A 68,515-nucleotide genomic window follows, 5' to 3' on the forward strand; every position below is an offset into this window, starting at 1 on the left:
ACTCTCATCACCCTCACCCTGGCTCACTTCCGAAAAGCCTGCAAGAAGGGTGTTGGAGGGTCTCCTGGAGGCTGCCAAGGGCATTTTCTCATGGAGCCCCCGTCTCTCCCAGATCCTGGTGGCTGTGGTCGGTAATTCCAGCTTCGTGCTGGCTACAGGTGGATGATGCCCACCTGGCTGCCGATGACCTCTGCACCAAGTGAGGCTGGGTCTCTGGAGCTGCCCCAGGGGCTGGACAAGCTGACCCTGGCCGGGGCCAACCTGGAGATGCAGATTGAGAACCTCAAGGAGGACCTGGTCTACCTGAAGAAGAACCACAAGCAGGTGAGGTCAGCTCAGGGAACGCAGCAGAAATTCACCTGGAAGCAAGCGAGGCTGGGGCCCAGAACCTCCCTGGGCCGGGCTGTGCTTTCAGTCCAGTTCCCGTCTTTTATGGATGACTAGCCCTGACCCTCAGAGGACACTGCGTGAGGCCTGGAGGAGCCCCTCGTCCCAAATAGACTTCATTTGTCCCTTGAGGCTCAGCTCACTGCAGTTAACTAACTAATGAGTAACTCAGTTTAAGAACACACAATGCTAATTATAATTAACACAATGCTTGTTATAATTAATTATAATAGTGATAGTCGTTAAAACAAGGAACTTCTGCCCAGCACTACAAGTGACTCACAGCCATTATCTCAGCTGATACAACAGCTGGGAGAAAGATACTCTTACTTCCTTTTGACCTTTGAAGAAACGGAGGCTCAGAGAGGTTAAGGGATTTATCTATGGCTGCACAGGGACCCTCCTTCAGGTCTGTTGGACTCGTATCCACCCCACCTCTCTGCCCCCTCTCCTGCCTCTCCTTTCCAGAAGGCTCTAGGTCGCAGGGACTCCAAAGCTCAACCCAAGGATAGAGATCCAAGGTCCTGTGGGGCAGTCAGGAGGCCTTACATGCCCTGTCCTGTGTCTTCCTTCTCAGCCGAGCTCTGTGCTGCTCTGAGCTGGGGGAGCCTACTCCCCGAGAAGCAGGACACCCGGACGGTGTTTCCCCCTGGCTTTGAGGCTGGTTATACAATTGCTTTCCTCCAGCAGATTAACATTTGCTAACGGGGCCTGGCGCAGTGACACAGCGTAGGGTTGCTTTCTGCATGCCTGTGCTGTGGGGTTGGTGGTGGGGGCAAGGCAGTGGTGGGGGCAAGGTCAGGGCAGTGAGTGAGGTCGCCCGTGGTCATCCTCCACCGTGCTGGGGGGTTGTCATCTCTCGGGGCTTAGCACTTGTTGGGGATGGGTGAATTCCAGTCCCGCGTCACGGTGTGTGTTGGGGGAGGTTGCTAATATTCACAGCCCTGTATGTTTGAGAAATGACAACATCCACCTCCACCTTCAGGGTGAGGAGCTGTTGGCCTATCTGTGTCTGTCTGTCTGTCATCTGTACCTGTCTCTCCGAGGGAAAGAAGGCAGGCCCCAGGGTCTTTCTCCAGGATGGCCTTGGGTGAGCTTCTGCTGTCCTCTCTGCCCAGGAAATGAACGTCCTTTGAGGTCAGGTGGATGAGGATGTCAGTGTGAAGATGGACACTGTGCCTGGAGTGAACCTGAGCTGCATCCTGAATGAGATGCGTGACCAGGACAAGACATTGGTGGAGAAGAGCTGCAAGGATGCCGAGGGCTGGTTCTTCAGCATGGTGGGTGGCCGTGTGTAAGCAGGTGTGTACACGTGTGGGCACATGTGCTGCATGCTGGTGCAGCTGGAGCACTGGCAGATCCACAGGCTGTCCCAGTTGGAAGGACTTTTGGAAACCAGTTGGACCAGCCCCTCATGTTTTAGATGTAAAACGTGAGGCTCAGAGAGGACTCAAGCTCACACAGCCCTTCACTGTGGCCTGCAAAATAGATCCAGGTCTCTACAAGTCTGGTCTTGGGTTTCCACCACAGCTGTTTACAGGATGTGCGTATTTGAATACATATGTATACCCTTGGCAAGCACAGGCTGAGTATCTCCGGTATCCTAGGGACAGCAACAGGCGCAAAAGAATAACACCCAGTGCCTGTCTTTGAGGTGCTGCAGTTCGGTAGGAAAAAGAAATGCAAATGACCGCAGAGCAGGCTGAATTCCTCCAAGTTCCAATGTGGGTGCAGAGGCTCTCTGTGCAGGTGCCTTTGGGGCCCCATAGAGGCCAGGGAGAGGCTAGGGGATGGTTCTGGAAGGTGAGGGTTCAGGAGCAGCCCCTTTCCTGTGCCCCACTTCTGAAAGCCTCCTTAAACCCCTGTGGCCCACTCTGCCTTCCAGAGAGAGGGGCTGAACTGCGAGATGGCCACCAACACAGAGGCCCTGCAGAGTGGCTGGATAGAGATATGGAGCTCTACGTCTCTGTGCAGAACCTGAGCCGTCCCAGCTCAGCAAGGTAGGGCCTCTGTCCCCTCCCCACCCTGTACCTGTCACCCCAGGGTGAGCCCAGCCTTGTAGACCCCTGCTTGGGGAACCAGAGTCCCCACCCAGCCTGTCCCTTCACACTTAGTGGCTGGGTGCACTACCACCCCATTGTGCTGGCAGCACCCACAGCCCCATACAGGAGGGGCTCCTCTCTAGTGCTCTGCCATGGGGAAGGGTCCCAGGTCCAACTCATCACACCACCTATCTCTTGGCCCACAGAAAGCATCGCTGGAGGGCAGCCTGGTGGAGATGGAGGTGTGTTACAGGACCCAGCCGGCCCAGCTGCAGGGGCTTAACAGAAGCATGGAGCAGCAGCTGTGCGAGCTCTGCTGCGACACGGAGCACCAGGACCACAAGCACCAGGTCCTTCTGGACGTGAAGACGTGGCTGGAGCAGGAGATCACCACCTACCGCCGCTTGCTGGAGGTTGAGGACGCCCAGTGAGTGTGTACCAGGGTGCCTGTTGGGGTGGGCTGGGGGCCTGCTTCACCCAGGGAGAAGTTGGTGTCTGAGCACCAGCGAAGTTCAGGAGGTGTGAATGTCGGAACCTGTTGGGGTTTGCAGGAGGTGAAACTGACGATGCAGGCTGGAGTCTGGCTGAGGAGTCTTGAATGCCAAGTTAAAGCGTCTGGACTAGATCACATAGGCAATGGGGAGCCATGGAGGGATTTAGAGCAGGAGAGTGAAATGAACATCAAGAGATTTTAGAACATTCACTCTGGCTGCAGAGGGAGAAATGGATCAGAGGGGTCAGGGCGGGGCCAGAGAGATGTGTCAGGGGACTGGAGCAGGGAGTCTGGCCAGAGAAGTCCTGTGCGGTGGCGGGTAGGGGGGCAGGGGAAGGAAGGTGGTGCACGCAGAAGAGCGGTTATAGCTCAAAACAGCGGGACTGGATGCCTGGATCTCGGGGTAAGCATGGCTCACAGTCAGGACTCAGTAAGTGTCGGGAGAACACATGAAGGAGCAGGCATTGATAGCCCTGGGTTTCTGGTTCTGATGACTGTGTGAGTGGTGAAGAGCAAGGTGGGTGGTGGTTGGGTTTGCAGTTGGGAAGGGTGATCAGGCCTTCAGCTGAGAGTGTCCCGGAGTCTCCATGCTTAGTCACACGTTGCAGCTTTTTGCTCCCCAGAAATGGTGAAGTCCATCTATAGTCTAACAACAGTCTCTCCTGCTTTAATTGGGTCTATTTGTTGGGCCCTCTGGGTTATGGAAAAACCACTTGCTTAGCTTCTCCTTGTAAATTCCTGGTGAGTAGCCACAGAGTGCCGCCAGGCCTACTGCTGTGCTGTTTCTTTTTCTTCTTCCTGCTGTGCTGAACCCCTGCCCTTTCATTCTTGGGCCTGTGCTAATTTCTGTGCATTCCCAACTGTGATTTTTCACCAATTTAGGGGAACCTCCTCTGCCAGGGCCTACTTCTCCCCAGCAGTGCTTGCAGGTGCCTGGGCTGGCTGGCATCCCTGGGCTGATGGGTGCTTCTCTCCCTGCAGGCTGGCCACTCAGTACTCCTTGTCCCTGGCCTCGCAGCCCACCCGGGAAGGTAAGAAGCTGCCCTGTCCTGCGGTGTGGACCCCAAGGCAGGGGAGAGGCTGAGGACCCTTCTGTGTGGGAGACTGGGGGGACCACAGACGCGGGGGCAGGTGAGGGGAAGAGCTCCTGCCTGATGTTCCCTGTGCCTCCCTCCTCCATCGCCTGCAGCCACAGTGACCAGCCACCAGGTGTGCCATCGTGGAGGAAGTCCAGGTTGGAGAGGTGGTCTTCTTCTGTGAGCAGGTCCACTTCTCCACCCACTGAGACCCCTTTCTGCCTGCGACAGCCCCACCTCCAGGGCCACGGCACAGCCATCAGCTCCAGCTCCCGGCATGCTACTGCCACGCCCCGAGTGTCCGTCTGGGCCCCGGTGCATGACCTGTTGTCTTTCTGTATCTACTTTCTGCAGCCCCTCACTGAGGAGGCCTCCTGGGTTTGTCCAGTGCCTACTATTAAAGCTTTGCTCCAAGTTCAATGCCTCGTGTGATCTGATCTGCTCATTGGTTTGGGGCAGTGTGGGCTGAGGGACTGGGGGAGGTGGAGTTTATTGAGTGTTTGGGTATCGGCTTGTCACCTGCCAATCTGTTCTGCCCACTCCATCCAGGCCTGGGGCTCCTGGAAAGATGAGAGGGGAGGAGGCAGAAAGATTAAGGGTGGAGGGATGGGACAGCCCCTTGTATTGGGAAAAGTTTCTAAGAATCAGCCCCTGAGTCCCTGTCACCTGTGGCTGGTCCCTGGGAGGGCCACACAGACTTTCCAAGGATGGCGCCTGTTGGGGAGCACTCCCTGCCTCAGCCCAGGGCGGGTTCAAGAGCAGAAGGAGAGGGGCTCGGTGGGGAGGGGCTTCTGAAGGAGTGGTCCAGGGCATTGATGAGTGAGAGGGGGTGGCAGTGACGCAGCCAGCCCAGGAAACCAGACCGGCTCTGCCCCAGCTCGGGGTGTGTGTGGGGCGGGGTGGCCGCTGTGCATGTACGCGTAGGGGGCATCCTGTTTGCTTTGGTGGCTTGGCAGCCACTGGGCTATTGAGGAATGTCTCTCGGCTGCTGGCGGGGCCGTCTGGGCCTGTCTGGGAAGTGGAAGCCATCGGCAGTCTGAAACATGACCACATTCCACCCAGCGGGCCTGGCGGGACCCTGGGACCCAGGGCCGGGCTTGGGGTGGTGGGCAGGGCAGGGTAGGGCTGTGGGGTGGGGCACATGGCCCACCTGAGGAGCCACCTCTTGGGGAGCCTGGAGTGGGAAGGGGGCTGGCTGGGGTCTCTGTAAGAGCCTCTTCTTGGGCAATGTCCTTTAGATTTCCTGTGGGCTGAGACCTGAGATAAATGCCCGTCACCTGACCCTGAGGTCTCTTGGGGTACAGAAGGGTGAGGGGAGTGGAAGGGGGCATCCCCCTCTCAGTTGGCACAGCCCACCATTTCCCCATCCTATAGCTGAGCCCCTGTTTGCCCACCCCAGCCTGGAGTGTAAACCTGGGGAAAGGTTTACACGAAGAGACTGGGTTAGCAAGGACTTCTAGGGATGGGGCAGGGTCAGAAGCTGACTGGATGGAACTGTAGCCCCTAGAGTGCATTCCTGGGTGTCAGGCTCTGCAGAAGGGGCCAGTGTGGACACTGCACCCCTCTGGAGCCCCAATTTCTTTATCTGTGATGTGGGTTGGTCTCCGAGGCTTGATGGCATTTCTATGCTGTGAGGTGGGCCTGGTGGGTTTGGGCTCAGTTTCCAAGGCAGGATAGGCTCTCGGTCTCCTCTTTCTCTTCAGCACCCAGCCCCGGGGCCAGCACCGTGGGTGGAGCAGTGTGGGGTGAAAGACAGCAACTTTGGCGGGGGGGTCACCTGACACTGCAACCCATTTCCCCACCAGACAGGGTTGAGGCGGGCCGGGCTGGGCTGGTGGCTGCCTGGGAGGGCCTGGGGACGGTGACGTCCTGCCTTCTCCTCTTCTCCGTATTAGGTCATGGGAAAGCATAGCTGGAGGGCCCGCCTGAATCACAGGTGACGGGCCTGAGACCAGAGGCACGCACACGCACGGCACCCAGCACGAGGATTTGGAGAAATGAGGCAAATTCCTGATGATGGGCGGGGAGGGGGCCCCAAGCCACCTGGGAGCTGGCAGGTGGCCAGTGGTGATGAAAGCCCAGGGGAATGGAAACAGAGGAGCAAGCCTGTTGTAATCGCTACGCCCACTTGGTGGCCTATAAAGGAAGCGGGCGAACCCCGGCAGCCCTACACAACTTGGGGCCCCTCTCCTCTCCAGCCCTTCTCCTGTGTGCCTGCCTCCTGCTGCCCCCACCATGACCACCACCATCCGCCAGTTCACCTCCTCCAGCTCCATCAAGGGCTCCTCCGGCCTGGGGGGCGGCTCGTCCCGCACCTCCTGCCGGCTGTCTGGCGGCCTGGGTGCCGGCTCCTGCAGGCTGGGATCTGCTGGCGGCCTGGGCAGCACCCTCGGGGGTAGCAGCTACTCCAGCTGCTACAGCTTTGGCTCTGGTGGTGGCTATGGCAGCAGCTTTGGGGGTGTTGATGGGCTGCTGGCTGGAGGTGAGAAGGCCACCATGCAGAACCTCAATGACCGCCTGGCCTCCTACCTGGACAAGGTGCGTGCCCTGGAGGAGGCCAACACTGAGCTGGAGGTGAAGATCCGTGACTGGTACCAGAGGCAGGCCCCAGGGCCCGCCCGTGACTACAGCCAGTACTACAGGACAATTGAGGAGCTGCAGAACAAGGTAGGGCCTGCTGGTGGGAGGGGTCTCCGGGGGGCATGACTTCTTCCCCCCAACTCCTGCCTTGGCCAAAGGCCTGGAGTCCAGCCATAGGGTCTCAGGGAGCCAAGAGTGGTTTGGCTGTGGCTTAGCTTCTGGGAACCTGCCTTGGGGCCCCTGTGTGGCTCACATCCCCCTTTTCTGGGGACAGCAGGCTGAGTCAGGAACAAAGAGGCCTTGTGGAGCCCCTTGGAGCCTCAGTTTCTCCCTCGTGGAGCTCTGCCACCTGGAGAGGTTGTAGGATGAGGCAGGAGGATGCAGATGGAGGGCTGGGCCCGTGGGCCGCTGGATGTGTGGTGTCTTGCTCCTTTGGAGCAGGGGTCAACAGGAGGGGGTTTTGGGTGATGTGGAGTGGGGGTGTCTGAGTGAGCTCCTGATAGCACCTGCTGCAGGAGTAGGCAGAAAGGAGGGGGCGGGACCTCAGTGTGGGGAAGGCCTCTGATGTGCCTTATTTGGGGATTTTTCTGGCTTCTCCTTTCCTCCTGCTGCCCCTTAAGACGGGCTCAGCAAACCCCAGGGGGCGGGGCTGCTGGCTGGCGCCCAGGGTTAGGGATTAGGAGGGGTCCTGACTTCTGATTTGGAACCACTCTTTAGTGAGGGCTCCTTTAGCCTCCTTTTGGGGGAGCCTGTCAGGGGCACCCTCTAGCTGACTGTAAAACGAGGGGGTTGCCCACATCCCCTCCCTTGTTCTAGAATTCTGGGACAGCTTCTGCCCTGGGGACATTTTCCCATTCTTTTCTGGTTGCCTCATACTCCCAGCCAGCTGTCTCTTCTCCTTTAAGGCTGAGCCTGCCATGGGGGTCTGGTGGGGTACAGAGTATCGGGGGAAGAAGAGGCACCTTTCAGCCCTTCAGACTCCTGTTTGCCCCTCCTCTGCCAATAATACAGCACGGGGCAAGGGAGGGGCTGGGCGAGAAGAGAGGCCCTGAGGCAGGAAGATCTGCTCAGAACCCTGGTGTGGGCTCAGCCACCCCCATCCAATGACCTGACTACTCTCCCTTCTCCTCAGATCCTCACAGCCACCGTGGACAATGCCAACATCCTGCTACAGATTGACAATGCCCGTCTGGCTGCTGATGACTTCCGCACCAAGTGAGTCCTAGCTGTGGCCTTGGGCAGCCTGGGCCAGCTGGGGGAGGATCTCAGGGTACCCCTCCTGACCCCAGGATTCCTTGGTTGCTTGTGGCAAGGCCCAGGAGCTCAGGGTGGGGCAGTCCTAGGAGCCCCACTCCTTAGTCCAGGATGCAGTGAAGGCAGCCAGTTCTGAAGGTTGCTGAGCTTAGGCAGGGAATAGAAGAGAAGGAGGGGAGGCGGGAGGCGGGAGGCAGAGAGAAGTAAGGAAGCTGGTGGGCGTGGGATCTGGCCCTGTGATGGTCCCGGGGTCCCGGGGCTGGAATTCGTTTCCACTCGACCCTCTCATCAGCCCTTCCAACTCCTTAGAGTCCTGGCAAAATGAAGGCAGGTGAGCAGCCAGGACCTGGATCTGCAGGTCCAAGCAGCCTGGGCTGAAGTCTCTGATTCCCACGGCAGGTTTGAGACGGAGCAGGCCCTGCGCCTGAGTGTGGAGGCCGACATCAATGGCCTGCGCAGGGTGCTGGATGAGCTGACCCTGGCCAGAGCCGATCTGGAGATGCAGATTGAGAACCTCAAGGAGGAGCTGGCCTACCTGAAGAAGAACCACGAGGAGGTGAGGTGGCTGGGGCAGAAGGTCAAAGATGCTGAGGAGTGGGTGGCAGAGCCCTGGGGCTGGGCAATGGCTGAGGCCGTGGGAGAGAGCAGAGCAGGTGCACTGGGATTAGTCACCTTAGAGGGCTTCCCTGTCTGCAGAGCCCTGATCCTTGGGGTCCAGTGTGCAGGGCAGACTCCTCTTTGTACCACACTGCTTCTCTGTACACAAGGAACCTCCCAGGGGCCTGCAGAGGCTCCCTCTACCTACCCTGCCTCCCTCATGAGGGTGGGGGATAAGTAAGGAAATCTTGTCCCATTTCAAACTCTCAAAGCTGAACATCTACATAGAAGCTTGGAAATTAGAGGGGAAATTTTGGGGGCATAGGCCTAATAATTAGATTTTATTTTGGAGAGTCCTTGGTCTAATGGGGGAGATAGAGTCTGATGGTGGAGGCAATACTGAGCAGATGAATAAAAATCATTTAGAGGGTCAGATAGAGCAGAGGGAGAACAAAGGAGGGGTCCTTGTGGGAAGTGGGGTCCCCTTGTGGGGGAAGGCTTGGGAGTGAGAGGTCAGGATGGGTCCAGATGCGCACATCCACATCCCCTTTTTCCATAGGAGATGAACGCCCTGCGAGGCCAGGTGGGTGGTGAGATCAATGTGGAGATGGACGCTGCCCCAGGCGTGGACCTGAGCCGCATCCTCAACGAGATGCGTGACCAGTATGAGAAGATGGCAGAGAAGAACCGCAAGGATGCTGAGGATTGGTTCTTCAGCAAGGTGGGGGCTGCTGCAGGCCAGAGGGCTCTCTTAGGGGCTGGGGCTCAGGGGCCTTAGCACTGACAGTAAGCCCACAGCCAGATGTCTTGGAGGTGCCCCTCCTCAGTAAGCTGCATGGACCACAGGGTCACCCACTGCATCAACAGACATGGAGCTGAGCTCAAGCTGGGATCTGGCGGGTGGGTGGGGAGGTAGGGAGCTCCCTCAGAATAAAGGCAGAGGGTAAAGACCTTGGGAGTCCCCACCTCTCCCTCAAGAAGTCAGGAACTAGCATCAAGAGCCAGGCTACATGTTCTGGCTTGTTCTCAAGTTTCCGGTCTGTGCCTCCCACACACAGGGATTAACCATAAAAAGTTAACATTTCAAATGGCATGTTTCTGGGCTTTGGGATGTGGGAAGCTGGTGAGAAGGCACACTCTCTCCACAGTTAGATTTGGGAGGATGCCTGACTTGGGAGAGGGACCCAGGCTCACACCGCCCTGTCCTGTGTCCTGTCTGCAGACAGAGGAACTGAACCGCGAGGTGGCCACCAACAGTGAGCTGGTGCAGAGTGGCAAGAGTGAGATCTCGGAGCTCCGGCGCACCATGCAGGCCTTGGAGATAGAGCTGCAGTCCCAGCTCAGCATGGTAGGAACAGTCCTGTGCATGGGGGAGGGCCCAGAAGAGGGCATTGACCATCCTCACTGACCCCTGGTCTTCCTGCCCTCCTGCAGAAAGCATCCCTGGAGGGCAACCTGGCGGAGACAGAGAACCGCTACTGCGTGCAGCTGTCCCAGATCCAGGGGCTGATTGGCAGCGTGGAGGAGCAGCTGGCCCAGCTTCGCTGCGAGATGGAGCAGCAGAACCAGGAATACAAAATCCTGCTGGATGTGAAGACGCGACTGGAGCAGGAGATCGCCACCTACCGCCGCCTGCTGGAGGGCGAGGATGCCCAGTGAGTGGGGGCGCCTGGGGTCAGGGCTGGGGGCCTCTTGGCAGGGGTGGGGCTCTCAGACCCACATCTAATTTCCTCTCTGTTTTTTTTTTTTCTTTCAGCCTGACTCAGTACAAGAAAGAACGTAAGCATCTTCATGGCTTCGGCCCTGGGGGTTGGGTGCATGGGACAGGCAGCCCACCTGCACGTTGCTGGGGCAGGGTCCCCAGGAGCTCCAGGAGTTGATGGCTGTCCCTCAGCAGGGAGAAGTGACTCATTAGCACTGAGGATTGATACTCAGGAAAAGATCAAATGAGAGAGACACTGTCTGGTCTGATGGGGGTGGGGCAGGGAACTGGTCCTTACCTTGGAGATCCTAGTCTGATGGAGGAGACAGGTCCCAGCTCTGGAGATTGTCATCTGATGGGAAGATAGGAGCATGCTCTCATGATCTTTGCTCTTGACAGCTTTTGGATGAGCAAAAACAGTCCTGTCTCTGGGGACTGTAGCCTGATGGGAGACAGGGACATGGTCCTTGTCCTCCAAATTCCAATCTGATGGAGAATATATGATCCTAGCCTTAGGGTTCCTAGTCTAATGGAGGAGATAGGGGCCTGGTTTTTGTCTTGGCGATCCCAGTCTGATGGGGGAGATGGTAGAAAATCTATGTCCTAGAGACTGCAGAGAAATGGAGACAGATTTCATGGAGTCTACATGGCTCCTCCCTGGCAGGACACACTGGATCAGAATCAAATAATCCATCTGGGGAGGCAAGACTCACACAGGGCCACCGGCAGAGGGATGGGATGGAAGGGAGGTGGTGGCAGGGACAGGAGGGATGTGCGTGCAGTGTGATGTTGAGGTGCCAGTGGAGGCACTCACAGCACCTGGGGGAGGATGAGGGAGAGAGCCGGCTCCTGTCCATGAGGGCTAGGGGGCAAACGAGGGTCTCCTGGCCCCTACCCACTTTAAAGCGCCTGCTTCTCCTGCAGCGGTGACCACCCGTCAGGTGCGTACCATTGTGGAAGAGGTCCAGGATGGCAAGGTCATCTCCTCCCGCGAGCAGGTCCACCAGACCACCCGCTGAGGACTCAGCTACCCCGGCCAGCCACCCAGGAGGCAGGGAGGCAGCCGCCCCATCTGCCCCACAGTCTCCAGCCTCTCCAGCCTCAGCCCCCTGCTTCAGTCCCTTCCCCATGCTTCCTTGCCTGATGACAATAAAGCTTGTTGACTCAGCTATGAAATGTGTCCTTGTTCTGGCCCCTGAAGTGGGCACTAGGGACAAAAGGGTGAAATGGGAAGGAGTGAGGGTGAGGGGAGATGGTGCTTGGATACCCACCGTTGTTGATTGGCAGGTCAGGGGTCAGCTTAGACCAGCATAAAGAGTAAGTCTGGGGAGAGTTTGGAAGGGGGTGCTTGCCTCTCCCAAGGGCTGGAGATTTTCAGGGGGTGGTCCAGGCTGCGCTAGACCTGGGGTGGAGTTGGTGTATCAGGTGCGGTCCTAGGTGGCCACTGCTTGCCCTGTGAGTAGCTCTGTGACCTCGAGAAGTTAGGCAGTCACTTCCCCTCACTGAGCCTTGCTTTCTCATCCATAAATGGATGGGAAGATCTCAGGTGTGGGAGCCTGAATCCTCAGAGATGACTCACTCAATCAGTTGTTCCTCCCGGTCCTGTGGGCTGTGCCCTACCCCTAGATGGGGCAGGAGGTGGGCAAGGGCTGGGATAAGCACGAAGGGAGGGTGGGTGGGGGAGGCAGGCTGGGTGGTTGGGGCCCAGACTCCTGTGTGAGTCTCAGGAAATCCCCAAGAGAGGCCCCCATTGCCTCCGCCCTGGGAATGTGAGTGGGAGGCTGGTGTTTTCAGGGAAGGCTATGGACCCCAGGCAGGTATGGGAGAAAGGGTGGGGCCTCTCTCAGGGATGCTTCCTCACATGGTCAGCTGTTGCTCAGGATGGGGACGGGGTGGAGTGGGGGGGCACTGCAGATGGGGTGGCTGTGCCCAGGGAGCAGTGCCACTCTCCCTGGCAGTCTGGGTCCTCTTTGGTTCCCCACTAGGGACAGGGGTGGCGTGAGGGAGGGTAGAAACTGCCTCCTGGGAAAATGAGAAGGAACAGTCCTGCTCCAGCCACTCCCGGCACCCTCTGAGCACCAGCCCCAGCTCTTGCTGGTGGCAGCAAACGTGGCTGTGGGGAACAGTCTGTGGGAGGTGAGCCTGACACCTGGAAATCTTCCTTCTAGTAAATCCGGAAACTGCCAGGCGGGTTGGCCTGCTTTCCTGGTTTTCTTCAAGCAGGGGGTTCGTGGGAGGAGGACGGTGCCTCCACCTCATCACTGCTGGACCTGCGGTGTCTCTGCTGCTGCAGAATCAGACCAGGGCCCCCAAACACCCTCTCTCTCCTCGTGCCTGGAGGCTGGGGGTTGGGCCCAAGCCTGAGGAAAATGGGAGTGACCAGAGCCCTCTGAGCCTGGGTTGGTGAGGGTTTGGGACTGGCAGAGGCCAGGGATGGGGGTGGGTACTGACCACTGGGGTATGGGTGACTTTGGGCTGGTCACAGGCCCTCCCTGGACCTTGGAGCTAAGACATCCTGGGAGAGAGTTTCTCTCTGCAGGGGAGATGGCTGCCTGGAGTCGGGGACTCGTACCTGCAGCGGCATCTGCAAGACTCAAAGCAAGGGCAGGCTCTGCTCCATCAGAGGCTGACGTCTCCTTGTTGTCTGGCAGCAAACGTGGCGCCATGGAGGGCAGGAGGGAGGCACTGTTTGCACCAGGCCCCCACCACACATCCCACCACAACCAGAAGAACCAGCCCTGGGCTGCAGATGGCTCATTCCGGAGGGTGACTTCGTTTATCTGAATAGTCCCAGGAAGCAGGGAGGGCCTGGGGAAAGGCACCTCGTTGTGTGGATGGGGACACTGAGGCTCCAAGGAGCAGTGACTCAGCCCTTGTCCCGGAGCCTAGGGGGTCAATAGTGGAGACAGGCACGGGAGGGGAGTGGGCCCCGCTTCCGCGCCGGGAAGAGGAGCCCAGCCCCACCTCCTGCCCCACCTCAGGTTCCAGGCAGGGCTCTCTCTCCCCTCTGTAGATCCTGGGGTCCACAATTACTGATGGGGCAAGTGAGGAGGGGTCAGAGTGTGGGGAGGACCAGAGACGGCCCCAGACTGTGCCCCTCTGCTGGGGAAGAAACCCTTCTCCACAAAGTGAGTGGGTGGGGGGCTCAGGATGCCAGAATGGGGGAGCCCCCCCGGTGTGCCCAGACAGCTGAGCCAGGGGATGGTGGGGAGACTCGAGCGGCTTTGTCTGTCCAGGCACCCCAAGTGGGCCCAGGCTGCTGGGGACATGTGCCTGGGGTGGACTGGGGACCCAGCTATGGGACTCATGGAGGGACTCACAGTTCATCCACACACTCCCTGCCCACTGCACAGAATGTTCCACCCTGTCATCAAGGCAGAAGCTGCAGATCTGTGGTTGCCCTTGGAGCTGCCACACCTGGTCTTGAGTGATGGACACACACATATGATTCTCAGGCCAGGTCCATGCCAGTGGTAGCCTACCTCTGGATCCCCCTTGCAGGGGCTGACCTGGTAGCATGCCCGGGGGGAGATGAGTGTCCCCCACTACATCCATCTCCCTGCAGGACATCCTGCCAGGGGAAGGAGGAGACACCGGTCCTGACCCCGAGAGATAGTGCCTGCCCTGAGGGGACCTGAGGGACTGACAACAGTCCCTCAGCCTTTATGCAGTGTGGGTCTCTTGTGGCAACCCAGGTTTTGGGGAGATGAGGGGAACAGAGGGAACAGAGCCAGGTAGATCTCCCCCCATGCACAGAGCTGAGGGGATAACTGAGCTGGACAGAGGCCCGTCCTCACCCTGAGCTGTAGTGACCATTTGAAGAAACATCCCTGAGAGAGGCCCACTCTTTCTCCCACACCCCCCTGGGGTCCGCAGCCTTCCCTGGAGGCACCAGCTTCCTGCTCACATTCCTGGGGTGGGGGCAATGGGAGCCCCTCTTGGGGGTTTCCTGAGACTCACACAGGAGTCCGGGCTCCTTGTTTGTGCAGAACAGGCACCCCAAGTGGGCCCAGGCTGCTGAGGACATGTGCCTGGACTGGACTGGAGACCCAGCTATGGGACTCGTGGAGGGACTCACAGTTCGTCCACACCCACCCTGCCCAATGCACAGAATGTTTCACCCCATCATCAAGGCAGAAGCTGCAGATCTGTGGTTGGATTGTGAAGGGCTATGACAGCCCCACCTTCAGAAGGGGGGCATCAAACATGCAGGAGGGGAGAGGAGCCCCAAAGGTGGGCCTGGCACTCACAGATTTCCCCAGATCCCGGGAGCCGTCACAGGGGCAGAGCCTGGGCCTGGACATTTGTTCTCCCCCAGGGACCCTGCTCTCTCTGTTTCTCTGCAGGGCCCCAGTACCCCACCATGGCCTGACATTAGTGTATTGGGATTGTCTTTACCACCTTCTCCCCCAGAAGACTATGTCTCCAGGGCTTCTCTGTCTTGTTCTTTGAGTCTGAGTGCCCAGCACAGTGCCAGGCACATAGTAGGCACTTTATAAACACCTGCTCATAAACATAACGCTAGCCACCAGCCTTTTCCAGGTGCTTTATTTATTTGGCCTCGAATCCCCTAATATGCCTGTGAGGCAAGGCTGTTATTCCCATTTCCCAGAGAAGGAAACTGAGGCTCAGAGAGGCTGAATGTCCGGCCCAAGATTTCGCCCCTGCTTGCCCCGATTCTAGGCTGCTCTGTCCTGGCTCAGTGGGGCTCTACTTTTCCTTCCTCCTGCCCTGAAGCCTGTGGCTCTGGCTTGTCCACCCGAGGCTGGGGGCCCTGCAGCAGCCCCCTCTCTTCCCTCAGCTTCTCTGCCCCCCTCCTTAGCCCCCTAAGCTGCCTCCTGCCTTCCCAGCCTGAGTTGGCTGGGGAGCTTGTAAAACAGCCCCACCAGCAGGCTTGTCCTGAGCGGTGCTGATGCGGGAGTTGGAGCAGGGCTGCAAATCTTCATGGGGACTCTGACGATCTGTCTGGTTGGAGAATCACTGCAAGTCAAGGCGTGGCATTGGCCAATGGTGTTTCCTGGCTGCCTCAGGTATGCCATGATCTCATGCCTCATGCTTGACATGGGCAGTACGAAGGAGGAAGGAAGGAGGCAGGGTGTGGGGAGGAATCCTCTGCCTGGAGGATGCCCACTGGGCTTCTCTGTGCTCACCAGGCTTAGTGGTCCTGGCTCTTGGCCACCTTGGGGCAGGTGTGCATCACTGGTGCAGAGGAAACACCTCCTCCTCCTCCTCCTCTGTCAACTCAGATCCTCTGAGGCCCTGCTGGTGCCTCCCTCTGCTAGGACCCTTTCAGGGATCAAGGCCAGGAGGGCAGCCCCCTCCTCTACTGCCGAGGCTCAGCGGGGCAATGCCTACCCCAGCTGCCTCCTGTGGTGTGGGCATGGCAGGCAAGCCCAGCACCCCAGGGTTTCTAGCCAGGTTCTGTATTTTCCAGCATTAGTTTTCCCTCCAGGGTCAAATGATAAGTTCTTCTAAGGTCAGAGACTATGTCATCATCTCCCTCTTCACCCCCAGCCCCCGAGAGCTGTACACACAGCAGGTGCGTGATCTATGGAGTTGGCTGAGCAGTTTGGTGCGTTGGTCAGCAACTTCCTGCAGCTTCTCAGCCCATGCAGATCCCCAGGTCTGCAGTGCTGGGCTTGTGTATAATCCCGCCCTGGCACCTCCTGGAATGGGGAACTTGGCGGGGGGCAGTGAACCAATGAGAAAGGGGTGTGTGTGCATGCACACACAATGGGGGCAGAGAGTGAAGAGTTCTCAGAGACTCTACTACGAGAGTCGGTGTGAATCCTGGCTTGGGAGTTAGAGCTGGCTTGAGTCTCTGCTCTCTCACTTTTGTGCTGCTTAACCTGGATAAGGCTTTCCGCCCTCTCCGGTTGGGGTATTAATAGCCTTTGGTGACCTTGAAGACCATTTTCAGTTCTGAGGGTGATGGGTCTGTGGATGGACCAGAACTCCAGGCCCAACCTGACACCTGAACACTGAGGTTTTTGTCCAAGATTCCGGGGTCCCCTTTGCCCCTCTTTTGGGTAGGGGTGAGGAGTGTCAGGTTCCCTCTCCCAGGTTTGACTCTGAAGGGATGTGCATCCGTTCTGCTCTTACCTCTGGGATGAATGACCAGGGGAGATGTAGCAGTGACAAAACCCTGGTTCTGCTGAGACAAGGAATTGCCTGCCCCAGTGGAGCTCAGGCAGAAGCAGGCTGTCTCTGGGCTCCTCACCTCAACAGAGACACTGCAGAGCAAGGCCAGTGGCCAGCACCGAGGGATGCCCCACAGCACCCTGAGGAGGCCCCGTCTTGGTGCCCAGACCCCTCCATCCTCCCTCCAGTCCTCGTTGCTGGACCAGGCTCTCAGGCCAAGGCCACGCCCACCGTGGGCAGACCTCCTGCCAGTGATCGTGGGGAGGTGGGTGAGAGTTGGGTATACTGGCCCCGCCTGCAGGCATGGTGGGAGCCTGGAGAGGGCCAGAGGTCTGGGTTCTAGTTGCAGCTCTGCAGCTTAAAGCAGAGTGACTTTGAGTGAATCTCCAGCTGTCTCTGGTTCCCCCACTGTCCCCTCTGATCAAGAAAATTATGTAAATTTGAGATGCAGAGAGAGAGGGCTCAGGATGATGGAACGGGCTTAGGCAAGAAGAACAGGTTCACATCTCAGCTTCCAGTGACTGGTGTCTTGGGAAGTCCACTTACCCTCCCTGAATCCCAGCTCTCTCACCTGAGAACTGGTGGCAGGAATAACGTCCCCCTCATCCCCGCTCACAGAACTGTATGGCACACACCGGGCTCTCCATGCATGCCTGAGTGGGCCCATAACCAGTGCTCTCCCCCAGCTCAGCTGGATGAATGGAGCTGCCAGGCCTAGCCTGGGATCTGTGGACACAGGAGAGAGAACTGCTGGGAACGGATCCCCGGCTAGTCCTGTTTCTACAGGGTAGGGGGGGACTCTGAGGCCCACGGTGGGGTCAGGGGTCACACCTGGCTGTAGTGGCAGGATGGGGCTCCCTCCCACCAGCTTGCAGGTGGGGTGCCTGTGATTAGGAGAGGGCGGTAGAGGAGTGGCGGAGCTAGGTGTGGGGCTGTGGTGTTCTTCAGCTGGGAGTGTGGGGGGCGCAGGGCCCTGCTTAGGGGTGCGGGAGGGTGCCAGCGTGTAGAGGTGAGTGTGAGGAGCAGGTGGCTGGAGGGGCAGGATGGGGAGGCTGAGGGGCAGGGCTGGCCCTCGGGGAAGGGCCGGTGGGGTCCTTCGCGCATATTTCTTTGTGGCTAGTGGTGTGTCGTCCCCTTTTACAGATGAGAAAACTGAGGACCAAGGGGCTATAGGACCAGCCTGTGCTGTACAGCTGGTAAGGGCAGAGCAGGGACTCAGTGCCGCCTGTCTAGCTCCATGGCCAGTGCTGTTCGTATGGTGCACACACTTCTGGAGATCCCGGGGGCTCAAGGCAGCCTCTGGAACTGGAATTAGATCCAAGAGGGGAAAGAGAGTCATAGGATTTTTAGAACCAGAAGGGACTCTGCAGTCACCCAGTCCAGCCTGGTCACTGAGGGGAAACAGGCCCAGAGGTGGGAGGTGGGGAGCCTCAGGCCACACAGCAAGCAGAGTGAAGACACGAACTCTGCCCCTGCCCAGAGTGGGACATGTGGGATCCCCACAACTGCTCCCCAAGACAGCCCAGGATGGCATCACTGAGGTCTCTTTCAGCCAAGGCTGTCACTGTGGGGCAGGGAGTTCTTCTGAAGGGCTGACTCACTGCCTGGGGACGCAGTTGCCACAAAGCCACCTGTGCCAAGGCCCGACTGGCCCCGAGGGCTCCAGGAACGGGAGCCTGATTCCCGGCCGCCCAGCCTGAGTCACCACCGACTCGCATTTGTGTGTTTTTCTCTTGGCCCCACACCCCCAAAGCTGGGTGGGAACTCTGAGCCGGCACACAGCAGAGTTGATCCTGGGCTGAATAATCCAGAGTGAGGAGTTGGACGGGACCGGGAGTGATGAAATCCAGAGGGGAACCTGGAGTCAGCAGTTAGGAGGGCCCCGCCTTCCCCAGGTGCATATAAAGGTCTCTGGGGTTGGAGGCAGCCACAGCACGCTCTCAGCCTTCCTGAGCACCTTTCCTTCTTTCAGCCAACTGCTCACTCGCTCACCTCCCTCCTTGGCACCATGACCACCTGCAGCCGCCAGTTCACCTCCTCCAGCTCCATGAAGGGCTCCTGCGGCATTGGGGGCGGCTCCAGCCGCATCTCCTCCGTCCTGGCCGGAGGGTCCTGCCGTGCCCCCAGCACCTACGGGGGCGGCCTGTCTGTCTCCTCTCGCTTCTCCTCTGGGGGAGCCTGCGGGCTGGGGGGCGGCTATGGTGGTGGCTTCAGCAGCAGCAGCAGCTTTGGTAGTGGCTTCGGGGGAGGATATGGTGGTGGCCTTGGTGCTGGCTTCGGTGGTGGCTTGGGTGCTGGCTTTGGTGGTGGTTTTGCTGGTGGTGATGGGCTTCTGGTGGGCAGTGAGAAGGTGACCATGCAGAACCTCAACGACCGCCTGGCCTCCTACCTGGACAAGGTGCGTGCTCTGGAGGAGGCCAACGCTGACCTGGAAGTGAAGATCCGTGACTGGTACCAGAGGCAGCGGCCTGCTGAGATCAAAGACTACAGTCCCTACTTCAAGACCATCGAGGACCTGAGGAACAAGGTGGGTGACTTTGGTGTACGGAGCACTGAGAGAGGCTGGGGCTATAGTGGCCCTTGGGATACCTCTTTTTAGCAATTACACTTTACAAACAGGGAGACTGGGCACCTTTGGGGAGTGGCCAGGATCACCCAGGGAAGTGGTAGCAGAGGGTCCCTTTTCAGTATCTCTGTGCCCGGACTGGGGCTGTTACCCTAAATCTCTTATTTCCTTCAAGGGTTCAGCTGCAAGTTCAGCTTCCCTGCCTTGGGCCCAGGAAGGGGGTGATCGGGATGGAGTGCATCCCTACGTACCCTGAGCTGGTGGAGAAGGCATGCTAGCCCTGCCAGCCAGAAGACTTCCAGATTTGGGGCGGTTCCTTTTGCCCCTTTCTGCCTTTCATGCTCAAGTAGTAAGGTCCTTGGCTGACCAGGGCTCCTGTCCTCCATCCCCACTCCAGATCATTGCGGCCACCATTGAGAATGCACAGCCCATTTTGCAGATTGACAATGCCAGGCTGGCAGCCGATGACTTCAGGACCAAGTGAGCAGCCAGCATGGTGGGCTGGGGGCAGAGGGCAAGGGACAAAGAGTGGGGCTGTCCACCCAGCAGGGCCAGCAGACCCCGAGCCTCAGAATCCTCAGGGCTGCAGCCTGAGGACCTGACCTCTGTCCTGCCAGGTATGAGCACGAACTGGCCCTGCGGCAGACTGTGGAGGCCGACGTCAATGGCCTGCGCCGGGTGTTGGATGAGCTGACCCTGGCCAGGACTGACCTGGAGATGCAGATTGAAGGCCTGAAGGAGGAGCTGGCCTACCTGAGGAAGAATCACGAGGAGGTGCGGTCGCTGCTGGCTTCCGGGGTGGGAGGCTGGTTTGGTGGGGTTGCCAGATGCACCCAGGGCCAGGAGAGGAGTCTGCTGAACTGACCGCCTCCTGCCATCCCTTCCCAGGAGATGCTTGCTCTGAGAGGTCAGACCGGCGGAGATGTGAACGTGGAGATGGATGCTGCACCTGGCGTGGACCTGAGCCGCATCCTGAATGAGATGCGTGACCAGTACGAGCAGATGGCAGAGAAAAACCGCAGAGACGCTGAGGCCTGGTTCCTGAGCAAGGTGGGGCTCGGGCCCGCAGTGAGCCTGCAGCACTTCCCAGCTGGGGGCTTTGGGAGAGCCTCACCTTTCACTCTGCTTTCCTGCCTCAGACCGAGGAGCTGAACAAAGAAGTGGCCTCCAACAGCGAACTGGTACAGAGCAGCCGCAGTGAGGTGACGGAGCTCCGGAGGGTGCTCCAGGGCCTGGAGATTGAGCTGCAGTCCCAGCTCAGCATGGTATGAAGGACCCAGCACAGCAGCAGCCTCCAAGTCACCAGTAATGGCCACCACCCCCTCAAAAAGCCACAATCTAGTTCCACCTTTCTTTTCTCAGGATGGGACCAGGGGACTCATGGGACCCGTTATATAGATAGAGAAACTAAGCCCTAGAATAGTGGGCTAGCTTTTCTCCATATTGTCTGGCCCATCAGTACCCCAACTGGGATCAAAATCCAGGCATCTCTCAAAAAACATGCCCAGAGACCTGGAGGAACAGGAGTGACCACCTCCATGGACTCTTTTTCTCTCTCTCACTTGCAGAAAGCATCCCTGGAGAACAGCCTGGAGGAGACCAAAGGCCGCTACTGCATGCAGCTGTCCCAGATCCAGGGACTGATTGGCAGTGTGGAGGAGCAGCTGGCCCAGCTACGCTGTGAGATGGAGCAGCAGAGCCAGGAGTACCAGATCTTGCTGGATGTGAAGACGCGGCTGGAGCAGGAGATCGCCACCTACCGCCGCCTGCTGGAGGGCGAGGATGCCCAGTGAGTCCCAGGCCCCTCAGTTCTGCCTCCCAGACCCTTTAGCCCCCCTACTGCTCTCAGCACAACTGACTGCCCTGCCTTTTCTCTCCCACAGCCTTTCCTCCCAGCAAGCATCTGGCCAATCCTATTCTTCCCGCGAGGGTAAGGCTCCTGAGGCTCCCCGGCCCTGCAGCCCCTCTGCCTGTTTCCATGGAGTGGGGGCTGGGCCCTTCTCCTCAGAGCTCCCAGCCCTCCCTTCTCCCTGCCCTGGAGTCGGCTTGGCTCTCAGACCCCTTCTCACCTCCTCTTCTCTCTCCCACAGTCTTCACCTCCTCCTCGTCCTCTTCGAGCCGTCAGACCCGGCCCATCCTCAAGGAGCAGAGCTCATCCAGCTTCAGCCAGGGCCAGAGCTCCTAGAACTGAGCTGCCTCTACCACAGCCTCCTGCCCACCAGCTGGCCTCACCTCCTGAAGGCCGGGGTCAGGACCCTGCTCTCCTGGCGCAGTTCCCAGCTATCTCCCCTGCTCCTCTGCTGGTGGTGGGCTAATAAAGCTGACTTTCTGGTTGATGCAAACCTGTGTGATCTCTGTTCTTGAACTGATGGGAGGGGAGTTGCAGGTGCTTTCCAGAAACCTTCTGGAGCCTCACAGCCTGAGAGATGTGGGAAATGGGACAAATCTCAGAAGATCTTGAAGGGTCTTCCTGGAAGACCTCCATGCTCTATGGAAGTGGGAGGTGGGACACAGGATGGGGGAGTGTCCACACGTGTTGACTGACACCATGGAGGCATTCTACAGAGGTTATTTATGATATTGTCCTTGCAACCCTGTGAGGTGGGTATGGTCAGGCCCATTTTGGAATTGACAACCCCCAGAATTCAGAGAGTCTCAGTAAGTTGCATAAAATCATGCAGATAGTAAGTGGCACGGCTGGAGCTCAAACTCAGTTCTGTCTGTCTGCAAAGTCCATGCCTTTCTTTTAACACCACTCTACCTTTTTGGGTATTTTAACCCAAAGACTCCCATGCTTGAATCTTAACTCTACCCATGGGCTCTCCCACATCTGCACACAGTTTCTACGCTGGAGGGTGGAAGGGAGTGCTTTCTGCCTTAAGAACGGTGTCCTCGTCAGACCTGAAATCCTCCTTCTCCCAGCCTGCTTCTCCTCACACCCCATCAACTCCTCCTTCCTCATTCCCCTCAGCTGGTGAATTGCGTGCTGATGAGCACCCTAGGAAACACCTGCTGCCCCGTGGCCATTGCCATGTTTAGATCTTCTTCCTCTCTCCCTAGACCTGGGCACAGCCTAACTGGGTCCCCTTGAGAGTCAATCTCATCCACATTCAATTTCCACTGAATGATTTCCACCAGAATGTGCTCAAGATCAAGAACAAGGGTGAGATCAGGACTCCCCTGCTTAACAGCCTGCGATGGATCCCATTCTCCTGCAGCACTCAGCCTTCAGTCTCAACTCAGCTTGGTGTCCTCCTGCCCCTCCCAGCTCCAAACCCCTGAGTCACCCCTACCTGACTGAGATATGGCCCATACCTCTCAGTTGCCGTTCCTTCTTCCTGGATGCCTTCCATATTTTAAATATTTAAATTAAAAAAAGTTATGTATGTACAACATCATAAGACTTTTTTTTTTTTTTTAGACGGAGTCTTGCCCTGTCGCCCAGGCTGGAGTGCAGTGGCGTGATCTCGGTTCACTGCAAGCTCCACCTCACGGGTTCATGCCATTCTCCTGCCTCAGCCTCTTGAGTAGCTGGGACTATAGTCACCTGCCACCATGCCTGGCTAATTTTTTTTTTTGTATTTTTAGTAGAGACAGGGTTTCACCTTATTAGCCAGGATGGTCTCGATCTCCTGACCTCGTGATCTGCCTGTCTTGGCCTCCCAAAGTGTCGGGATTACAGGCGTGAGCCGTGGCGCCCAGCCAAGACTTTTTTTTTTTTTTTATTCTTTAAGTTCTAGGGTACATGTGCACAATGTGCAGGTTTGTTACATAGGTATACAAGTGCCATGTTGGTTTGCTGCACCCATCAACTCATCATTTACATTAGGTATTTCTCCTAACGCTATCCCTCCTACAGCCCCCCACCCCCTGACAGGCCCCGATGTGTGATGTTCCCCATCCTGTGCCCATGTGTTCTCATTGTTCAACTCCCACCTGTGAGTGAGAACATGTGGTGTTTGGGTTTCTGTCCTTGTGATAGTTTGCTTAGAATGATGGTTTCCAGCTTCATCCATGTCCCTGCAAAGGACATGAACTCACTCTTTTTTATGGCTGCATAGTATTCCAACGTGTATATGTGCCACATTTTCTTAATCCAGTCTATCATTGATGGACATTTGGGTTGGTTCCAAGTCTTTGCTATTGTGAATAAGACTTTCTTTTTTTTTTTTTAATGAAAAAGCCATCCCCAGACTGGATATCACAGCTCTGTTCCTGCCTCCCCCTTTCAACTTCAGCTGTTTCTTTTGGGATTTGTCTCCTTACTTCTAAATAACAGGCTTTACCTTGTTACTGTTTGATTTTTGTGTTTCAGTTTTTAATCGCTTGACTTCTGGCTGTGAAGGATGAGGATGTAGATCTGTTATACAGCATTGTGCCTGCCCACTTCTTTTTTAAATATCTTCTTTCCACCTTCTCAATATATTCATATTTTTGTTAGATAAATGTTTACATTATTAAGACTATTTAAATGTTATTCATAGTCAAACCATATATTATACTATGTTACATTTTATGCTATATTAAATTTCCTTGGAATAAATATCTCCTTTTCAATTTGCCTAAACTTTCTATGTGTTGATCACTAATTTGTTTCCTGATTCACTGCTGGAAGTATAAATCTCCTCAGTATTTTAGAACCCTGGGTGTTCCATCAATTTCATCCTCATGAAGATGTGTCTCCTAGGGCCTTCTGTCCTGCTCTTGTCTGTTCTGGGTGCTGTCTGGGTCTTCTGCTCAGCTGTGATCCTGGAATCTCTCTTCACCATCATCCTGAAATTCCTTCTTTTTCCTGTGTTGCATTCCTTGTTTTCTGGATCCAATGTCTTCCTCCTTCCTGTTTTTATTTTTCCCTTTGTTTTAGTGAAGCACATCCTCAAGTAGTTTCCTGGAAAGGGAGTTATCGGGGTTAAATTTTTTGAGACCATTTGTGTCAAAAAGATCTTTTGTTTATCCTCACTCTTGACTGATAGTTTGGCTGGGTATAGAATTCTAGCTTGGAAATCATTTGCACTCAGCGTCTGAAGGCACAGTTTCACTGTTTCTTGGCTTCTGGTGTTGCTGTTGAGAAATCTTATGCCACGTTGATTCGAGATCATTTCTTATTATCCTATTCCCACTCTCCTCCCTAGAAGCTTTTCAGTTCTTCTCTTTCTCTCCAGCAGGCTGAAATACCATGTGTTGAATTGATGCAGCTGTAACTTCATCCACTGGCTGGACACTAGCAGAAACTTCTAATGTGGGAGCTCATGTTGTTCAATTCTGGCAAATTTTCGTGTTTCATGATTTCCTCCCTCCATTTTCTCTCTTTCTGAAATGGCTCTTTTTCCTGTGTATTCTATTTTATTTTCCATCTTGTCTTTTCTTTGTTGTTGTTGTTGCTGTTTTCTGAGAAATTTCTTTAACTTTGACCTCTAACTCCATTATTCAGAGTTTTAAAAAATCTGCTGTATTTGGCCGGGCACAGCAACTCATGTCTGTAATCCCAGCAGTTTGGGAGGCCAAGGTGGTTGGATTGCTTGAGCCCAGGAGTTCGAGACCAGCCTGGGCAACATGGTGAGACCCTGTCTCTACAAAACATACAAAAATTAGCTGGATGTGGTGGCTTGTGCCTGTAGTCCCAGCTGCTAGGGAGGCTGAGGTGAGCGGATCACTTGAGACTGGGAAGTCGAGGCTGCAGTGAGCTGAGATCACACCATCGCATTCTAGCCTGGGCAACAGAGTGAGATCCTGTCTTAAAAACAACAGCAGTCTTTTATATTTTTCATATCTCATAGCTCTGCATGTTTTTTCAACAGTCTCTTGTTCTTGTTTCAAGATGCAATAGTTTCTCTATCTCTTTGAGCCTATTAGTCCTGGCTCCAGCAATGCTTCTATTTCTGTCATCGGCTCAGTTTCCTCAGTTCCTTTCTTGCTGTTTGTCTTGCCTCCATCTTTCATGCCAGAGGCTTTTCTCAGATGTCTAGTGGTCCTTGGTAGTCGTTCATATTTAAGAGTAAGTCACTGAGAAACTGATTGGAATATGTGTATATGTGTGTGGATAGCATGGGAGCTTGCCACTGATAGGTCTCAGTATAGAGTAATCTGGTGGAGAATAAGCTGTTTCAATGGGGAACAGTTATCTGTAGGACTTTTCTTGGGTAGGGTCTTCCCCAGAAGGAATACCTCTAATTTTCTGTCTGGATTGTAAAAGCTACCAGCTTTCTGGAAGCTGAGTGCGGGAAGGGGGCAGAGAAGGTCTCAGTCTCAGCTACTCTGTTACTAATTGATTATAGTTTATTGGCCCTTCTTGGTGTCTCAGGATTCAGAGTCCCTCTGGGGAAATTCTCCAGCATAAACATCTAGTTTCTCCTGGAGTAATCGTGGAGTGGTTGGGATCAGACAAGGAGGGGAGAGAGGAGCTACAGGGGCCTCTCTGCTTTTTTTTTTTTTTCGAGATGGTGTCTCGCTCTGTCCCCCAGGCTGGAGTGCAGTAGCACCATCTCGGCTCACTGCAAGCTCCGCCTCTCGGGTTCACACCATTCTCCTGCCTCAATCTCCTGAGTAGCTGGGACTACAGGTGCCCACCGCCACACCTGGCTAATTTTTTGTATTTTTAGTAGAGACAGGGTTTCACCGTGTTAGCCAGGATGGCCTCAATCTCCTGACCTCGTGATCCACCTGCCTCGGTCTCCCAAAGTGCTGGGATTATAGGCATGAGCCACCGTGCCCGGCCGCCTCTCTGCTTTTTATACAGATCTCTAGCTCACCCTCCCATTTCTAGTTCACTTGTTCCTCACTGTCAGAGGTACCTGGTGCCCCCTATTCCAGAGAGTTGCCAGAGTTCTTAAAAATTCAGAGTTAAAAAGTTCCAGAGTGTAAATATGCTTTGCCTCTTGGCTTCTCTCTGGGCAAGCGCTGGGCTTTATTTGTCTTTGTTTTCCAGATTCCAAAATTTGATTGCTATAATCTACTTTCCTGATCTCTTTGACCCCATGGATTTTATCCATCTATAGTAATTTTAGTAGTGTTTAGGAGGTGAAGATAAACTGCATGTTTAACCTGAGTTTAATCTGAAGTCTCTGCTTTACATGACAAAACCATATTCATCTTTCAAGGTTGCTGAGCCTGATTCATTACTCTATAATGCACAATCATTGTTGGCATTATTGGTTGTTTAGCGAATGTGTTTCCCTTTTTCTGGTCACCCTGTCTCCCAAGCCCTAGGGTGAGCCTATGACTCAGAGCGAACCCCAAATCTCGATACCAAAGGTAACCACTGATAGTATTTTTACAAGTTTTTCTCTCTGTCTCTCTATATATACAGTCATGCGCCATATAACAACATGTTGTTTTTCAGTGATGGATGGTATATATATATATATATATATATATATATATATATATATACACACACACACACACACACACGAGTGGTCCCATAAGATTATAATACTACATTTTTACTGTACTTTTTCTGTGTTTAGATAGGTTTAGATAGACAAATACCAACCACTGACTTACAATTGCCTATAGTATTCAGCACAGTAACCTGCTGTTCAAGTTTATAGCCTAGGAGTAATAGGCTATACCATCTAGCCTTGGTATGAAGTAGGTTATACCATGTAGGTCTTTGTAAGTACACTGTATGGTGTTCACACAATGACAAAATTATTTAATAATGCATTTCTCAGAATGCATTCCTGTTGTAAAGTAATCCGTGACTGTGTATATATATATACACATTTATACATATATACATTTATGCATATATGTATAAATAAAATACATTTATGCATATATATTTATGTACTTATACATATATATGTATAAATGAAGTAAAAATGAAGTAAACATATCTTACCAACTATAATTACAACAACAATTACACTAAATGTCTACACCATTTTGCATTCTTTTTTTTTTTTTTTTTTTGAGACAGAGTCTCACTGTGTCGCCCAGGCTGGATAGTGCAATGTCATGATCTTGGCTCACTGCAACCTCTGCTGCCCGAGTTCAAGCGGTTCTCCTGCCTCAGCTCCCACAAATATTTTTGATTATTTCCTTAGGCTAGATTCCTAGATGTATACTAGATGAGAAGATACAGATGTTTTAAGATTCTCGATTTGAATGGCCAAATTGATTTAAAGAGAAATTGTGCCAATTTGCATATCTTGCCAGCAGGGAATGGGAGTGCCTATTTCAAAACATGCTCATCAACTGTGAGTATTATCTTTAAAAACCTCTTTGGTAAATTGATTCAGCTGATTGTTTTAAAGATGATGTTGTGGAAGGACCCTTACACAGAGACATAGTCCTGGCCTGGGTTACTAAACAACTCCTGGGCTGGCACACACGTTCATGAGTTGTTCATTAATGAGATGTCAGAACAGAGGATGTAGAATACCCTCCAACTGGGCATGCGGTGCTATTTTATTTTATTTTATTTATTTATTTATTTATTTATTTATTTATTTATTTATTTTTTGAGACAAAGTCTCACTGTCACCCAGGCTGGAATGCAATGGTGCGATCTCAGCTCACTGCAACCTTTGTTTCCCAGGTTCAAGCAATTCTCATACCTCAGCCTCCCGAGTAGCTGGGACTACAGGTGTGTGCCACCACACTCAGCTAATTTTTTTTTTTTTTTGGTATTTTTAGTAGAGACAGGATTTCACCATGTTGGCCAGACTAGTCTCAAACTCCTGGCCTCAAGTGATCTCCCTGCCTCGGCCTCCCAGAGTGCTGGGATTACAGGCGTAAGCCACCACGCCCAGCCTGGGCATGGGTGCTATTTTAAAGAAGTTGTCTGTACCCGTATCTTCCGAGTGCCTAACCCCCAGGAGCAGATCCTTGGAAAGCTCATCACGAAAGGCCTCTACCTGACAGATGCAGAAATTCAGGTTTACAGTAGTTAAAGGAAAATAAAAAAAAAAAAAAACTTTCTTGGGGTCTCACAGTCACTTAGCAAAACTCCCGGAGAGCAGGAATCACTTATCTCTTCTTCATTGCTGTTATCTTGTAGAAACAAATCATGAGCCCCTTTTAAACAGAAGGACAATATTGTGCAGAAATATGAGTTTTCCCTTCAATAAGGGAACCAGAATTTCCATCTGGAAATGGCTTGCTGCCTGGATTTCTCAAACTAAGATTCAAGTCCCAAATCAGACTGCCTTTTGCTCTTGCCTGGTCTTTCCCACTTCCTAAGATCCTAGCACCTGAGCTGAGAAGGTTGAGTACTCCCAGTGTTCCTTGAAATCTGTCTAATTTGAAGGTACCTTCAGATTCCTTATGCTTGACTTACTGTCAAAGTTCGGCAAATATTGTTTTAGATAATTGCATGAGGTGCAAAAACAATGACTAGAGTGAGAATTAATGGCAGCCCATAAAGTGCATCTGCTGTTGTAAATGAATGAGTGGTATGCTTGTAAAGTTCTGCTTTCTTTGGGTCCATTGTTTCTGAGAGCTGTAATAAGCTCAGTGTCCCTCCTAGTGTATGAGATAAGCAATTTCTTGTGCTTGTCTTCTCACTGCTGTAGCTTGTTGTTTAAGACCTTCTGTCTGCTCCCCGAAACATAAACAGTAATGAAACTTTTGTTTTGCTAGTTACCAACAGCCCCTGGATGGTACCCAGCCCATAAGGGACACTCAGTAAAGACTTGTGGAGTCAGGCCGTGGAGGTTTGGTTTAGAAGTCTCTGCTCTTTCAGGACTCCACAGAACTTGCTCAGAAGAGAATTTCTTGAGGGCAGGCTTCTCTGGGTTCCATGTGCTTCTCATTGTGTTGGCAAAAGGGAGGTCTCCATGGGTAGGTATTGACAAGCTGGCATGGATGTGAAAGCAAATATCTTCTTGAGCCCTGGAGGGATGGAGCCCCATCTACAGAACTGAGGCATGAGGCAGTGGAGCTCCTTATCTGGCCCCTCCTCTGATGTGCTGTCTGCATCCTGGAATCCCCAACAGTCCAAGACCCCCGAAGGGCTTTGAGCAGATCAAGGGGTGTTAAAGCAATAGTGGCAGCTATCCAGGAGACGCCATTTCTGACTTCACCCCTAGTTAACACACTGTTGATTGCAAGGGTCCCTCTTTCTCCTACCATGATAGGATTGTTACACATAAAACTCATGCGTCGGCCTGGTGCTGTGGCTCACGCCTGTAATCCCAGCACTTTGGGAGGCCTAGGAGGGAGGATTACCTGAGGTCAGGTGTTTGAGAGCAGTCTGGCCAACATGGTGAAACTCCATCTCTACCAAAAAATACAAAAATTAGACAGGCGTGGTGGTGCGTGCCCGTAGCCCCACTACTTGGGAGGCTGAGGTGGGAGAATCGCTTGAATCCAGGAGGTGGAGGTTGCAGTGAGCCGAGAGTGTGCCACTGCACTCTAGCCTGGGTGACAGAGTGAGACCCTGTCTCAAACAACAACAACAAAAAACAACAAAAAAAATCCCATACGTCTCTAGCTTTTATCTACCATATGAATAGTGTGATGAAACAAAAGGAAATATAGAAAATGAAAACACTCATCCATTGTTCTGTCACCAGACCGTTTATTCTACCAGGTTCTTTTCCAGCTTTGTTATATGTGATTATACAGCAAAGATGACTTTCAAATTATTTAAGGGACTTCACTTAATTTTAAATTAATAGAAATAACAGACCAGTATAAAAAGGCATATGTGCAAAGATATTTACTGCTGTTTATTTGTAGTGACAGAAGATGGCAAACACATTTTTAAAAATTGATAGTGGACAAGTGGAATAAATAATGGTCCACTGCTACCCTGGAGTATTAAGCAGCCATTATAGTCAATAAATTGGAGCTATTTATTGGATGGCAAGGAGGGATTCCTCCAGGGATTGGAGAGAGAGAAATGTGGAATGCAGAAATGTACATGTAGGATATTGATTTCACTTATGTGAAATAAACAGCCAACCCCTCATCCCTCATTTATGTAAATGCATGTGCATGTGTCTGTGAGATTATATAAGCACCAACAATATGAAAAGATACATACAGAGTTATGAACATAGATTACTGTGGGGGTGGGGTTGAAGGCTGATGTGGGTGGCAGTGATTGAGGGGAAAAGGGGAGCCAAGAAAAACAGGAAAGGAGCAAAAAGAGTGCACACACATTTTAATACATGTACATAAAATTGTGTGTGTGTGTGTATATGAATAAAGAAACTAAACAACAATTTAAGAACCAAAGAATCAATTAATTTGTTGAATACCACATCGACTTCCTAATTAGAAACAGATTGCATGCACTAATATTCTGGCCTGTCAATTTTATGTGATCATAAAATAGATTTTTAATTTACTTTATGCTTAGATAATAATATAACTATACAAATTAAAACTGATAACCAAAAGAAAACATTTTTTAAAAAGATCAGACCACAGTCATTTGCAGGAGGTAGTGTCAAATAGCTGGGGGGAGGGCAGAGGCTAACCTGAGGCTGAACTTCCAGCGTGAACTTGGAGGGATCCTCCACCCGCCCCTGGTCTCTGTGAGTTTCAGTTTCCTCATCCGTACATTTAGGATATTAGTATTTATCTGAAGGAGTTCATTTGAGGAATAAAGGAGATAAAGGGTGGATAAAACACACAGTATGTACCCAATAAACATTTTTTGTTGCTTCCCTCTCCTGTTTGACAATTTTTAATGTTGCCCAACCCTTTATTGCCTGATTTGATTCTGGCAGCAAGGCTGCAGACAGGCAGCTGTGTTCTGCTTCCTAAAGATGAGCTGGAGCAAATGCCTTCTCCCTGCATGCTCCCTGCAAGGCCTCCTCGCTATCTCCACGCACCTGACTCATCCCATTTTACAGGTGAGGAAATTGAGGCTCAGGGAGGCTGAGCGACTTACTCAAGGGTGCGTGACCAGTAGGTGGGGTGTCAGAATGCCCTGCACCCCCAACCCTGTGCCGCCTCTGCATAGATCTTCCCTGGTGAGAAGATCCCTGGTCTTGTTTGACTTGATCAGGCTTGCAGAGAAGGTGGGTGCTAGCGGTAGGCCAGTGAATTCAGTCCAAGTCCACTTAGAGGCTGTTCTGGGCCAGGTGTTGTGCTGGGTTTGGGGTGGGGGCAGGGTGGGGATTCAGTGATAAGTCAGGAGCCACCTTGGCCTTAAATAAGATACTTATTTACAGCACCTACACAGGCAATGGTGCTTTTTGTCCTCCTTCCCCTAGAGGTGCCTTTGATGTGTGAGGGGATGGGCAGTACCCCTACTGGCTGAGCTCTTTCTCAATAGCTGGGCCTTGGCTGATGCTTCCTATCTCTCTCCTCCTCTTCTAGGTAAGTGGGTGGGGACTGGGCTGTGGATCTACAGAGGCTTAAACAGTGGCTGGTGTTTGCCCTATCTGCCCACATGGCCACAAGAATTGCAGCCTTAGTGAGTTCTCTACAGTGAGAATAACCATCCCCCACCCACCCCCAGGAGCAGATCTGCCTGGGCTTGAACCCCAGCCCCACTCCCTACCTGCCTTAGTGTTGCTCTGAGGATTAGAAGACATGATGAAGTTAAGACCTGGCCCCTGGTAAGTCCTCAATACATGTTAACTTTGGTGGAATGAGACTGTAAGAGGGTATGTTTTACCCCTAAGCTAGCTCAAGGTGATGACTGCTTAAACTGGTTCTGTTCTGTTCTACAGAACAAGAGACTTGACTCAGGGGCTTCATTGTCATACCTACCTTCTCTAACACCACCAGCACCACCATCACCACCCTCATCATCACCACTCCCACCACCATGACCACCACCACCATCACCACCATAATCATCACTATCATTACCACCACCACCACTACCAATATCCCCCCACCACCATCACCACCATCATTACCACTACCACCATCACCACCACCACCACCAACACCCCCACCACCACCATTACCACCCCCACCACCACCATTACCACCCCCACCACCACCATTACCACCCCCATCACCACTACCATCACCACCATCACAATTATCACTACCACCATCACTACCATCACCACCACCATTACCACTACCATCACCACCATAATCACTGCCGTTATTACCACCATCACCACCACCACCATCATCATCACCACTATTACCACTACCACCATCCCTACCATTGCCACTACAATCACCAACACCACCACCAATACCATAATTACCACCATCACCACCACCACCACAACCACCACCATTATCCCTACCATCACCACAATCACTAGCACCACACCAATACCCCCACCACCATCACCCCCACCATTAACACTACCACCATCCCTACCATCACCACCATAATCACCACCACCACCACCAATATCATAATTACCATAATTACCACCATCACTACCACCGCCACCACCACCACCACCACCACCACCACCATTACCACTACCACTATCCCTACCATCACCACCACAATCACCAGCACCACACCAATACCCCCCACCACCATCACCCCCACCATTAACACTACTACCATCACCACCACCACCACCAACACCCCCACCACCGAAATCACCACTCCCCCACCACCATCACCCCCACCATCACCACTCGCCCCTGCACCACCACCACCACCACCACTGAAATCACCACCCCCACCACCACTACCACCACCACCACCATCACCACCACCATCACCACCACCATTACCACTACCACCATCACTGCCATCACCACTATAATCACTGCCATCATTACCACCATCACCACCCCCACCCCCACTACCACCACCACCACATCATCACCACCATTACCACTACCACCATCACCACCATGACCACCACAATCACCACCATCATTACCACCATCTCCATCTCCATCACCACCACCACCACCACCACCACCACCACCACCACCTCCAGTACCTCCAACACCCCCAGCACCATCATTTCCTTTCCCCCAATCACTCCTCCAGTTCTTTGAAGGGGGTGTTGTTCATATGGGTTAAGTTAGACGGGGAGTAAACAAAGTCTTGGGACACACAGACATCACTCAAGCTGGGACAGTCAAAGGACAGATGCACACTGAGTGCTGCAGTAGAACAGTCCTCGCTAGATGCTGACAGAGAGAACAACCAACAGTACACTGATGAGATAATTGAGATAACGAGGCAGCACAGACTTGGATACCGCCATGGGGCTCCCATGCGGCTCCCTGGGAGGCAGACAGTGCCTGGTCTGCCTTGTGAAGGCTGCACAGCCTCTGGATGCTGCCTCTGCTCCTGTCCACCTAGGCTGTCTCCCTGACCGTGGGGGCCCACCAACTCTTCTTCCCCTTCCCTCACCAATATCCTCCCCCAATCTGGTTTTCCCTCTTTCACTTTGTTTTATCCAGAAGCTTTCCCTTTGTCCCTCCTAGTCTCTTGCTTATGGCCTAAACCTCGAGGCTCATTGGCACGCTGGAGCTGGCTCATGCTGGCTCTTGAGAGCTGGACATTAAAATTTCAGGAATTTTGCAAGGTGATTGTTAAATATGGCCCTCATCAAAAATTAAATTATACGAACTTAAAATTAAATGAATTATATTGAGAACAAAGGTAATGCATACTGAAAACTCATTCCTTCCAAATTATTTTACTACATTGTACTAATATCTGTGCTCTTGAGGTACTTATGACCATTTTATCCATATGGTGGACATGCTATAAGGCAGTGAGCTACTGCACGTCTCTTCCCAACCCTGTGTTAAGTGACTCCCTGTTGGTTGCTTGAAATTGGCCACAGTGGGGGTATTTACAACACGAAAAAAATAAACGTTATAAATTGGGGCTTGATTTATTGTTTTATTGATTGTCTTTTTTTTTTTTTTTTTTTTTTTTAAGATGGAGTCTCACTTTGCCACCCAGGCTGGAGTGCAATGCTGCGGTCATGGCTCACTGCAGCCTTGACCTGCTGGGGCTTACGCAATCCTTCCACCTCAGTCTTCTGAGTTGCTGGGACTACTGGTGTATGCCTCCATGCCTGGCTAATTATTTTATTTATTTATTTTTGTAGAGATGGTATCTCACTATGTTGCCCAGGCTTGTCTTGAACTCCTGGGCTCAAGTGATCCTCCTATCTCAGCCTCCCAAAGCGCTGGAATTACAGGTGTGAGCCACCATGCCCAGCCCTGAATTGCCTCTTTTAGAAGCTAATTCAAGCTGAGTTTCCGTTGCTTGCAACCAAAATGTGCCCATCAATATATCCTGTTACCTAATTCTTGATTTATTTTTCTTCTATCCTTGCTGGATATTTTTAGTTTCATTATAAATATGTCTTTTATCATAAGCCATCCATGCCCTCTTTTGGAACTGGGAGACAGAAATGGTCATTTTTTTTCAAATATTGCACTGACAACCAGGATGGCCTCATTGGAACCTGAGAGGCTGCTTCCCCATCCCCTCATTCCAACCACAGAATGTGGGCCCTGCTGGAAGCTCCCAGGCCTTCTCCCCTCACACCTAAACCATCTGCTGACTCTTCCTCATCAGTTTCCAGGCCTGCCCTATTCCCACAGCCTCCACCCTGGCCAGGCCCTTGCAGACTCACCAGCCCATCACCTGGCCGGCTGACCTCAGCAGCTCCCAGCTCCTGCAACAGGAGCTCCAGTAACATCCTGGACTCTTCTCTGTTCTCTGCCTCAAGGTCTTTGGCTGAACCTTGACACCTGTTCTCCATTTGCACCCCCCACTCCCTTTGGTCTAACTTGGGCTTAATTTAAGTGAACTTTTACCAAACACTTCCTCTGTGCCAAGTACCATGCTGGCCACCTGCCCTGACTTACCCACTCCTCTCAATAATCCTGCCAGGCTGAACTGGTTCTATTCCTATTTGATGGAAAACCAAAGCTTGGATGGCTGCAATGGCCTGTCCAAGGTCACATGGCTCGTCAGTGATGGAGCCAAGACTTGAAAGCTGGTCTTTCTGATCGGGAGGCCCTGCTCCTTCCTTGATCCCACGCGGTATCACGTCTGGGGGAGGGAGGTGGGGTGCAAGATGCTGAATCTGTTCCCACATCTCTGACTGTGGGAAATGACTCTTTCTATCCATGAGGCTAGAACTACTCGGCGACCCCTTCCCTCCCTCTTTCCCTTTCCCTCTGTCCTGCCGACCAGAGCTCAGGACTCCTGACACAGACATTCCGACTCCCAGGTGCTGACTCTCCCCGCAACTCACCACTGTGCTGGAATTCCCACAGCCACGCCCTCTCCCCACTCCACCCTCCAGGGTTCTTCCTTCTTTCAAAACCTGAGTCAAAGCGCACCCTTTCCAAGAAACCTTCTGTGTGCTAATCCACCCCACCTTGTGGCTCCTGTGCTCCTGGCTCCCCTCAGCCTATGGCACAGGGAAAACTCTGGGCTCTGCAACCCTCCTCCATCAGACTGGACAGCCCACGGGCAAGGGTTGTGTCTCCTGCATCAGACCAGAGTAACGCTGAGGACTGACTATGTGAAAAACACTTTGTGGCCCCCTAAGGCACTATGGGGAGGTATAATCAAGGGTGGGGGAACAGATCACAGAGGCAGTGGGAGGGCTGAGAGATGGGGAGAAAGCCAGGTGACCTGAGCTGGTGAGGTGGGGCTTCCTGGGAGAGGAGAGGTGTGAGCCAACAGCATCCCTTACCTGGATATGGCAAATTCTCCCTACTGGTCCCCCACACCACGGCAAAGTATGTTCTGCATGGAGACCAGGGTGGCCTTTGTGAAACATCCGACAGCATCACTCACCAGCTTAGGACCCTTCAGTGGCTCCAGTGTCGTCAGGATAAAGTCTGAGCTTCCCAGCACCTTTATCACCACCTGGCCTAAGGCTCTCAGTTTCATCGGGCAGGCCCAGCCTTGAGCTGTGAACACTAACAATACATAACTGCTTGCAGTTTCCATCAGAGCAGTCTTTCACACGTCTGCACTTTGCCTGGGTGCTTCCTTGGGCAAATGGGATGTCTATCCTCACTTCCGCTGCTTGCTCAGCATCTACTCATCTTCAAGGTTCAGATCAGTTAAGAGCTCCTCTAGGATGCTGGCCCCCTCCGTCCCCAGCTGGGCTGGCTGTCCTTTCTCAGTGCTCCACCATCCTTCACCCACCTGCTCACCCACCATCCACCCACCTCCTGTTCATCCCTCTATCCTTTTACCCATTATTATTCCTTCCTTCCATTCATCCATTCATCTACTTCCCTGTCTGACCACACCCCATCCGTTCATCCCTCCACTTTCCCTCGTTCTTCTCTTCCTTCCACTCATCTATCCATCTGTCCACCTGCCATCCATCCATCCATCCGTCTATATGTCCATCTATCCATCCATCCATCCATCCATCCATCCATCCATCCATCCCTCTTCTACATTCCCTTACCCTCTTCCCTTTCCCTTCCTCCTGCTCTCCCTCCTCCCTCCCTCTGTCCTCCTTCTGTCCTCCCTCCTCTTACTCTCCCTCCTCTCTCCCTCTGTCCTTCCTTCCTTCATTGAGCACCTACTTTGTGCCACACAGTCTGCAGGAATCTGCATAAACCATATGTGGAACTGAGGCTTGGCCTTAAAGAACATGAGGGGTTTGGGTAGGAAGAGAGGACATCTGTGGAAATTCAGGCAGAGATTGGAAATGGATGGAGATGTAGGGACCAGCAAGGGGACAGGCCTGTTGGGGAGGGGACCCAGTTTACAGTGGGGCCTCATGAGTGATGGGCTGGAGCATTTAAGCTGCATTTTGCCTGAACTGGGAGCTAGCGGCAGGGTTGTAAACTAATCTATTCCTTGCCTTTGGCCACCTGACTGTCTGCATTTTTAACAACCTGAACATGACTCTGGGGTGCAGGCACAGCCCTTTTCACCCCAGGCATATTCTTACCCTGCCTAGCTCAGAACCCTGGGTGACACTTCTGCTGTGTGACCTTGGACATGTTCCTTCCCCTGTCTGGGACTCACATTTTCTATCTGTAAAGTTAAGAGCCTGGTCTAGAGGCTGTTTTTGGCTCTGACTTTTGGGGACTTTCTAGCAGCAGAGGACCTGTCATTAAAAAGTGAGGCTTGCAGCCAGCTGAGCTGGGGTGGAACCCTGACTGAGCAGGTGGCTTGCTGTGGGCCTTGGGGGAACTCCTCCACCTCTGAGCTTTCTTATTCTATAACGTGGGCTGGCCAAGCTCTGTTGTCAGCCTTGTGGCACAGCTCGGAGGCTCAGACAAGGACACAGACACTGAAATGCTGGCTCAGCCCATCTCTTGTGTCAGCCCAGATGGGCAGGCTGGCCTGGGAAATCAGCAGGCGGCATAGCTGTCTGGGGAAAAGGGTACCCCGGGGCCTCGGGAGGTGCTCTAGGCTCCTGCTCTCTGGGGGAAAGGGGACCCTGGGGCCTCGGGAGGTGCTCTAGGCTCCTGCTCCCTCGTGCTGCAATCCTGCCTGCTAGCCGACTTATGGGCTCCAAGTAAGCCCTGCCCTTCTGGCAGCAGAGGCTTCTCCCTCCCCAGCCCACTGTCTCTGCAAGTGATAGCCCTGAGCTCTAGGAGCTTTACCCACTCTCCACACAGTTTTCTGAGGCTTGGCGGGGAGAGGGATGGGCAAGGTGAAGGGGGTGGGGCTCTGGGGGGGCTGCCTGGCTCTGCCCGCTTCACCTGTTTGGATTGGCACGGGGCTCCCCCATTCAGGGTGGTAGAGGGAGACTCACTAACCACAAAAGGCCCTGCCCTGGGCTCCTCCTTTACCCCACTACTTCTGGGGCAGTCTGGAGGGAGGGTCAGGTAATGCTGCTCACACAAAGGCTGCCTAGAAGTCCAGAGGTGGGGGTACTCCAGGGGAGGGTGCAGAGGGGCCGAGAGGAGAGGGAGGGGTGCAGGACTCTACCAGGAGGAAAGGAGAAGCTCAGCCCCTGGCAGGTTCTGGGGGCCTGGGAATCACAATGGGGGCTCCAATTTGTTACTTGACTCCGGGCCTTTCTGGACTCAAGACTTCCCATCTGTGACATGAGAGGAACCAGATTCCCCACTTCTTTCCCCAGGGCTGGCGGGGGCCTAGCAAGGCTCTTGACAATCGTGAGAGAAATATGTGCTATTTCTCCACAATAATACGTTGTGAAGGGAAGCCGGCATGGGAGTGTCTCAGGGAAGGGGTCCCCAACTCCTGGGCCACAGACTCTACCAGCTGTGGCCTGTTAGGACCCGCACAGCAGGAGGTGAGCTGCTGGTGAGTGAGCATTGCTGCCTGAGCTCCACCTCCTGTTGCCTGAACTCCGCCTCCTGTCAGATCAGCAGTGGCATTAGATTCTCATAAGAGCATAAACCCTACCGTGAACTGTGCACGCGAGGGATCTAGGTTGTGCACTCCTCATGAGAATCTAACTAATGCCTGGTGATCTGAGGAGGAACAGTTTCATCCTGCAACCATCCCCACCCCCGACCCTCTAGATCCAAGGAGAAATGGTCTTCCATGACACCGGTCCCTGGTGCCAAAAAGGTTGCGGACTGCTGTCTTGGGGCACAGAGATCTCGGGTTTGAGGTGGCCCAGTTTGGTTTTGGCGGGGGACAACAGAGCAGGAAAGAGTTCTTTCTCTGGGCTTGGATCTCCCAAAGTCTCTCCTGCAAGCCACAGTCCCTCAATGAGTTCCTTCAAATGAGGCTCTTAAACTCAGGTTGACGTGAGCTCGTTCCCTCCACTGATGGAGGCAAAATTTAGTGGGTCAGATTTTGAGGAGAAATGTGATTTTTGCATAGTCTCTAAGTACCTTCTTCAAGGTATTTATTAATTTCAATGGGAGAGACAGAAACATGACAGTAGAGAAATCCAGCAGCACCACCTTAGCCAAGTGAACAAGGCTGACGGCGCCAGCGGTAAGTAAGACACACAACATATCTGTCCAACATGCCTGATGGTGCCAGCGGTAAGACACATGACATATCTGTCCAACATGCCTGACGGGATGCAACCTCATTTCTGTGGTTTTCTTGCTAAAGTGCATAACCTCAATGTGATCATGAGAAAACATCAGAAAAACCCAAACTGAGGGATATTCTGCAAAATAATTGATCACCCCAGTACTCTTCAAAAGTGTCAAGGTCATGAAAGGCAAGAAAAGACTGAGGAGCTGTCATGGATAGGAGGAGACTAAGGAGACGTGATAGCTAAATGCAATGTGGAGACTGAAATTGGACCCTGCAGCAGAAATGGAACATGTGTGGAAAAACTGGTGGAAGTTCCAATAAAGCCTGCAGCTCATTAATAGTATTGTGTCGGTTGGGTGCAGTGGCTCATGCCTGTAATCTCAGCACTTTGGGAGGCCGAGGCGGGTGGATCACCTGAGGTCAGGAGTTTGGGACCAGCCAGGCCAACATGGCTCAACCCCGTCTCTACTAAAATTACAAAAAATTACCCGGGCTTCATGGTGAGCGCCTGTAGTCCTAGCTACTTGGGAGGCTGAGGCAGGAGAATCGCTTGATCCTGGGAGGCGGATATTGCAGTGAGCCGAGATTGCACCACTGCACTCCAGCCTGGGCAACAAGAGCAAAACTCCATCCTGGGGGGAAAAAAAGTATTGTGTCAATGTTAATTTATTGGTTTCAGAAATTGTATGATTCTTATGTAGTATGTTCACATTAGGGGAAGCTGGATGAAGGATACACAGGATACACAGGAACTCTCTGTCCTATTTTGTAACTTTTTCTTAAAGGCTAACATTATTTCATTTTTTTTTTTTGGGAGACAGAGTCTTGCTCTGTTGCCCAGGCTGGAGTGCAGTGGTGCGATCTTGGCTCACTGCAATCTCTGCCTCCCAGGTTCAGTTAATTCTCCTGCCTCAGCTTCCCGAGTAGCTGCGATTACAGGCGCTTGCCATGAGGCTCAGCTAACTTTTTGTATTTTTTAGTAGAGATGGGGTTTCGCCATGTTGGCCAGGCTGGTCTCAAACTCCTGGCCTCAAGTGATCTGCCATTTTGGCCTCCCAAAGTGCTGGGATTACAGGTGTGAGCCACTGTACCCAGGCAAGTCTAACATTATTTCAAAATAAAAAATTTTTAAAAAAAGAAGCTGGGTGTGGTGGCTCATGTCTGTAATGCCAGCAGTTTGAGAGGCTGAGGTGGGAGAATTGTTTGAGCCCAAGAGTTTGAGACCAGCCTGGCAACATGGTGAGACCTTGTCTCTACAAAAAAATAAAAACTAGCTGGGCATGGTGGCAGTCCTGGCTACTTGGGAAGCTGAGGTGGGAGGATCCCTTGGGCCCAGGAGATTGAGGCTGCAGTGAGCTGTGATCCCACCACTGCACTCCAGTCTGGGCAACAGAGGGAGACCCTGTGTAAAAAAAAAAAAAAAAAAAAAGTGGATGATGTCAAGTACGGACCCAAGACCTGAGAGTTCCGTGGCTCCCTGCCATCCAGTCCCTGGCGACTTGACGTGTCACGCTAAAGGCTGTTCCCAGAAGCCTTCCAGATTGGGCCGCCCCCACATCTCATCTCAACCATCTATCTCTCCACCCAGTTTTTACTATTGCTTTGCAAGGTGACAAGCACCCAGTCTATTATGCGGTATAGTGGGTCAAATAGGGTTCCTCCAAATCGGGTCCACCTGGGACCTCAGAATGTGCCCTTATTTGGAAATAGGGGTTTTGCAGATGTAAGTAAGGTAAGGTTTGAGATGAGATCCTACTGGATTAGAGTGATTGCTAAATCCAATGAGTGTCCTACAAGAGACTGAAAAGGACAGAGATGAAGACTGCGTGAAGACGAAGGCAGAGATAGGGCGACGCTGCCACAAGCCGAGGAACTCAGGGAGGCACCAGAAGCTGGAAGAGGCAAGGAAGGGCTCTTCCCCAGAGTCTTCAGAAGGAGTGTGACCCTGCCAACACCTTGATTCAGGGCTTATGGTTTCCAGAATGTATTCCAGAAATGTATTCCAGAGAGAATACATTTCTGTTGTTTTTTTTTGAGACGGAGTCTTGCTCTGTTGCCCACGCCGGAGTGCAGTGGCGTGATCTCGGCTCACTTCAACCTCTGCCTCCCGGATTCAAGTGATTCTTCTGCCTCAGCCTCTCGAGTAGTTGGGACTACAGGCGCCTGCCACCACACCTGGCTAATTTTTGTATTTTTAGTAGAGACGGGGTTTCACCATATTGGCCAGGCTGGTCTTGAACTCCTGACCTCAGGTGATCCACCTGCCTTGGCCTCCCAAAGTGCTGGGATTATATTCGTGAGCCACCGTGCCCAGCCAGTTGTTTTAAGCCATCAAATTTGTGGTAATTTGTTATGGCAGCCCTGGGAAACCAATCTTTCTTGTCTGTGCTTTTCTTGTGTTTGTTTGTATGTTAAGTAATGTTGATGTGCATTCCTGCTTCTCTTTCATGCTGGGTCCTTCCTAAAGGCAGGGATCGTCTCTTCCAGTAGGCCATGCACTCCAAGGGCGGGGGCTGTCCTGAGGTTTCCTCCTTCCTTAGGATGCCATCTCCTGGTCCCCAGCACAGTCCTCAGCACTTGGTGTGGGCTCTGGGGGTGCTGCCTGGCCCTGCCCGCTTCACCTGTTTGGATTGGCACAGGGCTCCCCCATGCAGGGTGGTGCAGGGAGACTCACTAACCACAAGAGGTCCTGCCCGGGGCTCCTCCTTTACCCCCCTCCTTTTGGGGCAGGCTAGAGGGAGGGTCAGGTAATGGTGCTCACACAAAGTCTGCCTAGAAGTCCAGAGGTGGGGGGTACTCTGGGCCTCAGCAGTCAGGACTGGCAACCCTTTAACCCCTGATGCCCCAGAAAATGCCCTCCCTTAAAATGTCTGAGTACCATGCTTCTTCGGCATCAGCGAGGGGAGGGGAGTGTGGTGTCCTCTAAGTCTGCTCCCTGCTTGGCAGGGTTGTTTGCAGCTCCTTGGTCACTGAGTCCTTGTCTGCAGGGGTAGAGAGGTTGGCCTCAGGCTCCAGGTTGGGTCACGGTTCTAAGACCGGGTGTGGGGGATCAGGCTTATATTCCATGCTAGGGTTCTGGTGTGGGTGCGTGGGGTTGGGGTGGGGCTGCAGAAGTGCCTTTTAAGATTATGTGATTGACTGATCTGTCATTGGTTCCCTGCCATCTTTATCTTTTGGATTCCCCTCGGAGGAGGGGGAGGAAGGAGTTTCTTTTGGGTTTTATTGAATCAAATGAAAGGGAAAGTAGAGCTGTTCCTATGTCCCGGGCTCCGGAGCTTCTATTCCTGCATAAGAAGGAGACACGGTGGTGGTGGTGGTGGGTGGGGGTGGTGGGGCACAGAGGAAGCCGGTATTGGGTTCTGCACCCCATTCCCGCTCCCAGATCCCTCTGGACACAGCATTTTTCTCCAGTGAGCACAGCCTCCCCTTGCCCCACAGCCAACAGCAACATGCCTCCCAACAAAAGCATCTGTTCCTCAGCCAAAACCCCTATTGCCTCTCTCTGGGGAAATTGTAGGGCTGGGCCAGGGTGGGGGGACCATTCTCTGCAGGGAGATTAGGAGTGTCTGTCAGGGGCGGGTGGAGCGGGGTGGGGCCCTGGCTTACTCACATCCTTGAGAGTCCTTTGCTGGCAGATTTGGGGAGCCCACAGCTCAGATGTCTGTCTCAGCATTGTCTTCCAAGCTCCTAGGCCACAGTAGTGGGGGGCTCCCTTCTCTGGCTTCTTCTTTGGTGACAGTCAAGGTGGGGTTGGGGGTGACAGAGGGTCCTGCTTCTCTTCTAGGAGCAGTTGATCCCAGGAAGAGCATTGGAGCCTCCAGCAGGGGCTGTTGGGGCCTGTCTGAGGAGATAGGACGCGTCAGGCAGCCCCAGACACGATCACATTCCTCCCAACATGCCTGCTGGGGTCTGTGGAGCCCAGGGGCTGATGGGAGGGTGGGGTGGGGGCCGGAAGGGTTTGCTTTGGGAGGTTGTCTGGGAGATTGCTGAAGTTTTGATATACACACCTCCAAAGCAGGACCAAGTGGACTCCTAGAAATGTCCCCTGACCCTTGGGGCTTCAGGAGTCAGGGACCCTCGTGTCCACCTCAGCCTTGCCCTTGGCACAGCCCAGCTCCACTCCAGCCTCTACTCCTCCCCAGAACATCTCCTGGGCCAGTTCCACAAGGGGCTCAAACGAAGGCGCCTGAGCTGCCCACACTAGGGATGTTCTGGGGGTCTGAGAAGATATCTGGGGCTGGAAGAATAAAAGGCCCCCCTAGGCCTGTTCCTGGATGCAGCTCCAGCCACTTTGGGGCTAAGCCTGGGCTACAACAATGCCAACCAGGCTTCTTGCCATACTCGGTTTACAAAACCCTTTCACATACATTGTCGCATTGGATTCTCAGAGCTGACTGCACTAAGCAGAATAGATGGTATGACTCCCACTTTGCAGATGAGAACACTGAGGCTCAGAGAAGTGCCAAGCCCTGGGTCACAGAGGCGTAAATGGCAGAGCCAGGACCCACCTGACTCCAGGCTGTTTCCTGGCCTCCATGAGGCCACCTGCCCTATGGTGTGGTGGATGTGAGATCCTCACCATAGGGAGGAGATTAGGGTCTGTGCTCAGGGCTGGGGAGAGCTGCCTGGATTTCTATTTGATGGGGATGTTGGGGTGGGAATCACGATACACCTGACTAGCTGGGTGTATTTCAGGGATGGGACAGACTTCTCAGCACAGCACGGCAGGTCAGGCCTGGGAGGGCCCCCCAGACCTCCTTGTCTCTAATAGAGGGTCATGGTGAGGGAGGCCTGTCTGTGCCCAAGGTGACCTTGCCATGCCGGTGCTTTCCAGCTGGGTATCCATCCCCTGCAGCGGCGGGCTTCCTCTACGTGGATGTTAAAGGCCCATTCAGTTCATGGAGAGCTAGCAGGTAACTAGGTTTAAGGTGCAGAGGCCCTGCTCTCTGTCACCCTGGCTAAGCGCAGTGCGCGGGTTCCTGAGGGCTGGGACTCCCAGGGCCCGATGGGAAAGTGTAGCCTGCAGGCCCACACCTCCCCCTGTGAATCACGCCTGGCGGGACAAGAAAGCCCAAAACACCCCAAACAATGAGTTTCCAGTAAAATATGACAGACATGATGAGGCGGAGGAGAGGAGGGACCTGGCTGGGAGCTGGCGCTAGCCTGTGGGTGATGAAAGCCAAGGGGAATGGAAAGTGCCAGACCCGCCCCCTACCCACGAGTATAAAGCACTCGCATCCCTTTCCAATTTACCCGAGCACCTTCTCTTCACTCAGCCAACTGCTCTCTCGCTCACCTCCCTCCTCTGCACCATGACCACCTGCAGCCGCCAGTTCACCTCCTCCAGCTCCATGAAGGGCTCCTGCGGCATCGGGAGCGGCATCGGGGGCGGCTCCAGCCGCATCTCCTCCGTCCTGGCCGGAGGGTCCTGCCGTGCCCCCAGCACCTATGGGGGCGGCCTGTCTGTCTCATCCTCCCGCTTCTCCTCTGGGGGAGCCTACGGGCTGGGGGGCGGCTATGGCGGTGGCTTCAGCAGCAGCAGCAGCTTTGGTAGTGGCTTCGGGGGAGGATATGGTGGTGGCCTTGGTGCTGGCTTGGGTGGTGGATTGGGCGGTGGCTTTGGTGGTGGCTTTGCTGGTAGTGATGGGCTTCTGGTGGGCAGTGAGAAGGTGACCATGCAGAACCTCAACGACCGCCTGGCCTCCTACCTGGACAAGGTGCGTGCTCTGGAGGAGGCCAACGCTGACCTGGAGGTGAAGATCCGTGACTGGTACCAGAGGCAGCGGCCTGCTGAGATCAAAGACTACAGTCCCTACTTCAAGACCATTGAGGACCTGAGGAACAAGGTGGGTGAATGGGCAGCAGAAGGCACCATTCCAGCTAGCTCCTTCTGGGAACAATACATGCCCCAGGCCGCTGACACCTTAAGATTTCTCTATAGGACAGAGTCCACCCCAGATCCCTTCTTTCGAGGTCTTGGATGCCCTAAGACTGATCAGTGAGAAGATGCTTTCCCTTCCCCAGCCTCCTCATCCCCTTCTGATCTCAAATCCTCAGACCATGTGAGATCAGTGATTCCTATTCTTACATTTTTTAGAGGAAGCAGTTGAAGCTTCGAGAGGTGCTGTGACCAGCTGCAGGTCACATAGCAAATTAATGGCAGAGCCAAGGCTGGGGCCCTTGTGCCCTACCTTCCAGCACAGGAGGCAGCTACTTGTTCTCCAGCACAGGGGAGGAGTGAGGCTCTAACGGGACCAGGCAAGACATCCAAACCACTCATTAGCTCACTAGTCTGGGCTGTGGCTGCCGCCGCCCATAAGCCTTGGTACAGGCTGGTCCCTCCCCACAGCCAGGCGGGCATGGAGAGCCTGCAGAGACAATCAGTGTGGTCCCTTGATGTGCCCTGCACAGAGAGAACCTGGCAGGCTTGTGCCCTGACTCTAGCCCCCTCCTCCCTGCTCCCACATTACCTGGGAGCCCTCCCTGTGGGAGTCTGTTGGGCTCTAATGACTTGCATGGATTAGGGAAATTCAATGATGAGGTGGGGAAATCCAACCAGACTCAGGGGCCAATATATCTTCTTATTCTTCCCCTGAGTCCTCTTTTCTAATCCCCTGTGTTAGTTGGGTTTTATCTCTTGAGAAAGTTCCACTTGAAGTCCCATGGCCTGTGAGCTTGAAAAGGAATGTGCATATCTGCAGAGGACTGGCAGGGCTGGCTGATGCAGACAGAAGAGAGGTCAGCTCGGGAAGGAGGGCTAGGGAGCTTCAGATTATTCTCCTCACCTGGAGGTGGGGAACTTGAAGCCCCAAGACCCATTAGGTTTTGCAGCAAGACACTGGCAGAATTGGGACCAGAACTCCTGGGCTTTTGATTCTAAGCCCGGGGCTGCATCTACCCCCTCTGTTGACCATGAGTTAGCAAAGTCTTAGGACAGGCCTGGGGCATCTGTTTTCCTTTGGGCTGCTATGGTCAAGTTTTGTGGGGGAAAAGGGGGATTCAGGCAAGAACATGAAGCAAGAGCTTAATGTAGGCTACAGTGAAGTCCAGCTTGTGAAGTCCATTTGACAAATTACCTGTGCCTTTTCCATCCTGCAGATTCTCACAGCCACAGTGGACAATGCCAACATCCTTCTGCAGATTGACAATGCCCGTCTGGCCGCGGATGACTTCCGCACCAAGTGAGTTTGAAATGGTGGGCCAGAACATCCAGTGTCCCCAGAGTAGGGCATTTTTGGAGCAGTGTTTCCCAAATAGAACTAGCCAGTACCAGGATAGGTGCATGAAAACTCCCTGGGGTGCTTATAAAAGAATAAGACTCTTGGGCCCCACCCTTGGAGTTTTGATTCAGCTATTTATAGCAGGTTACCTGGGTGATTCTGGTCCACAGCCAGGTTTCAGAACCGCTGCTTTAGGGAGAGGCACTTTCCACTTCCCCAGCTGCCCTTGAAGTATAGGAAGGAATCATAGTTGGAGGACTTCTGCATTATTTGTTGGCTGAAGCTAGAAGCGCAACCCCCTCCTGATTTCTGCAGCAAGATGAACTGCCTTATCCCCAGCCCGCAGGAATGTTCATATCTGAGCAATCAATGGGCACTGTGTTCAACCACGCCATTTTCAAGATTGGCTCCTTAAACCACCCACAAGGCACCAGCTCTGGGAGAAGCTGCAGGGAGAAGAGAACAAAGCCCTCGCTGTGATCAGGATGGGTGTCTCATACCTTTTCTCTGGGGTCATTCCAGGTATGAGACAGAGTTGAACCTGCGCATGAGTGTGGAGGCCGACATCAACGGCCTGCGCAGGGTGCTGGACGAACTGACCCTGGCCAGAGCTGACCTGGAGATGCAGATTGAGAGCCTGAAGGAGGAGCTGGCCTACCTGAAGAAGAACCATGAGGAGGTGAGAACTATATGGAAAAGTCAGCTTAAAAGAAATGCAGGGAGGCTGGGTACAGTGGTGCGTGCCCATAGTCCCAGCTACTTGGGAGGCTGAGACAGGAGGATCACTTGAACACAGGAGTTTGAGTCCAGCCTGGGCAACAAGGCTAGACCCTGTCCAAAGAAAAAAAAAAAAAAGAGAGAGAGAGAGAGAGACTGAGAGAGAGAGAGAGAAGGGAGAGTCGAGATAGAATTGTGATGGTGGGAGGGCAGTATTCAGGCTAAGGAACACCAATCCGCTGCCATGGTGGAACTCCTGACTGTGGACTGTCCCTGGCTGTGCAGGAGATGAATGCCCTGAGAGGCCAGGTGGGTGGAGATGTCAATGTGGAGATGGACGCTGCACCTGGCGTGGACCTGAGCCGCATTCTGAACGAGATGCGTGACCAGTATGAGAAGATGGCAGAGAAGAACCGCAAGGATGCCGAGGAATGGTTCTTCACCAAGGTGGGTGTCATTTGAGGTGGAAGGAACCCAGACCTCCTGCCTTCTGGGGCCTTCTGGTGTGAATGGCGTTCTCTTTTTTGCAGACAGAGGAGCTGAACCGCGAGGTGGCCACCAACAGCGAGCTGGTGCAGAGCGGCAAGAGCGAGATCTCGGAGCTCCGGCGCACCATGCAGAACCTGGAGATTGAGCTGCAGTCCCAGCTCAGCATGGTAGGAATAGTGCCAGGAAGGCTGGTGCACCCAGGACTGGCAGGGAGAGAACGGCCACACTCACTAATCGTTGATTCCCTTTCCCTCCCTCACAGAAAGCATCCCTGGAGAACAGCCTGGAGGAGACCAAAGGTCGCTACTGCATGCAGCTGGCCCAGATCCAGGAGATGATTGGCAGCGTGGAGGAGCAGCTGGCCCAGCTCCGCTGCGAGATGGAGCAGCAGAACCAGGAGTACAAGATCCTGCTGGACGTGAAGACGCGGCTGGAGCAGGAGATCGCCACCTACCGCCGCCTGCTGGAGGGCGAGGACGCCCAGTGAGTCTTGGCCCTCCCCTTAGTCCGCCCCCCCCCCCGTGGCACTCTCACGGCCCCACCATGTATCTAATGATCCTGCCCTTTTCTATCTTCACAGCCTCTCCTCCTCCCAGTTCTCCTCTGGATCGCAGTCATCCAGAGATGGTAAGACCTTCCTCCTCTGCAGGCCTGGGCTCCAGGCCACCCTCTGTACCCCAAGCAGGTCTAGGCATTGGCTAGGGGCTCCGTGAGGGGCTGAGCTCTAGTGCTGTCACCCAGTTTCCCTTGTGAACCTCCTTGGGTGGAAGAAGCTATTTTCTAAACCCTCCTTAGGGCTAGGAGAGGCAGCCCTTCTACCTGGTGTCTGTGGCAGATCCTATTGCTGTTGTGGTCAGCACCATGAACAGGGCCCTACAGGGCTCTTCCCACTGAGACCACTCCATTGGGTGAATATGGATGGAACCAGTCGGGTGTGAGCTCTTAGGAAGCTCTAATCTGAGGACAAAGACTCTGTCTCTGACCTTTGGGAGCCCTCGTCTGAAAGAAATGTGTTGATGGTATCAGTGCTTGGGCAACAGCAGGGAGTGAAGCAGTAATCAGGGGAGAGGGCAATGGGGAGCCAGTTTGAGTTTCCTCACCTTCTTGGCCTCCTTACTCCTGATTAGTCCATTGTCTGTCCCCCTCTGGTAACGTCCTCTTCCCGCCTCTTCCCCAGTGACCTCCTCCAGCCGCCAAATCCGCACCAAGGTCATGGATGTGCACGATGGCAAGGTGGTGTCCACCCACGAGCAGGTCCTTCGCACCAAGAACTGAGGCTGCCCAGCCCCGCTCAGGCCTAGGAGGCCCCCCGTGTGGACACAGATCCCACTGGAAGATCCCCTCTCCTGCCCAAGCACTTCACAGCTGGACCCTGCTTCACCCTCACCCTCTCCTGGCAATCAATACAGCTTCATTATCTGAGTTGCATAATTCTCGCCTCTCTCTGGTCATTGTTAGGAGTGGGGGTGGGGAGAAAGTGGGAGAAGCATCTCTTTGGAGCTTGTCATAGCACCTGGCTATGGCCCCCGGGACTGGGAGAAAAGTCCTGGGGGTGGGTTGGGCTCAGGTCCCAGGATATCTTTCGCCATCTCAGAAGACACAGATAGATGTGTGTACCAGGTCATATGTGGTGTCTCCTAGGGTACGGAGGGATATTCATTCATTTACTCACTCATTTTCATGTGTGTCCATTCATTCACCAGATATTGAGGGCCTCTATGTCAGGCACTATGTTAGGTTAAGGATTCCTAATGTTTTTGTGATCAGGGATTCCTTGGAGAATATTGAAAGCTATAGATCTTTCCTTCTGCCCCCTACCTTCAAATAAGCATACATACATTTGCATACAATGTCATGGGGTTCACAGGTCTCCTAGAGCTCCTTACCGGAGGTCCATGAACCGAAGGTAGGAACTCAAGCTCTCCTGACAGTCTTGTCTCCCTGCACCCCACCTGCTCTTGCCTCTGGTGCTGGATCTAATCCTTCTTACACTTGGTTGACCTAGGGCAAGTTGATGACCATCTCCCAGCCTCAGCTTCCATTTCTGTAAAAGGGGCATAATGATAGTATCTACCTCATGGGCTTGTTGGGAGAATTCACTGGAAGAATGCATTTAAGGCCTCCAGCACAGGGCCTGGCATAGTGCTGGCTCAAGGCATGGCTGTGCTGGCGATACTGGGTAAACTATCTCTAGGGCATGGTGATTATCCATTCACGATGAGAGCATTTTTAGAGGGTTTGAGAATAGACTGGTTTCTAACCCTGGCTCTGTTCTGTAACAGATGTGAGCTTGGAAAGTCTGAGTCTCAGTGTCTTTACTTGTATAGTAAGGATGCTGAGCCCTGCTTCTTGAGGTTGATACAAGAATCCAGTGAGTGACTATACCTTAAGAGCCTGGACTGTAGGAGACTCCCCTGGGTGGGGAATACCTTTCCTTCTCTTTGGGGGGCTAGAAAAGGAGTGGGAAGGCAAGGAGCCTCACCCTAGTAAGTGGTGAAGATTCCAGAGGTGGGTGGGGCTCACTGCCCCAAGCTAGGAAAGAGTTGACTAGTCCTGTGTCAGTTTCAACAGCTCATTCATTTGGCTGCCTGAAGAAAACTTGTAGGGGGAGTCAAGGGTAGGGGAGAGACTGAAAAAAGACTAAATTTGGGCAAGGGATCTGAAAGCCTGAGCTTTTGAATCAGACTACTTGGGTTGGAGTCCTGGCTCCTACGCTGAATAGCCTTGAAGAGTTTGGGCAAGGTACTGAACCCCACATTCCTCTTTCACAAGGTAGGGAATAAATATCTTTACTGCATAAGGGCTGATACAGGAGTGAATGACCTCATGCAGGCAATGAATTTGGCATTGTGTTTGGCACATAGTCAGCACCCTATAAATGGTAATGGGATGAGTTATTAGGAAAAGGAATGAAGAGATGTTGGTTTCTCTTGTTCCTACCTCCACCCCAGGAGAAAGAGGACTGCTTTGTACTTCTGAAACTCTGGGATATCTTTTAACCTAAGTTTTGTCATCAAAAAGGGTTGACCTTGGGTGATCCCTGGGTGAGGATGGGCCATCCTGGAGGTGAAGTACTAGAGTTTCAGGGGTACAGGGGACAACTCAGGAAGGAGGAAGGTTTGAGGGTGCTTCCTCAGAGAATGAGAAGAGGTGGGTTTGAGGGCCCTAGGGGGTACAGGACCCTAGTGTGGGGAGGGGCTTTTTGATACTCCCAGGGGTGTTGGACTCTGGTTCCTAAGATTCCTAGTTGGGCAATGAACCTCCTGCCCAAGTGTGGCAAAGAATCTCGGGAATGGCCCACATGTGAGAGGTCACATGGGCCTGGACAAAGAGCAAAATATGGCAAGAGTCACCAGTGGGGACTGAAGCCCAGAACGCCCTCAACTTCCTAAGAATCCCCAGACACCTCTCTACCTTGGAGGTGGTGCCAGATTAAAGTCTGTGCCCAAAGGAGATTTGCTTTAGAGGAATATAGAAACGTGAGGTCTCTTAGACTGGGGTGAGGTGGGGTGAGCCTCCTCTCTGAGTGGTTGCCGTTACTGTTTGAAGGGAATACACAGGAGACCTGGGCTTGCTTGCGGGTAAGAATGGCGGCTGGCACCACCTGGCTGAAAGCAGGCTCAGAACCAGGAGAGGAGGAAGTCAAGCAGGGAGGCTGGGAGGTGGTCCCACCCTGTGCTGTCAGGCTCCAGAGGAAGAGGGCAGCAGGGCAGTGGCCCCTGGGGTCTCACATGGACTCCCCTCCTCCCGGGATTTCCCCACCATACCTCACTGGGGAGGGTAGGGCCAGTGTTTGGATCCTGCTGATGAATAGGGCTCTTGTTCACAGAGCCTGGCAGCCACAAGCATCCAACTCAAAATATGAGTGAGCCCAGCAGCTTCGACAATGGTGACCGCCTTCGCTTGGCCTCCGCTCAGCTAAACAATAGACGAGCAAAGTGACTCGATAGCACAGTCTAGTGGAGGCAGCTGGGATTGCGTCTCTGAGTCCTGGGGCTGATCAGGTGCCCTCTCTGGCTCCGCCTCCCTCTAAACCCTCTCTCCACCCTCCCAGCACTCAGAACTGGGCAGTCCTAGGTGAGCCACCGAGAAGACTCCTCCAACCTCACCGTAGGGAGACTGGCTTGCTCCAGGTCCTAAGGCTGAAAGTGGCAAAGTCCTGTCCATGCTCAGGCTTTGCCACGTCCTGGGTGGCTTCATTCCTGTTCCGTTCTTTCTCAGGGATGAGATAAAACTGAGAGACCTATGGGATCAGTGTGCATTTTTCTTAGCTTACTCCATGGTTTTTGTTTGATAGGGTGGAACCGACCTTGAAATTCTCAATCCCCTTTATTTTTGGGAGCTTTTTTTTTTTTTTTTTTTTTTTTTTTTAATGGTGAAAAGATCTCTAATGTGTCCAGGGAACTCTATAGGCAGCAACTGGCATATGTACCTTCCTAATCAGGCAAATGGAACTTCCCCAAAGCCACAGACAACCTGGCTTGGGTAATGTAGGCGACTATTCCTACAGGAAGATGTCAGAGGAGGCAGCCCCAAGGAGGCCTGATCCCCAGGGGCTGGGGGGTCCCGACATCCTGGTGGGACCCCAGGAATTTCCCTGGCCCACCTCACTGAGCTTGGAGTCTGCCACAAAGGGGACAAGGGGATGCCAGGGACTTCCAGGGCGATGGACCGGCCTCAGGCGGGTGCAGCAGTCACCAGCTCCTCCTCCATTGCCGTTTGCTGAGCGCAAGCTTTCCCGACAGGGCTTCCCTCTGTGCCACTGTAAGGCCAGGCTTGGGAAAGGAAGTCTTTTTCCTTTAAGGTGCTCTGATGAACTTTAGGGGTGACTTGGCTTGAGAGAGAGGGCAAAAATAGACACACAGAAATAGAGAGAAACAAATGGATATAGAGTTGAGAGAGAGAGAGAGAGAGAAAGGGAGAGGGAGAGAGTCAGAGAGACAGAGTCAGGGATAGAGAGGATAGTGAGGGCCCTGGGCCAGTACTAGGCAGGGAGGGGCATTCATTCATTCATTCATTCACACATACTTATCGAAACTTAACTGTTGTAGGTGTAGGGGAGATGGGGTGAATTGAGACAGACTGAATAAGAAAAGAGACAACATGAGGAAGAAGGTAGAGAGGGACCCAGTGCATGTGTGGGGTTTGGGACAGAGAGCAGGAGCTCTGAGCCTGTGTCCACTGTAGCTCCTGATCACTGGAGGGCAAGCCCTGGCTCCATTCTGCCTTGTTTAGCTCTGTGACTGTGGCCAAGATACCCTCTCTGAGCCTCAATTTCCTTACCTGTAAAATGATTTAAAAATTAACGCATACCTCCTAAAACAGTTGGTGAAGATTAAATTCGACAGTGCAGGCAAAGCAACGAGGGTCTTGCCTGCAACACTGGAGGTTCCTTGACGGAAGGGACTATGATCCTCCAACCATTCAATGTCCTCCCCAGGCCCCACAGGCACAGGTCTTTGATCCTATTGGGGGCTCAATAGGCCAGAAGGATGGGCTAATAATAAGCAAGGGAGCTGAGAACCCAAGTTGCCCAGATGGTCCATGGGGAAGTTGGGAGCAGCCACAGTGCCACCGACAGTCAGGACGATGTCCCACCATGTACCGGACCCACACCAGCAGTTTTACAGTATGAGTTCTTTTAAGCCTCACAACAACTTCATGAGGCCAGAACTTTTTTTTTTTGTTTGTTTGTTTGAGACCAAGTCTCGCTCTGTCACCCAGGCTGGAGTGCAGTGGTGTGATCTGGGCTCACTACAACCTCAACCTCCCAGGTTCAAATGATTCTCCTGCCTCAGCCTCCCAAGTAGCTGGGATTACAGGTGCCCACCACCACGCCCAGCTGATTTTTGTATTTTTGGTAGAGACAGGGTTTCACCATGTTGGCCAGGCTAGTCTTGAACTCCTGACCTCAGGCGATCCGACCGCCTTGGCTTTCCAAAGTGCTGGGATTACAGGTGTGAGCCACTGTGCCTGGCCAAGCTCAGAACTATTTTTTTTTCCCCATTGAAATCTTTTGCTTGACTTAACCCACTGCCCTTTAGCCACACAGGACTCCTGCCCTGGCAGTCACTTTGCTTGTTCCCACCTCAGGACATTTCCACATGCTGTATGCCCCTCCCCTTTTTCCTTCTCCTGGCTCACTTCTCCTCCCCCTTCACTCAAGTGTCTCTTTCTCAGGGAGAAGGTCACTGGTACCCCAGACCATGCCGCACCTTTATTATGTGCTCTCCATTCCCCCACCAACCGTGCTCACCTCAGTTGTGAATTACATGTTCATTTTTGCAGGTCTATTTTATCCCATAACTGTCCATCAAGATAAGGGCTTACTCATTACTTTATCCCCAGCATTCAGCCCAATGCCTGGCACATAGTAGGTGCTCAATAAAGGATGAATCCGAATTTGGAGTGAGGAAACAGGTTCACAGAGGGGAAGCAACTTTCCCCAAATAAGTGGAAGAATCTGGCTTTACACCATGACCTGCCTGGCTTCGAAGCTGGTGCTCTCATCCTCTCTGCTAGGTGTGTCCCAGCAGACACAAGCCTGGGGTGCCTAGACTCAGGTGGAGGCACATATGTGGGCCCACTCCATCCCCTCACTGTGGTCTGATAGGGTCTGGCTGGGCAGGGTGGTGGCAAGTGCCTGTTGTATGAGAAAGAATCAGTGTTGACAGACAGGTGCAGGTACCCACAGCCCTGCGCCAGTGGGCAGTGCACACCTGCCTAGATGGCTCATGGAGGTTCCAGGGGAGGAGCCGTGACTCAGCGGGTGCTCCCTCTCCCAGCAGCCAGCCACATGCTGACTCAGGTCCCTCCCTGGCCCCACCTGGGGATCAATGACAGACAGCAATGGGGAGTAAGTTGGGGGTGTGGGAGGCTGCTTGCAGGCAAGCAAGAGGGCTCCCACGACCAGAGCAAAGCTGTTCTTGAGCTGTCTCCAGGTCCCTATGTCCCCAGTGGACGATACCTTTGCCTCTGGGGACACCTTGCAAGTGGGATCTTTGGTTCTCTCTCTGTCCCTCTGTCTGCCTCTCTGGGTCCTTGCAGCCCGTTCTCTCCTACTCCATCCACTCCCCAAGGGGAGGGCCTGCATTTGGGTTGCTGGCACTGGGTCTAGCTTGCAGCCTTGCAGCCTTGCACACTGGCTATAGAGAGGCAGTGTTGATTCTCGCTGGGTCTCAGGTGCCGGGGTGCCGTGGGCTCCATGGTTTCCATTCCTGGTTCATTCCTTGGAGGGTTCCCATGGGAGGTATTGAAGGTGAGGCTCAGAGGGCAGACCCTGAGCCCTGAGAGGCTGGAAGAGTGAGCCATGCCACATGACCTAGAAGAAATCACTCACTCAGGTCACGGCTGTTGGCCTTCCTCATCCCTGGCCCCATCTTGCCCAGTCTGGTTCCCATGCCAGGCAGAGAGCTTGGGAGAAGGGAAGAGATGCTGCCCTGCTGCAGCTGGAACAAGACCTCCTATCTGGACCGCAGGAGCTGCAAGCACAGCAAGATCCTCTTTGTATTGGAACAAGGCCAGATGTGGGGGGAGGAGGGCCAATATGGCAGGAGCTACATGTGGGCAGCAGTTGGGCATTCATCTAGGGAGCCCTCTTTCTTTTTTTTTGAGACAGAGTCTCGCTCTGTCACCCTGGCTGGAGTGCAGTGGCGTGATCTCTGCTCACTGCAAGCTCCGCCTCCCGGGTTCACACCATTCTCCTGCCTCAGCTTCCCGAGTAGCTGGGACTACAGGCGCCCGCCACCATGCTCAGCTAATTTTTTGTATTTTTAGTAGAGACAGGGTTTCACCGTGTTAGCCAGGATGGTCTCCATCTCCTGACCTTGTGATCTGCCCACCTCAGCCTCCCAAAGTGCTGGGATTACAGGCGGAAGCCCTCTGTCTTTATGGCCCTTGGCAACAGTGCATGAAGGGGCTTCTCATGAGGAAACTGAGACCAACTTTGAGGACCACAGGGAAAGGGAGGGTGAAACTGGCAGGTGGCCCAGCCCTGCCTGGCTGGGGAGCTACTGTGCTCTCCATCCCACAGTGGTCCTCATGCACAGCTTTCTTTCCCTGGCAGCTGGGAGGAATTCTGAGGGATGAAGCCTGCTGCTTCGGGCTGAGTGAGGCTTAAGACAGGGCTGGAGGGTGGGAAGTGGAGAAGGTGGGTGAGGACAGGGGTTGGGGTTTGGCACCAGGGCTGGAAACCAGGGCCATCTGTCAAGAGGCTTAGCTGGCCAGGGGAGCCCCAGCTTGGAGCTTCTGCTCAGTCAGGCGGGTCTCAGCTGTTCTTAGGATCCCCCAAACAGATACATTTGCAGATGACAGAGCAGGGTTCTGAAAGTGCCACTCTGCTGGCTCTCTCCGGGGTGGCCCATCCACAGCACCACTGACTTCCCTATCCAGCTCAGGGACCCAGGACCTGGGGCTTACATCCCAACCAGAGTGGTGGCATCAGCATGGGCATGGGGAAGAGGGTAACTTTCCAGGCCTTGGAACACATTGCGGCAGATTCTGGGCTTCCCAGCAGAGCTTGGCAAAGACCTTGAATGGTTTAAAACCATTTGAGAAAGTAGAAAGGGAATCAATTATACCCACTAGCCTTGATCTAAGAGTCTTCCATGTATTAACTATTCATAAAATGCCTTTAGTATTCTCTGAATATTGAATAAAAGAGAATTATATTCTCTTTTAATTTTCAAAACTTAAACTACCTGTTTAATTTTTAATGTAACATATTCTGTAACACCCATTTAAATATTTATTTAACACATTTTGGTAAATTAACTCACCTTTCATTTCAATAAATATATTTATAAAGGACATCTTACATTACTACAAAAAAGGAAAATCATAATCACTTGCCAGAAGCAGAAGGAAATGACATACAGAAATACTTAACTTCTAACTAGATGCTGTTACTTTCTAAAGGTTCTGAGCCCAAAGTTGGCTCTCTTTTTTTGAACAGGGTGATTGACAAGTGTGGTGGGGTGTTAGAGAAGCCATAGTGTCCAAATGAGATTTCATCCTTGACTAATCAGAAGATTGAAAAATAGAAAAAGAGGCCAGGTGCAGTGGCTCATGCCTGTAATCCCAGCACTTTGGAGGCTGAGACAGGAGGATCATTTGAGCCCAGGAGTTCAAGATCAGCCTGGGCAACATAGCAAAATCTCATGTTTATGAAAAAAAAATTAGCTGAGCATGGTGGTGTGTGCCTGTAGTCCCACCTACTTGGGAGGCCGAGGCTGGAGGATGGCTTGAGCCCAGGAGGTCAAGGCTGCAGTGAGCTGTGATCATGCCACTGCATTCCAGCTTGGATGACAGAGTGAGACTCTGTCTCAAAACAAACAAACAAACATGGAAAAAGGAAATTTTCCTCCAAGTGCTTCAGTATTATTATGATTATGATGATTATTATTATTTGAGACGGAGTCTTGCTCTGTCGCCCAGTCTGGAGCACAGTGGCACAGATCTCACCTCACTGCAACTTATGCCTCCTGGGCTCAAGTGGTTCTCATGCCTCAACCTCCTGAGTAGCTGGGATTACAGGTGTGCGCCACCATGCCTGTCTAATTTTTTGTATTTTTAGTAGAGACGGGGCTTTGCCATGTTGCCCAGCCTGATCTCAAACTCCTGAGCTCAGGCAATCTGCCCACCTCGGCTTCCCAAAGTGCTGGGATTACAGGCGTGGGTCACCGTGTCCGGCCACTTCAGTATTGTTTAACAGTCGTTGAGCGTCACTTAAAAGCCCCTCAAGAAATACCAGTCATCTATGCCGCCTACACATGCAGGCATTGCCTCTTTCAGGCCCTTGCTGACCATCCTGGCAAAGAGATTTCCTTACCTTTAGCTCCTTTTCAGCAATGAGCATCTTTCTGGAATGACTGGTATCTTTCCTCCATCTCATATGTGTTGGGATCCTACTTGGATCAGACGTGGCGCTGGGCACTGGGGCAAGTACGAGATGAGCAGGGGCAGGCTTAGAGGAGCTCTGGCTGCCCGCAGAGAGAGGTTTCTTCTATTTTTTCAGTACATGAACTTTTATTCTTCATCAAGTGCTTCATAGAGCCATGGAGATAAGTGTGAGACACAATAACAGAGCACAGTACAAACCCAGGGGGCGAGAGTACAGGAAGACAGAGCAGGAGGCAGTCAGAGGGATCACTGAAGATGAGTAGTTTTCTGTGTAGAAAAGATGGAGTGGGACATTTCAATCAGAGGTCACTGCAAGTGCTGAGTATTCTTAGAGGGAAGAAGGGCATTTGGGGAGCATTGTATGATTTTCTAGGGGGCCTGGGGGATGGTGGGAGATGGGGCAGGAATGGAAAGATGGGGATGGGCCTAAGTGCCAGGAATGTGGACCTTATCTTGAGGGTGGAGGGAAACTGGTGAAGTGATGTTGTCAGACATGGATTAGAAAGATCATTCTGGCTGCTGTGCAGGAAGAGTCAGAGGGAATGGGAGAGACAGGGAGGGCAGTTAGAAGCTCATGGCTAAGGTCTGGGTGAGGGCAGAGTTAACGGGGAGTTAGGGGGCTGAATGATCAGAGGCAGTCGAACATTTTTTGAGCATTTCTCACAAGTCTCTTACTAGGAGATGGACAAACTATTCATATCAACCTTTTTCAAGGAGGAAACTGAGGCACAGAGTATTTAAGTAACTTATCAAAGTCACACAGCTCATGAGCATGGAGCTGGATGGAGCTCAGGTAGGCACACCAGAGACCAGCGTGTTCTTTACCATTCTCTTCTGGCCTTGGTGACCAGAATATACATCCAAGTTTCTGCCAGGAGCAGGGATAAGTCACACATCTCTGTATCCCCTCCCGAGTTCTGTATGGGGTAGGCACTCAACCAAGGTCAATTCCACACTCCCTGCTGGGCCCTGCAAAAGGACCAGGACAGTCGAGCCACTTGCATTCCTGCTCAGAGGTCAGCTAGTGTCAGCACCACCTTGTTTATTTGGTCCACTTTCTTCTTCCAGCCCTTTGTGTGAACTCTGCACGCTGTCCTTTAGTGCTGGCGGGCATGGTCTCGGTGCCCGTCTCCATCTTTTGGCCATGCCAGTTGCCTCCTCATCAAACTGGAGTCTCCCAAGGGCAGAGCCTCAGACTCTGCAGAAAGCCTCGAGGATCCTGAGAGCAAGGATTGGTTTTCATCCATTTGGGGCTCCACAAGGGCAGGGGCTGTGCCTCCCCCTCCTCTATGATAACTCCTTAGTACCCTAGTTCCAGCTCAGCTCACAGTGGGCACAAGGTGGGAGCAAGGAGGGATGAGGGATGCAGACAGTAATGACCATCAATAGAGGAGGTGACTCTGCTCTTGGGAGTTTCTATCCCGAAGGGGCTAAGTCTCAGACCTGCTGTTGGGGCCAGCCAGAGACCAGACTCCAGGATCTAGGTCACCCCTGTTGCAGTACAGCTGATTTATGGTGGCCCTGACAGCCTAATGTCATCAAATTATCCCACACAATGGAGAGAGGCTGGGCCGCCCCCAGGCAGTCACCAAAGGACGCTGAGCCTGGGGCAGCCCGGCTGCCTCCGTATCCCAGACCTCCCTCGGGGTCTGTGGGGGGAGGCTGGCACAGAACAAGGGCACACCCAGGCGTGCCACCTTCAGCTGGGGGTATAAGTAGGCAGCCCCAGGGACAGCTCTGTATCCTGCACTTGGGAGCCGGTAGCACTCCTATCACTGCTTCTCAACCCGTGAGCTACCAGCTGTGTCATGAGCTGCAGACAGTTCTCCTCGTCCTACTTGAGCCGCAGCGGCGGGGGTGGCGGGGGCGGCCTGGGCAGCGGGGGCAGCATAAGGTCTTCCTACAGCCGCTTCAGCTCCTCAGGGGGCGGTGGAGGAGGGGGCCGATTCAGCTCTTCTAGTGGCTATGGTGGGGGAAGCTCTCGTGTCTGTGGGAGGGGAGGTGGTGGCAGTTTTGGCTACAGCTACGGCGGAGGATCTGGGGGTGGTTTTAGTGCCAGTAGTTTAGGCGGTGGCTTTGGGGGTGGTTCCAGAGGTTTTGGTGGTGCTTCTGGAGGAGGCTATAGTAGTTCTGGGGGTTTTGGAGGTGGCTTTGGTGGTGGTTCTGGAGGTGGCTTTGGTGGTGGCTATGGGAGTGGGTTTGGGGGGTTTGGGGGCTTTGGAGGTGGTGCTGGAGGCGGTGATGGTGGTATTCTGACTGCTAATGAGAAGAGCACCATGCAGGAACTCAATTCTCGGCTGGCCTCTTACTTGGATAAGGTGCAGGCTCTAGAGGAGGCCAACAACGACCTGGAGAATAAGATCCAGGATTGGTATGACAAGAAGGGACCTGCTGCTATCCAGAAGAACTACTCCCCTTATTATAACACTATTGATGATCTCAAGGACCAGGTAGGTGCAGGAAACTGTCTCTGTCTTGGTCTCTTTCTCTTTCATTCTTTATCTTCCAAAAAAGTTAAAATGCTAAACTCTAAGCTCAGATAATAGCCAGGGAATCCACCTTTTGGAAATGTACGCTTTCATCAGAAACAAACTTGTGTTTGGTTTCTGGGGATCCCAGGATAGGACTTTGGCCTGTGCTCTGAGTGTTCACTTCCATTTCCTCAACTTTCAGAGTTTGGGCAGAGCAGAGAGGAGACCTGGGTTAACGTGAGCTGAGCTGGGACTGGATGTGGAACCTCCTTTAGGTTTGGTCTAAGTCAATACTTTCTCTTCCTTTGTACTTCTCCTGGGCTTCTTTAGGAGTGTATCTTGATCTTTTAAGGTATTTTGGACCTGACTGTACATGTTGGTTATTCAAGTGTTGGAGAGGATCCAGAAATCTGGGAATGGAAGCTATCTATCCATCCATCCTTCCATCTATCCCTTCCTCCCTCCACCCACATGTCTATCTATCTATCCATTTATTCAGCCACTCAGTTCAGTGAGTGCCTACCCTCAGGGTTGCTCTGGGTAGACATAGTGATGTGCTAGACTTAGTTCTGGTGGAGCTCACGGTCTGGCTCTTCAGTATTCTCAGTGATTCCTCTTGTCTTAACTCCTGCATGTCTCTGGATGTGCTGTTTCTTCTACTCTAAACCTCTTCCATTTATTTATTAATGTTACATCTTAGCCATCCTTCAGGGCCCAATTCAATTGCCAGCCACCTCCTTCCTGAAGTCTTTCTTGATCTCCCATTGCCATAAGCCACCTCTCCTTTCCTTGAACTCTTTTAGGACACTTTTGACTTTGTAGTCAATGGTGGGCTCCCTGAGGAACAGGATGTCAGTAATCTCTAAATCCTACAATGCCCTTTGCAGTAGATCTTCAAATATTTGTTGAATGAATGAATGAAGGCCACACCAAACATCTTCGCTGAAGGCTGGAAGGGGTCTGTGCCATGTCCCAGCTGTTGGAAGTTCCTCATTCCTCTTGAGAATCTTCCTGGATGGAATCCTCACCTCCTGTGGCTTTGCCTGGCCTCTTGCCCTCTCAGCAGTGGTCCACAGCATGCTTTCATGGCTGTGTCCTTTTTTTTTCAGATTGTGGACCTGACAGTGGGCAACAACAAAACTCTCCTGGACATTGACAACACTCGCATGACACTGGATGACTTCAGGATAAAGTGAGTCCTGCTCCTCTTCTCCTCTCCTGTCATCAGCCCTTACCCCTGAACCTCAGTGCTCTGGAGGTCCTGGTAGGGCCTGGTTCCCTCTTGATTGTTTTCTACCCCTGGCTGGTCTGCAGGTTTGAGATGGAGCAAAACCTGCGGCAAGGAGTGGATGCTGACATCAATGGCCTGCGGCAGGTGCTGGACAATCTGACCATGGAGAAGTCTGACCTGGAGATGCAGTATGAGACTCTGCAGGAGGAGCTGATGGCCCTCAAGAAGAATCATAAGGAGGTAGGGTGCTGGGGCTTATGGGTTACTGGGGAGAGGGAGGAGCAGAAATGCAGAGACAGCAGGGGAGCTTTGGAATATTACCTGGGAGACACCCTCTCCTTTGCTCTTGAGGACACTTTCAACTTCTCCTTGGCATCACCTATGGTAGTGGTTGGGCTTTGGCTTCACAACTGTGTCCTCTTTTTGTACCCTGGGGGGACCAGAGGGAGAATTCTGAAAGGACTTTATCCGTGACCTCATCTCCCCTTCCTCCCTGGCAGGAGATGAGTCAGCTGACTGGGCAGAACAGTGGAGATGTCAATGTGGAGATAAACGTTGCTCCTGGCAAAGATCTCACCAAGACCCTCAATGACATGCGTCAGGAGTATGAGCAGCTCATTGCTAAGAACAGAAAGGACATCGAGAATCAATATGAGACTCAGGTGAGCAGAGTGGGCTGCCCATTCATCCTCCTCCCCTCCATCTATTCCTATCTCCATCCCTCCCACCTCCCATTCCTTCATCCTCCTATCTCTGCATCTGTCAGTGCAGCTGTCATTTATCCATCTTCCAATGGAAGTCATTCAACCATCTTCATTCACTGCATACAAACATCATTACAAAGTAGCTTCTCAGTGCCATGTTATATGTAAAGTATTGATGTCTCAGAGGTATTGATGTCTGATATGAGCCAAACAAGACTGCTGCCCTTGAGAAGCTCACAGTTTATTAGATGTGTGTGAACAAAAGCAGAATGTGAACAATTTAATCTAATGCTATGTAATGTAAGACTATAGGAGAGGGATACAGTGTGTCTCCCATACTGTACTGAGCTCCTTGGTGGTTCCCTTCGTCCTTGAGTCTCCAGTGCCCAGCCAGAGTCTGGCACATACATGAAGGCATGGTCTGTGCTGTGTGTGTGTGTGTATGTTTGAAAGGTGGGGGAAGTTTGGAATAAGGTTAGATTAGAAAGATGGTTGTGAGACAAAGCGTGAAGGGTCTTGCAACTTTGTTGAGAGGGAATGTCATGTTGAGAGGACTGGACAACCCTCCATGGCTGGAGGGTACCCAGAACTCAGAATGACTTGTCCTTGGCTTCAGATCAGCCTTGGCCCTGGAGGTGAAGATCCTGGTGAATGGGGCAGAATCTCACTCACTGAAGCTCCTGGCACAGCCTGATGCTTACTGAGCCTTTGGTTTTGCAGATAACCCAGATCGAGCATGAGGTATCCAGTAGTGGTCAGGAGGTGCAGTCCAGTGCCAAGGAGGTGACCCAGCTCCGGCACGGTGTCCAGGAGTTGGAGATTGAGCTGCAGTCTCAGCTCAGCAAGGTTGGTAGTTCTGCTATAGACCCTTTGCCAAGGTGGGGCACAGGAAGTCTTTGCAGCCCAGGAGTGGGAAGAAGAGAAGTTATGATGTAGCATCCCTCTTAAAGCCTTCTCCTAACCCTTAGAAAGCAGCTCTGGAGAAGAGCTTGGAAGACACGAAGAACCGCTACTGTGGCCAGCTGCAGATGATCCAGGAGCAGATCAGTAACTTGGAGGCCCAGATCACTGACGTCCGGCAAGAGATCGAGTGCCAGAATCAGGAATACAGCCTTCTGCTCAGCATTAAGATGCGGCTGGAGAAGGAAATCGAGACCTACCACAACCTCCTTGAGGGAGGCCAGGAAGACTTGTAGGTCCCCCAGGATTTGGTGGAACCCCTGGGGGTCCCTAGGCCTTTGATACTACTTCTGTCCCTCTGGATAGAGGCAGCTGGGGGAAGTTCTTATACACAGGGTCTTATGGGTTGAGGACTTCTTCATCCTGGGGGCCGGGGGGACCTCAGTGCATTTGGGCTTTGGGAAAGGAGGATGGTGACACTGAGAGAACGGGCTGCCTCCCTGCTCCAGGGAGGGGAGGGCTCCACAGTCTCAGCTGGAGGCTCTCCTCTCCCAGCTGTGGTGCCCGCCCAGACTCTGTCCTCTGCCTCCCAGGAAGGAAAACAAAAAGATTCATGTTTGGGTCCTGACTCTGTCCAGGTCCATCCTCATATATGTGTGTGTGGGCCGCTCATTTTAACTCTCTTGTTTTCTTTCTTTCTTAGTGAATCCTCCGGAGCTGGAAAAATTGGCCTTGGAGGTCGAGGAGGAAGTGGAGGCAGTTATGGAAGAGGATCCAGGGGAGGAAGTGGAGGCAGCTATGGTGGAGGAGGAAGTGGAGGTGGCTATGGTGGAGGAAGTGGGTCCAGGGGAGGAAGTGGAGGCAGCTACGGTGGAGGAAGTGGTTCTGGAGGAGGTAGTGGAGGTGGCTATGGTGGAGGAAGTGGAGGTGGCCATAGTGGAGGAAGTGGAGGTGGCCATAGTGGAGGAAGTGGGGGCAACTATGGAGGAGGAAGTGGCTCTGGAGGAGGAAGTGGGGGTGGCTATGGTGGAGGAAGTGGGTCCAGGGGAGGAAGTGGAGGCAGCCATGGTGGAGGAAGTGGTTTTGGAGGTGAAAGTGGAGGCAGCTACGGAGGCGGTGAAGAAGCGAGTGGAAGTGGTGGTGGCTATGGAGGAGGAAGCGGAAAATCATCCCATTCCTAGTCTTCTTCCTCAAAATCTGGTGACCAAGATGAGACAAAAGGTAAGGGACAATCCTAGGTTGTGGGGTGGAGAGTCAAGGTCTCACCTTTTTTTTTTTTTTGAGTATTTTTGAATCTCTGGGGAACACAGATTCTGAATAGAGCTAGATGTTAGGGAAATCTCTAGTGAGGTGTCAGAGACCTATCCTTGGTTCTGAATTGATAATTATTTTTGACAGAGCCTAGGATGAGGCTAGGACCAAATCTACACATGGCTGAGTTTCAGTAGTGTAGGAGATGGGTTGAAAATTGTGCATTATCATGACACACGCTATGAGGTAGGTTTTATTATAATCCCCATTTTAAGGAAAATGAGGTTCAGAGAAAATAATTTGCTCAAAGTCATACAATCACAAATGAAGGGTTCAGCTCTGTGGGGCTTCACAGCCAGTACTTTCAACCTTCATGAGGATGGGGGACCTGGATCAGCAACAGTTCAGGTGGAAAAGAGACTCAGGGATTTTAGTCAGTGGTTGGCTTGCACAAGTATTACATGATGCAACTGCCAAAAGGATGAACATAATCTAAATGTAAGAAAGGCTCACACAGGTGAGTTGGTCTCTAGATCAGGGAACATTTTCCCATATACACATTGAATTTTATAAAATAAAAATGTAATATGAAATTATAGTAAAAGCCTGGGTAATATAACTGGGAATGTTTAGCTCAGAGAAGACTTGAGGTGCTTGGGAGCTGCCCTGCAGGGTGTCTAATGTAGTTTTGTGAGTCCAGTGGCACTGCAGGTCCATGGATATACATCTAGGAGTGAGGCTGGTGCCATCTTTTGCCTCAATATACAAAAAATTGACTAACAAATCTGTTGAATGGAGGGGGCTGCCTCATAAGCCCCCCATCCTCAGACTTGGGGGTGCATCTGTCAGGTTTGCTGCAACAGAGATTCAGGAATTAGATGGGGACCAGTAGATTGGGAGACCCCAGGGCCCTTCTACCTCAGGATTGTCCAGCTCTTTGAGCTCTAGTGTCCTTGCTTCGAGTTTCCCCATCTTTCCCCAAGTCCCAACCTCTCTGCTCCTGCTTACAGTCCTCCCTTCTCCCCCTCATCTCCCTTTCATCTCTCCACAGGCTTCCTTTCGCGATACTAGAGCCTCTGTAAACTTCTCCTGCCCAGCCCCAGCTGAGCATCCCCAGATGGGCAGACTCCCGATGAAGCCTGCTTATTGGATCCTGACATCAGGAATAGCTGGCAACAAGCCCCTGTGCCCGTTTGGGACTGAACTGACTTGGCATATGTGCCTCTGGCTTTCCATTGGCTTCCAACCCTGCTTGGCTTTGATGCCTTCAGGGTTGGGGAGACAGACCTCTTTCCTCTCTCTGGCCTGGGGTGCTCTCACACCCTGCATGATCTTGACTATAATAAAGCTTCCCTACTGCAAATCAAACTCAGACTTTGACCCATTTGTTCTTTGGGATTAAGAAGGGATAGGGTGGGTGGGACACAGTAGCTCATGTTTGTAATCCTAGCACTTTGGGAGGCTGAGACAGGAGGATCACTTGAGGCCAGAAGTTCAAGACTAGCTTGAGCAACATAGTGAGACCTGTCTTTACAAAAAACTAAAAACAAAACAAAACAAAAATTAGACAGGCATGGTTGCAGGCACCTTTGGTCCCAGCTACTCAGGAGACTGAGGTGGGAGAATTGCTTGGGCCCAGAAGTTGGAGGCTTCAGTGAGCTATGATTGCATCATTGCATTCCATCCTTGGTGACAGAGTAAAGGGATAATCAATCTGTTATAAAGAGTGTGGGTTCACTTTTCTATTAGTTAACTTTTGCTTGTAACAAAGGAACCCACATTTAGTGGCTGAAAATAACAACCATTCATTTAGCTTAACAGTTTTGCAGTTTAGACTGGGAAGCTCTGGTTCCCTTTATGCATCTATGGTTCGCTGCAAGTCAGCCAGGTGGCTCTTCCTCTGGTAGTTGGCTGGATGCTGGCTGGGGTGATGAGGATGAATGGGGTCTGTGACTCCCATCCTCCAGCCAACTAGCTTGAGCATGTGTTCCAAGGTCATGAGCAGAAACATGCAAGGCATCTTGAGGTTTAGGTTCAGAGAAGTCACTTTGGCTGTATTATATTGGCCAAGCAAGTCACAACCTAGCCCAGATTCAAGAGCAGGGGAAATAGACTTCTCTTGAGGGGAGGAACTGCAAAGTCACATGGCAATGGGCATGGATATAGGGAGGGCAATAACTGAAGCAATTTTTTGCAAACAATCTACCATAGTCTATTGTCACGTTGTGTGTTAGCTATGGAGGAAAACAAGACAAAAATGATGTGGTCTTTGCTTGCAAGATTTCAAGTAAAAATTACAAAAAATATAAAGTCCTTCAAGGCAAAGTAAGGGACATTCCACAAGACATCAGCCAACAATATTCTCTAAAGATTCTGATAGTCAAAAATCCTTTTTATTACTAGGGACAAATAGCCCCCCTCAGCCTATGTACCAGACACTATAGCTGCTTATTAAGCTACCCCAAAGTATAGAGGCTTAAAATGACAAAATTCATTTTGCTCATGAATCTGCAATTTTGACAGGGCTTGGTGGGGACTGCTTGTCTCTGCTCCTCTTGGTTTCATTGCTGCTTACAGGCTGGGGGCTGGAGTCATTTGAAGTCTTAGTCACTTACATACCTGGCCTTGCTGGGGCTCCTTGGACATCTCTCTCTATCTCTATGGAGAGTCTCAATGTGATCCCTCCAGCACGGTAGCTTCAGGGTAGCCCGACTTCTTATATGCTGGCTCAGGGCTCCCAAGACACATGTCCCAAGTGAGAAACCGCCAGAAAGAGGCTGTTTGACTTTAACACCTGGAAGGGGAAGTCACACAGTGCCACTTCTTCTGTAGTCACAGGCCTGCCTAGATTCAAGGGAAAGGGAATAGACCTGTAGTAGGCAGAATTCTGAGATGCTTTCCCAAGATTTCTGGCCCTGCTGTACACATATCTTCTTCCGGTTATTCAATCAAACACTAACCTAGGTGCTACTGTGAAGGGATTTTGGTAATTAAGTTCTGAAATGTGTTGACTTTAAGAGAGGGAGATTATCTGGCAGACCTGATTTCATCACATGAACCCTTTAAAATCCAAGAGTTTTGCCTGGCTGGTCACAGAAGTCAGAGATTTGAAGTCTGGGAAGATTTCAATGTGCCCTTGCTGGTTGAAGATGAAAGGGGGTCATGGAACAAGGAATGTGGATGGGCTCTAGGAGCTGAAAGCCAGCAAGAAAAAGGAGATTGCAGTCCTCCAGCTGCAAAGACCTGAAGTTTTCCAAGATCAAAGAAGAGTTTGGAAGCAGATTACCCCCAGATGAGAATTCAGATGAGAGCTTAGCCTGGCTGACATCTTGATTTCACCCTTGTGATATCCTGCAGAGAGAATCCAATTACGCCTGTGGAACTGTCAGCTAATACATGGGTGATATTTTAAGCTGCTGAGTTTGCAGTAATTTGTTAAGCAGAAATAGAAAGCAAATACAGACCCCGTCTCTAGATGGAGGTGTGTCCATGTCACGTTGAAGAACAGCATATGCAATGGGATATATTGATGTGGTCATTTTTGGAAAACACAAATTGCCACAGGCTGGCTCAAATCACTGGCAGAGGGGTTATGTAAGAGTACACTTAGGGAATGAAGTGACACAGAAACCCAGGGGGATTCAAGATCCTGGAATTTGTGGATATGGGAGCAGGCAGGTCATCAGTGTCTCTGGGTCAAAGGTGGCTCTAGCAAGACATCTGAGCAGTGAGAGTCTGTGATCTCTTTTCTAGCGCTCCACTGTTAATATGCAACTGTTTACTCTTCTCTGGTTCTTTTTCTGCTACCTGCTGTCTTCCTCATCTACCATTTTACGTATCTTTTTATTTATTTTATTTATTATTATTATTATTTTTTGAGACGGAGTCTCACTCTGTCGTCCAGGCTGAAGTGCAGTGGCACGATCTCAGCTCAATCCAACCTCTACCTCCCGGGTTCAAGCGATTTTCTGCCTCAGTCTCCTGAGTAGCTGGAACTACAGGCACCTGCCACCATGCTGAGCTAATTTTTGTATTTTTAGTAAAGACAGGGGTTTCACCATGTTGGCCAGACTGGTCTTGAACTCTTGATCTCAGGTGATCCACTTGCCTCGGCCTCCCAAAGTGCTGGGATTACAGGTGTGAGCCACAAGGCCTGGCCCATTTTATGTATCTTTTCTCTACCTCAATTTGGGAAATTCTCCACCTTAAGTGTGAAGCTCCCCAAGGGAGAGGTCAGAAACTTGCTTTTCTGAGCTCACCTGCATCTAGGGCATGGGCCCCTGACAGCCCTGCCACTCAGGTGCGCCCGCACAAGACTTTTTTTTTTTTTTAACCATGGCACCCCATTGGAGTGAAGGACTTTGATTTTGATTTAAAGGAGGTGCTGAGTGGAATTTTTTATGGCAGGAACAAGGTTGGGCAGAGATATGTGATTTTTTGAGGAAGCAATAGCAGTGGCTCTGGCAAAGACATGCAGTGCCCATCATCCATAGTTTGAGCTTCAATTTTGGTGGCCAGAAGTGACAGCAGTGGTGTGTTCCTAGAGCAATCCTTGAGTGTGATTTGGGGAATTTTTCTGTTTGCATACCCTCCAAGTTTGATTCTCTGCACATCCTGGAAAAGATGCCCAGTAGTTGCTCCTTATTTCACAGGGAATACATTCAAAGATCCTGACTGGATGCCCAAAACTGTGGATAGCACCTAAATCTATCTACACTATGCTTTTTCCTACACATTCATACTTAAGATACAGTTTACTTTATAAATTAGACAGACCAAGAGATTAGCAACAATAACTAATAAAATAGAATCGTTATAACAATATACTGTAATAAAAATTATTTGAATGTGGTCTCTCTCTTTCAAAATATCTTAGCATACTGTAGATCTTAGCAACCTCAGCATATGGTTTTTTTCTTTCCGTAGTAAGTTTTGAACTGTCATCTTTTCTCTTAAAGAAAGCATTTTGCTG

General features: G+C 52.3%; 4 protein-coding genes and 1 pseudogene across 6 annotated transcripts; all 5 read left to right on the forward strand.

The window, feature by feature from the left end:
* Positions 1–210: 210 nt before the first annotated feature.
* On the forward strand, positions 211–4,473 carry LOC117976694 (keratin, type I cytoskeletal 42-like; annotated as a pseudogene).
* Positions 4,474–6,233: 1,760 nt separating this feature from the next.
* LOC100976433 (keratin, type I cytoskeletal 17) lies at positions 6,234–11,307 on the forward strand. The gene is made up of 8 exons (XM_003813842.7): positions 6,234–6,665; positions 7,711–7,793; positions 8,232–8,388; positions 8,989–9,150; positions 9,652–9,777; positions 9,864–10,084; positions 10,186–10,208; positions 11,056–11,307. The coding sequence occupies exons 1-8, from the start codon at positions 6,234–6,236 to the stop codon at positions 11,148–11,150; spliced, it is 1,299 nt and encodes a 432-aa protein (XP_003813890.3). The 3' UTR covers positions 11,151–11,307.
* Positions 11,308–18,073: 6,766 nt separating this feature from the next.
* KRT16 (keratin 16) lies at positions 18,074–21,180 on the forward strand. Of its 2 annotated transcripts, none has more exons than XM_003813843.6 (8): positions 18,074–18,799; positions 19,236–19,318; positions 19,456–19,612; positions 19,727–19,888; positions 19,978–20,103; positions 20,407–20,627; positions 20,722–20,768; positions 20,929–21,180. In XM_003813843.6, the coding sequence occupies exons 1-8, from the start codon at positions 18,281–18,283 to the stop codon at positions 21,021–21,023; spliced, it is 1,410 nt and encodes a 469-aa protein (XP_003813891.1). In that variant the 5' UTR covers positions 18,074–18,280; the 3' UTR covers positions 21,024–21,180. The 2 variants fall into 2 exon arrangements, with proteins under 2 accessions (XP_003813891.1, XP_063455121.1); XM_063599051.1 differs by having other exon boundaries at positions 20,722–20,771; positions 20,947–21,109.
* A 22,731-nt stretch (positions 21,181–43,911) lies between these two features.
* Positions 43,912–48,517, forward strand: LOC100975309 (keratin, type I cytoskeletal 14). The gene is made up of 8 exons (XM_003813838.6): positions 43,912–44,506; positions 45,759–45,841; positions 46,403–46,559; positions 46,883–47,044; positions 47,128–47,253; positions 47,349–47,569; positions 47,667–47,713; positions 48,264–48,517. Exons 1-8 carry the CDS (start codon positions 43,973–43,975, stop codon positions 48,359–48,361), a joined length of 1,428 nt encoding a protein of 475 aa, XP_003813886.2. The 5' UTR covers positions 43,912–43,972; the 3' UTR covers positions 48,362–48,517.
* A 10,212-nt stretch (positions 48,518–58,729) lies between these two features.
* KRT9 (keratin 9) lies at positions 58,730–65,160 on the forward strand. Of its 2 annotated transcripts, XM_008966446.4 has the most exons (8): positions 58,730–59,436; positions 60,567–60,649; positions 60,772–60,928; positions 61,189–61,350; positions 62,113–62,238; positions 62,361–62,584; positions 62,996–63,513; positions 64,595–65,160. In XM_008966446.4, exons 1-7 carry the CDS (start codon positions 58,795–58,797, stop codon positions 63,471–63,473), a joined length of 1,872 nt encoding a protein of 623 aa, XP_008964694.2. In that variant the 5' UTR covers positions 58,730–58,794; the 3' UTR covers positions 63,474–63,513; positions 64,595–65,160. The 2 variants fall into 2 exon arrangements, with proteins under 2 accessions (XP_008964694.2, XP_054957105.1); XM_055101130.1 differs by lacking the exon at positions 64,595–65,160 and having other exon boundaries at positions 58,795–59,436; positions 62,996–63,989.
* The last annotated feature ends 3,355 nt before the right edge of the window (positions 65,161–68,515 follow it).

This window comes from Pan paniscus, chromosome 19, assembly GCF_029289425.2.
Source record: "Pan paniscus chromosome 19, NHGRI_mPanPan1-v2.0_pri, whole genome shotgun sequence".
Classification (NCBI taxonomy): Eukaryota; Metazoa; Chordata; class Mammalia; order Primates; family Hominidae; genus Pan; species Pan paniscus.

Excerpts from the sequence above, each read along its gene's own strand:
- LOC100975309 (XM_003813838.6), top strand. The coding sequence starts at position 43,973 with ATGACCACCTGCAGCCGCCAGTTCACCTCCTCCAGCTCCATGAAGGGC. Across the intron at positions 45,842-46,402 it reads GCGGATGACTTCCGCACCAA|GTATGAGACAGAGTTGAACC; the intron begins GTGAGTTTGAAA and ends GGGTCATTCCAG. Across the intron at positions 47,045-47,127 it reads AGGAATGGTTCTTCACCAAG|ACAGAGGAGCTGAACCGCGA; the intron begins GTGGGTGTCATT and ends TCTTTTTTGCAG.
- KRT9 (XM_008966446.4), top strand. The coding sequence starts at position 58,795 with ATGAGCTGCAGACAGTTCTCCTCGTCCTACTTGAGCCGCAGCGGCGGG. Across the intron at positions 59,437-60,566 it reads TTGATGATCTCAAGGACCAG|ATTGTGGACCTGACAGTGGG; the intron begins GTAGGTGCAGGA and ends TTTTTTTTTCAG. Across the intron at positions 61,351-62,112 it reads AGAATCAATATGAGACTCAG|ATAACCCAGATCGAGCATGA; the intron begins GTGAGCAGAGTG and ends TTGGTTTTGCAG.
- LOC100976433 (XM_003813842.7), top strand. The coding sequence starts at position 6,234 with ATGACCACCACCATCCGCCAGTTCACCTCCTCCAGCTCCATCAAGGGC. Across the intron at positions 6,666-7,710 it reads TTGAGGAGCTGCAGAACAAG|ATCCTCACAGCCACCGTGGA; the intron begins GTAGGGCCTGCT and ends CCTTCTCCTCAG. Across the intron at positions 8,389-8,988 it reads TGAAGAAGAACCACGAGGAG|GAGATGAACGCCCTGCGAGG; the intron begins GTGAGGTGGCTG and ends CTTTTTCCATAG.
- KRT16 (XM_003813843.6), top strand. The coding sequence starts at position 18,281 with ATGACCACCTGCAGCCGCCAGTTCACCTCCTCCAGCTCCATGAAGGGC. Across the intron at positions 18,800-19,235 it reads TCGAGGACCTGAGGAACAAG|ATCATTGCGGCCACCATTGA; the intron begins GTGGGTGACTTT and ends TCCCCACTCCAG. Across the intron at positions 19,889-19,977 it reads AGGCCTGGTTCCTGAGCAAG|ACCGAGGAGCTGAACAAAGA; the intron begins GTGGGGCTCGGG and ends TTCCTGCCTCAG.